The sequence below is a fragment of the Heloderma suspectum genome, chromosome 3 (assembly GCF_057233095.1).
Source record: "Heloderma suspectum isolate Gila_16-S chromosome 3, 16-S_ref, whole genome shotgun sequence".
Lineage (NCBI taxonomy): Eukaryota > Metazoa > Chordata > Lepidosauria > Squamata > Helodermatidae > Heloderma > Heloderma suspectum.
In genome coordinates this window covers 164,579,215-164,651,303 of record NC_139460.1, presented here as the reverse complement: position 1 = coordinate 164,651,303, position 72,089 = coordinate 164,579,215, and the positions used below count along the sequence as shown (strand labels likewise).

At 46.3% G+C, this 72,089-nt stretch overlaps 1 long non-coding RNA gene across 1 annotated transcript; it reads left to right on the top strand.

Moving 5' to 3' along the window:
• The first annotated feature begins 13,282 nt into the window (after positions 1 to 13,282).
• Positions 13,283 to 37,382, top strand: LOC146350389 (uncharacterized). Its single transcript, XR_014788847.1, has 5 exons — positions 13,283 to 13,382; positions 15,133 to 15,229; positions 27,046 to 27,166; positions 32,280 to 32,348; positions 36,383 to 37,382. It is a non-coding gene; the product is annotated as an uncharacterized LOC146350389 (long non-coding RNA).
• The last annotated feature ends 34,707 nt before the right edge of the window (positions 37,383 to 72,089 follow it).

The following is a 72,089-nucleotide window of genomic DNA, read 5'->3' as shown; positions in this document are numbered from 1 at the left end:
TTCCCGCCTCGCCCGGCCGAAATTCAGGCCCGGGAGGAGGCGCCTCGCCCGGCCGCGAAATTAAAAGTTAAAAAAAAAAACGACCCCGTGATAGGCTACGTGACGATTAACGTAGCCTATCACGGCTAGATCTTCAAAGTCAGCCGTGATAGGCTACGTAAATCACCACGTAGTCTATCATGGGTGACTTAAAAAGAAAAAAGCGCGTACGCAAATGGCGGCCCACATAGGGAGCCGCCATTCGCGTTCCTTATTTGGTCGCTGTAGTCTACATAAATGTTTACGTAGACTACGGCGAAAATAAGGGCAACGCAAATAGCGTTGCCCTTATTTTCGCCGTAGTCTACGTAATCTACAGTGTAATCTACTGTAATCTACTACAGTGACCAAATAAGGAACGTGAATGGCGGCTCCCTATGGGGGCCGCCATTAGCCGTATGCGCTTTTTTTTTTTTAAGTCACCCGTGATAGGCTACGTGACGATTTACGTAGCCTATCACAGCTGACTTTGCAAATCTAGCCGTGATAGGCTACGTTAATCGTCACGTAGCCTATCATGGGGGCGTTTTTTTTTTAATTTACTTTTATTGGAATGGCGGCGGCGGCAGCCGGTCGAAAGATCGGCTGCTGCCCCCGCCCCTGACGAAGACCCGACAAACCGCCACCGGGACCCGCCACCGGGAGGGACACTCGGGAAAGGTAAGTCCCGTCTCGGGGGGGGGTGCGGAGAATTTCTCCCCGAAACTTTTTCAGGGGGCCGAACACGTTGGCGCTCGGCCCCCCAAAGTTTCGGGGAGAAATTCTCCGCCAACCCTAATGCATTCATAGGAAGATTTCAGTGCTATAACTCAGGCCTCCTGTGTATTTCCTGTGCAGGGTTAGATACAGCCCATGGATATGCATGGAGATGTCTGGCATCTTGCTCTGTTGATGACATTACTGAGACAGTCTTATGCCACAAATGTAGTAACCATTTTGGCTTCTGTTTTTGGACCTAGACTTTACTGTGGAATACAATCTGGATCCCAAAAATCCACACCAGAGTTTGGGATTAAATTTCTTTTTTTTCTGTAATATTTCTAGAGTGCAACAGAGCAGTTCTGCCCATCTCAACTCTGGCCAAAAGGAATCGAAGCCAAAAAAGATGCTGATTGATAACCCAGCAGTTACAAAGAAAGATATGGAATACATCCCAGTTCTGCGGCTATCTGGCTGTGAGCTCCAACCACAAATTTAAAGCAAATGCTGTAATTTTCTAAACACTATTTTCCCCAACTTCTTCTTCCTTGCCTATTGCTATGGTTTCCTCATCCTTCAAACTGCTCAGCTCCGACAGCTTCTATAACAAATGCCATATTGTCAAGTTCCTTTACCTCCAGTATCCTTTTCACAAGTTCTGCTGTCAAGAAAAGTATTGGTTTCTTTGCAGTGAGGAGGACCAAGTTCTTGTCAATATGTTCAACCTTAAGGCTTTTGAGTAGTTCTTTGGGAATTAGTTCACTGGCAGAAATGACAACTGGAACTACAGCAGCTTGTCTTTGGACTCCTATTCTCTTCACTTTATCATCGTAGTCCTGATATTTCTTCACCTGTTATTTCACCTCTTTCATATTTCTATCTAATAGTACAGTGAGGTCTACAATTATGGCTGTGCTAAGTGGAAAGGTGTGTACAAAAATCCATATATTAGGGTGTGTAGAGAAGAACTTTCCATTATACTGTCTCTTTTTCTTCATGAGTTTCATAACAGAAGTATGGTGTAGTGGTGAGAGTCCAGCCCAAAGTCACCCAGTGAGACAACTAACAGGAGGTTTGCTAATGAGCTGGATGTGGAAATACAAAGCTGAGCTGGGGGCAAGTGGGGTGCTGACATGTGTAGGAGTAAGTGGCATTGAACTCAGTAAGACCTACTTCTGAGTAGACATGCACAGAGTTGGTTCTCCTCTCCATTTTAGCCTCACTGTGTCACCAACAAGGCTGGATGTGGAAATAGAAAGCCTAGCAGGGGGAATAATCCTTGTACAGGGCTCCAGACCAGCACGGTCATTTTAAAAGGTTCGTTCTTTCTTTCTGTCTGTCTGTCTTTCTTTCTTTCTTTCTTTCTTTCTTTCTTTCTTTCTTTCAACAGCATTGCTTTAAACAAAGAGTGTATCGCTCAGGCACACTGAGGGCAGCCTTGTTTTGGGAAGCCCCGAGGAGGAGGAAGTGTTTTGACTGAAAGTAAATGGAGATGGAGGATTTCAATTGAAAAAGAACACCCACAAACAAGGCGGTGAGCACAATTCGTGTTTTTTTTTTTAAAGAAACTTATGTATTTATTATCGAAATATACTACCTTGCATTTTTATTTACGGAAACTTCACAACTCTGTGCAGATGATAAAAAAAAAAGCCGTATGACTGCTGGCTCTGCAGGACCTTGTGGTACCATTCCACAGAGGATTCCGTTGCACAGATTGAAGGGAATTCGATCCCATTTCAGTCCATGGCAGAATTCTCTGACATCCCTAATCACAGCTAAAGTAGGGAGGCAAATGGTGGCCGCAGACCAGGGCAGTGGATGGACCGGATGGCCGACAAAAGGTAGGGACCATCCCAGGGAAATTTCCCAGGGTGGCAGGGGGGATTGCTCTGTTCTGCCATGGACACTGGGAGGCCAGATTCTAAAGAATCTGGCCTCATTGGAGTCTGTGGTGGAATTCTCTAACATCCCTACAAATAGGGTGGAGAATTTCAAGAGGTCATTTGCACACAGTTCTAGAAGTTAGGGTGAAACACCAAAATGTCTTTTCCTCCAAGAGCTTTTGGCATCTGCCTCAGTCAGGTCAGAATGCAAATTTAATCCCACCTAAAATGCACAAAGATCTATCTTTTATGAAGAAATTAGCTGTTAAGTTGAAGATGCTGGCATGATATTACACTCATATTGATTTTAGCCAATGCAAAAGGTAGAGCAGGAATAACATCTTTCCTAGACACTTCCTCTCTGGGGATCAGGGATGAGTAAAGTTAATTAATTATATGCATTAAAAGGACTATGAAAATCAAAAGTTATACATTTGCCTGGTGAGCCAATAGAGAGAAAAAAAGGACACATACAAAATAACCCAATTCATCAATCCACTTGGCAGCCACCTGGTTATCAAACCTGACAACTAACACTTAGTGTAAAAGGGGGCTGAATTCATGCATCCCTCATTTTCAGGCTGTAAAGGTAGATCAAAAAGAATTGTTTGAATTTCCATTTCCTTTGATGTGTATGAAACCAGAATTGGCTGGGACTCCCTTGCAACATGGCCGCACTTCAGCTGAAAAAATATATTCCAAAGCTATCATACAAGACATGCTATTGAACACAGCTTAATTACATATTTTCCCCCACTGTAGGGAAAATGGCTATTTAACTATGCTGCACTGACTCTATCAACCAGATTTTCAGTTCCCGTAACAGGATATATTCTCATAAGATGGCAGGACAATAATAGTTTTCAGCAAATGATCCTTGTGAGAAAGCAGATTGCTTTCTTCTGATGCTTCCAGCCCAGTTCTCGCATTAATTGCTGGCTCCCACACAATCAATGGGAGCACTAGAGATCACATATAAGTACTGATCAATGAGAGCACTGGAGATCATATGTAAAAACTGACCATGGAGAGTTATTTGAGACTGCCATCATCACTGCATGATCCCCACCAGCACTGCATACTCCTGTGCATGATTGCATTGGGGGCTGCAAAGAATTTTAACCAGACCTATATGGAGAGGCTGGATTCATTGCATGAAGAGCCTGGATTCACTGGAAGTGATGTAGAACTAGAGAAATTAGGCAGTTTGAGACTAGTTGGAGGTTCTCTTGGACCCAATATTAGGTCAGAATGCCCAGGTGGTGGCAGGGACCAGGAATATTTTTTATCAGCTTAGGCTAGCATGTATTTCACATGGAGGCATGCTGCCTCCATTGCAACCTCAAGTAGCTGTCCAGCGGAGCTCCTCCAGCTGGTCTGGGAGCTGTGAACACCTTCCCCAGTAAATGGGGCCTTGGCCCCACTGAGGACCTGCTGGGACCTCTTTGCATCACACTTTAAGGACAAACTTGCTTGTCTCTGCAGCAAACTTGATGCTGTTGTTAGTGCAGTTCCAGTCGAGGTGTCTGATGCCACCATCTGTCTGATTTTGTGGGATCAGTTCCAGTTGTTGCAGCTTGACAATATGGACAAGGTGCTTGCTGCAATGAGACCAACCACGTGTCCTCTCTATCCCTGTCCCTCCTGGCTAAAAAAGCTAGTCAAGGTGGTATGACTGGGATTGATAAATACTTCCCTATGGGAATGCGTGGTCCCTGCTGTCCTCAAGGAGGCAGTAGTGTGACCACTCCTGAAGAAGCCCCCTCTGGACCCAGTAGTATTAGACAACTACCTTCTAGTCACAAATACCCCATTCTTAGGGAAGGTACTTGAGAGGGTTGTGGAGGAGCAACTGCAGGCACTCTTGGAGGATACTGATTATCTAGATCCATTCCAGTCTGGGTTTCGATCTGGTTATGGGACTGAATCAGCTTTGGCTGCCCTGATGGATGACCTTTATTGAGAGAGGGACAGGGGGAGTGCAACATGTTAATTCTGCTTGACCACTCAGTGGCTTTTGATACCATTGACCATGGTATCCTCCTGGATCGACTCTGTGGGATGGGCATTGGAGGCACTGTGCTATGGTGGTTCTGATCCTACCTACAGGCCAATTTCAGAGAGCAACGTTGGGTGACTTTTCCCCTTGGTAGTTGAGCTACAGGGTTCCACAGGGCACCGCCTTGTCCCCAATGTTGTTTAACATCTATATGAAGCCGCTGGGAGCCGTCATTAGGGGATTTGGAGCTAAGTGCCATCGGTATGCTGATGGCATGCAGCTCTGTCTCCCTGTGACTTCTGAATCAGAGAGGCTGCACAAGTCCTGGATCAGTACTTTGACTCAATAATGGGCTGGATGAGGGCCAGTAAACTGAAACTGAATCCTGGCAAGATGGAAGCCCTGTGGGGGAGTGGTTCCCAGGTCCAGGAATTAGGCTTATTGCCTGTTCTGGATGGGGTTAAACTCCCTCTGAAAGATCAAGTTCGTAGTCTGGGGGTACCTTGGAGTGCCTTTTACCAGCTTCAGCTGGTTTGCCAGCTATGGCCTCTCCTGGACAGGGATAATTTGGCCATGGTGGTACTGGCATTAGTAACCTCAAGACTGGATTACTGCAATGCGCTCTATGTGGCGCTGCCCTTAAGGCTGCTTTGGAAGCTGCAGAATGCAGCAGCTCAGCTCTTGTCAGAAGCTGCCCCTCTTCAGCGTGCAACTCCTTTGCTGAGGGAACTGTAATGGCTGCCAATTAGCTACCGAGCCAGGTTAAAGTTCTGCTACTAGTGTACAAAGCCCTAAACAAGTTGGGACCAGGATACCTGAGAGAGAGCCTTCTTCCTTAACAACCTGCCTGGTCACTGAAGTCATCAGATGTTCATGATGGTTCCACATGGACCCGTAGCCCGGCTGGAGTCCACCAGGAAAAGAGCCTTCAGTGTGGTGGCTCCCTTCCTGTGGAACTCACTGCCTTTGGAGATCAGACAGGGACTCACTTTTGTTTCTGGCACCTCCGAAAGACATTGTTATATTGGGAAGCCTTACTTGAGTGACCAGCCGCAGTTTATTTGGTCTTATCAGAACTTGCTTCTTTTTTAAAATGCTTTAATTGTTTTAACATGGTGTTTTATTCTTTTATCTTTACTGTTCTCCACTCCAAAATCTTTTGATGTGTAGCAGTATATAAATACTGTAAATAAATAAATGAATATGTATATATGTACGTATGCCAGCCACACTCTCTCCTTGAGAAGAGTGATCTGACCACTGTTACCTATGCCCTGGGAACATCCACATTAGACTAGGGATAGCATGGGCACCCAATTCTGACCAGGAATCTGGTGGAGCCCCCTGCCCACACCCCCAACCCCACTCGCCAAGCCCCTGCCCTCACTAGCCTCCTGCCCATGCTCGGCAAGCAGCCTGCACTCACCCTGATGGCCTCGTCAAGCTCTGTGGTTGCCATTTTTGAAAAATAAAATGGCTACTGCAAAAAGGCACATATTTGCATATGCACAAAATGCACATTTTCGTGCATGTGCAAATATTGCGCAAATTTTCACGCATGCGCAAAAATGCACATTTTGTGGTTGCCATTTTATTTTTCAAACATGGTGACTGTGGAGCTCGATGAGGCCATTGGGGTGAGTGTGGGCTGCTCACCAAGTGCAGAAGTGGCCCGAGCCCTGTCCGGGGACTGGCAAGCAGCAGCAGGGGCTAGGTGGGGTGGGTTCACACATCCCTACATTAGACATTGTAATGTGCTCTATGTAGTTTAGGGATGTACGAAAGTCACTTACCTGGTCTCGCAGCTTGCTTCGCGGTGGGGGGGAGGCACTTCGCTTCTCCTCCCGAAGTTCAGGCCGGGGGGGGGAGGCTTCCCGCCTCGCCCGGCCGAAATTCAGGCTGGGGGGGAGGCTTCCCGCCTCGCCTGGCCGAAATTCAGGCCAGGGAGAAGCGCCCCGTCTCCCCGGCCGCGAACTTCAAAAGAAAAGTAAAAAAAAAAAAAAAGCCCCGTGATAGGCTACGTAACGATTTACGTAGCCTATCACGGCTAGATCTGCAAAGTCAGCCGTGATAGGCTACGTTAATCGTCATGTAGCCTATCACGGCTGACTTTGCAGATCTAGCTGTGATAGGCTACATAAATCGTTACGTAGCCTATCACAGGGGCGTTTTTCTTTTTTACTTTTCTTGTAATGGCGGCGGCGGCAGCCGGTCGAAAGACCGGCTGCCGCCCCTGCCCCTGACGAAGACCTGCCGAACCGCCGCCGGGACCTGCCGCTGGGAGGGACATTCATGAAAGGTAAGTCCCATCCCGTGGGGGGCGGGGGGGTGGAGAATTTCTCCCCGAACAACCTTCAGAGGACCGAATGCGTTGGCGCTCGGCCCCCCGAAGTTTCGGGGAGAAATTCTCCCCCATCCCTAGTAGCACTGGGATGAAGTTTTCACCCAACATTTTTTTCATCACTTTGGGAGGCAAGAGGGGAATAAAAAAGGACAGTCAAAGGGAGGGAGTTTGGAATTTGGAGGGTTACTATTAGGAGTAGAGGCAGCAGGGGCTCCAGCCTAATCTAGGTTCTTTTCTTTCCTTTTTTAAGTAGAACATCTTTGCTACCATTCCAAACTAGGGAGGAATAAGAAATTCACTGCATCGAAGTGTTGTTGTTTTTTTACACATTTCCCCAATTTGCACCTCCTGAGCCTTTCAGCAAGCTGAGCTAGATTTGCAATCTGAAATCTGCATTTTTGAGAGCTTTCCAATCTTGGGAACAAAAATGTGCATACTATGGAAAAGTGCACACAAAATGCATATATTTGAGGGAAGTGTGTGTAAAGCAGCATTTCATCACTGGAAGGAACTTAGAAAGAATGTCTACATTTAAAAATGTGATCAAAATGCATTAATTGATGCATATATAAGGAAAATGCAGACAAACTACAAATTTTTATACTGATTAAAAAAAAGGTTATCCAGAAATATGATAGAATGAGCTTGACCTCAAAACATTGATAATCTCAGCAAGACCAAGACTGACAGATTTGTCCATCTCTACTTCAAGGCAACCTATTCATGTTCTTCTTTTCCTGAGAATGACCCAATGGGATCAGTGCTACTGCATGATGTAATGTTGTTCCCAGATGCATTCTTGAGGAAAAGATGGCTGAATCCACTGGCCACCCACCGGGTCTGAATGGATGAACCTGTCAATTTTGGTTTCTCCCACATTCGATTTTTTAAAAATCTTTTTGTCCCAATGTCAGGTTTCCCCTTCTGACCTGGACCTCCTGAGCAACTCCTTAAGGATCTCTTGCCTCCTTAAGAGTCTCATCTTCCTTCTTTTAAATGTCCCCTTTCCAATAATGGCTTTAGGCTGTAGGCATGGGGTGACTGACACTCTAGACTAGGGCTGTGCACTGCTTCGGCCCAAGGCCCAAACCCTGAGTCAAAGCGGGCTGCTTCAAGTCACTTTGAGCCCCTTTCCGAGGTGAAATGGAGGGGGACGAAGTGACCCAGAGTGAGTTGGGGGCTCTCCAAAGCACTTGGTGTGCTTTGGAGCTTCAGCACCCCAGCCCAGCTGTGTCGGTGCCTCCAGGTCCTTACCTGAGCCGCCGCTGCCACCTCCGCTGCCACCTCCATCACCACTGCCTCCACTGTTGCTGCCGCCATCACTGCTGCTGCCCCCTCCACCACCACCACTTCCTCCACTGCCATTATCACTACCTCCACCACAACCACCACTGTCATCATCGCTGATGCCTTCTCTGCCACCTTCTCCACTGCTGCTACCTCCACTGCTGCCTTCTGTTCACTGCTGCCGCCTTTGCCACTGCCACCTCCTCTGCTGCTACTGTCATTGCCGCCACCAGCTCCTGAGGCCTGGACATGTGCCGACTCTTAGTGCAGGGAACTTCCAGAACTTCTTTCTGGAACTTCCAGGAAGTTGCCATTTTAAAAATGGTAACTCCCTGCAGTAAGAGTTGCCACATGTCCAGGCCTCAGGAGCTGGTGGTGGCGATGATGGCGGCAGTGGAGAAGGCTGCAGTGGTGAGGAGAGGTCAGTAGTGGAAGCAGCAGCGGTGGCGGAGAAGGCAGTGGAGAAGGTGGCGGTGAAGAGAAAGCAGCAATGGTGCTGCAGAGGAGAAGGTGGAGGTGGCGGAGGTGGTGGGGACCAAGGTGGCAGCAAGGTAAGGAGCTCAGGGTTTATATGAGGGCATTGGGGGGGACCTGAAGTGGGGTTCGGCATCCGAATATTGCTTCACGTTTGGGGCCGAGTCAGGTCAGGGGTCCCTCGCATCAGCCTGATCCTAATCAGGCCCACCTCTGAAGCCACAAAGCAGCTTGCTAGTTGGATTGGGTAGTCCCTGCACAACCCTACTCTAGACAGGGTTTAACCACAACAGTTTGCTGGTAAATTAAAGCAAGCAAATCACAACTAAAATATTTACACATTTGAGCTGAGTGATACAAAAGGCCTTAAGAGAAAATAAAAGTTGCAAAACACAACTTCTTTTACCCTAGCTGTCCTTAGACTTCTCCAGGCTGCTTCTTCTTGTTCCCTCTTTAGGCTCTGGTCTCCCTGACTCTGCTCTTACTCGTTCTCCCGCTCTCTTTATTTATCTTCCTCCATCAAAACTGAAAGTATTGTTTCAAACCTGAAGAAATGAAACTTAACTGAAACACAGATGGAATGGATTTAACAAAATTCATACATCTCTAGGTGTTTAACATTTCTTTCTGCTTTTTCATTGTGGCCATTGGATGATTTTACTAGGGATGTCAGAGAATTCCACCACGGATCTCCGTGAGGCCGAATGCCAGTGCATTCGCCCTCCGAAATCCATGGTGGAACGAAGCCCCCGCCCCCCCAACCACGAAAGGCGCGCGAAATGGAGCAGTTACCTGCTGCCTTCCGCGCTGACTTCCGAATGGCGGCCGCCTTGCATCTTTATCATAGCCATGATAGGCTATGTAAGTATTTACGTAGCCTATCACGGCAAGCAAAAAGCAAACAAACAGCGTATGCAAATGGCAGCGGCTATGGCTGCCGCCATTTGCGTTCCCTATTTTTAGCCGTTTTAGCCTACGGAAATATCTACGTAGGCTATTACAGTGAAAAAAAGGGGAATGCAAATAGCGTAGTGGGCGCCATTTGCGCTCCTTTTTTCCTGCCGTTTTACCCTAAGTAAATATTTACGTAAGCTATTATGGCGGGAAAAAAAGGAATGCAAATAGCACCCACTACGCTATTTGCATTCCCCCTTTTTTTGCCGTAATAGCCTACATAAATATTTACGTAGGCTAAAACAGCTAAAAATAGGGAACGCAAATGGCGGCCATCGTAGCCACCACCATTTGCATATGCTGTTTTGTTTTGTTTTGTTTTGTTTTGGCTTGCTGTGATAGGCTACATAAATACTTACGTAGCCTATAACAGCAGCTTCGCTGGATGCAAGTGGCAGCCAATACGGCGGCTGCCATTTGTGTCCGCAGCAGCCTGTCTGCGGCCGGAATTCCGGCTGCGGATGGCCTTGGCAGCCAGAATTCCGGCCGTGGACAGGCTGCTGTAGACACAAATGGCGGCCGCCATACCGGCCACCATTTGCATCCAGCGAAGCTGTTGTGATAGGCTACATAAATATTTACGTAGCCTATCACGGCAAGCCAAAAAAACCCCACAAAAAACAAAACAGTGTATGCAAATGGAGCCACCGCAGAGTGGAGCTGGCCGGGCAGGATTCTGGGGGGGGGGAGGAACGAATCGCCTCTCCCCTGTTGAGGATTTCGGGGGGAGGGACGGAGCGCCTCCCCCCCACCGCGGATGTCCCTGGACGAAACCAGGTAAGTGTTTCGTACATCCGTAGATTTTACCTGTCTGGTTGGCTCTGTTTCATTATTCCTAGTTCATTTTTTGTATGTGACACCAAGAAGAACATGTTTCAGTGTGCAATGTTAATGCAAGTTTGAAAGCAGAAGAGGGCATATTGCTTTCTAAAATTTGCTTTATCCATGTGGGGAGTACAGTATAAAAAACACTTGTAAAAATTCCCTTAGTCCAATATTCATATAAATGTGTATTTATTTTAAATATTTATACCTTGCCTTTCCATGGTCCACAAGGTGGCCTCCAAAAGGAAAAGTATAAAATATAATGAAGGCATCAGCAAAAGACACTGCAGCAAAGCTGCAAGGCATAGGTGCAGTCCCATTTCTGCAGTCCCAGGTAATTTTTGAAATTACCATGTATGTCATAACTGCTGTCCAAACCCCACTAATGATGGAGCTAGGCTGATCTTCATAAAAAAGCAATTTGCACAAATCACAGCTGTAAATTATGCAAATTACAAAAATGCAGCCAAAATTTGTGCAAATTATGCAAATTACACAAATTGTGCAAATTTTGGGAATGCTGCCACAATTTGTGTAATTCGCATACATTGCAGTGAGGGTTAGCGTAATTAGCACAAATTAGAGCTATAATTTGTGCAAATTGATTTACACAAATAAAAAACAAACAAACCAGAAATCTGCAAGCTAGCCCAACTCTATGTAGATCATGTCAGGCCAGCTCATGGGAAAGTGAGCCAAAAGCCCAGGGCCAACCTCAGCGAGCTTCACACACCCCTTGTCAGATTCCTCCAAATCACTAATTAGCCTTAATTCACATCAGTGCTACTGCCCACTTTTGGGGGAGATTTGTACTAATGCACATTAGCAGTAATGCCTATTAGTGCAACCCCCCCCCCCTGAAAGTGAAAAACCAGTCTGCAAGTCAACAGAATCCATGTGAGTAAGAAAAAGATGGTCCACTGTGGAATCCACAGGCCAGGTTCATAAAAAATACAAACTAATTCAAATACATTGTGGATTCATCACATCAGTGTATATCAAGCCTGTACAATTTGTGACTCATTAAGCTCAGCATAGCACATTAGCCATGCCCCCTGCTATTTTTGTTGTTGTTGTTGCAGCCCCAGGCAGTTAGTAAAAACAGGTGTTACAAAACAGGTAAGAATGTATTGTGTTACTAACCTTTACAGACTTAACAATTTGGGAACTCATTATCTCAAGGACTCCCTTTACCCATAGCAGCCTGCCCATGCTTTGAGGTCTGCATCTGTCTGAAGCCCTGGTTGCATGCCTGCCTGTAAGAACAACTTGGCTGTTGGCAGAAAAGAGGGGGCTCTTTTGGCCATGCCCCCACATTTGTGAAATGCTGTGCAAATTCAGCTATATCAGGCCCAATAATGTTACATCTTTAAAAGAGCCCCAAATTCTCACTTCATTTACATAGTGGAAGCTGCCTTGCAGGGTGGGCCTACACATATTTTAAACAAATACATTGATTTCCATCAGCTTAATCATGCTTGATTCTGTTTTGGATTGTGATCAGAAGACCATCTGATGAGTCACTGTAGATGGCTGATGGTCTGTGTTTGTCTCAGTGGGTGATGAATGATGCAGGACTGGCTTATATGGTGTGAAAAATTAATGATATCTATAGTCAAGGTTTTTAAAAAGTGAGCAGGAAAAAGTATCACAGTAAATGCCAGAAATAATCCCTGAAGCCTCTTTCTCCCTTTTCAGATGCATGCCCTGTAATGCAAGAGATTAGTTAACTAAATGTGTTTGGATTTATGGAGGGCTATATGCTAGTTATAGAGGTCTATGGTAGGGATTGTATTACTATTCAGTCCTCACTATTCCAGTCTCCTTCTGTCTGGTCTTCCCTTATCACTATGCAAAACTTTGCTGCTTGAATCTAGGGATGGCACAGGCACTTGATTCCATCCAGGAATCTGGAGGAACTACCTCTGCCTACACCCCCAAGCCCTGCTCACCAAGCCCCTGCCCCCGCTCTCCCCCTGCCTGAGCTAGACAAGTGTCTCACACTCTCCCCAGTGGCCTCGTCAAGCTCCACGGTCACCATTTTTCGAAAAATAAAATGGCAGTCGCAAAAATGTGTATATTTGTGTATGCACAAAAATGTGCATTTTTGCACATACGCAGATATGCACATTTGAAAAATTGCGTTTTCATGCATACACAAATATGGACATTTTTGCGATCACCACTATATATTTTTTTAAAAATGGTGACCGCAAGGCTCAATGAGGCCATGGGGTAGGGACGTAAGGATTTCCCACCATCCGTTCTGGTGGGGAATCCACCCGGGAGGGAGGCGATCCATTCCTCCGCCCTCCAAATTCCTCCAGAGTGGCTCCACTTGACAAGGTTCTGTGGAGCCACCCGGCTTGAGGGCGTCTTACTTGGGTGGCTGGAGCTGTTCTCCATGCCGATTGCCATTAAAAAAAAAAAAGGCAATTGGCAAGATGTGCCCATAGACTTATACACAAATATGGCCATGAATCTTGCATACAAGTCTATGTGTCCATAGGCTTATACGCAAGATTCATGGCTCTATTTTATGTATAAGTCTGCATAGACTTATATGCAAGATTCATGGCTCTATTTTGCGTATAAGTCTATGGGCACATCCTGCCGATCGCCATTTTTTTTAAAAAAATGGTGATCGGCAAGATGTGCCCATAGACTTATATGCAAAATAGAGCCGTGAATCTTGCATATAAGCCTATGCACACATAGACCTATACACAAGATTCATGGCTCTATTTACTTATAAGTCTATGGGCACATCCTGCTGATCACCATTTTTTTTTTATGGTGATTGGCATGGAGGAGAATGGCTCCAGCTGAGCAAGCAGCCGAGTACCGTCCCACGCAGAATCCTCGTGGAGCGGAGGTAAGTGGGGCTGATCTGCCATGGATTCCGGAGGCTGGATTCCAAAGATTCTGGCCTCATTTGAATCCGTGGCATATTTCTTTAACACCCCTACACCAGGGTGAGTGTGGTCTGCTCACCAAGCATAGGAGGGGCTCAAGTACAGTCCAGGAACTGGCGAGTGAGGGCAAGGGCTAGGCGGGCACTCAGAGAATCCGGATGGGGGTGGATTCACACGTCCCTACCTGAATCAGTCATTCAAACCATTTAGCAACTCACCTCAGATCTCCTCCCTTCTGTATGAAGTACAAACTGAATGACCTTACCTTTCCTTTCCCTTCCTCACTTCCTCTTGTTTCTTGACCTCTGTTCTTCCGATGCTAGCACTGTCAGCCACCCAAAGTCCTCTTGCTTTCTGTCACAACTCCAGTCCCTGTTCCTTTCTGCTTCCTATTAGGGATGTATGAGAAATTTGTTTCAGTTGGCTTTTCATCAGGAATTACCCAGCTCACACCTTCCGGACTGAACATGGACTTGGATATAGTCTATGGTCAAAGTCTGTATAGCTTGCAGTGTGATTTGCAGACCCCAAATAAATATTTACGTAGCCTATCACAGCTAAAGCGGGGATGCAAATGGTGGCTGCTACGCCATTTGTGTCCCTGCTTTGGCCATGATAGGCTACGTAAATATATACATAGCCTATCACGGCCTAGCGTAGGGATGCAAATGGCATCCCCTACAGTGGACACCATTTGTGTCCGTAGCAGCCCGGCAGTGGATGGAGGCCCCGCTGTGGATCGGCCCGGCTGGCGGCTCTGCAGACTGGCTGCGGAGCGGAGCTGGCCGAGCAGGATTCCAGTAGGGATGGCGGAGAATTTCTGAGAATTTCTCCACAAATCTCAGTGAGGCCCCCCGAAATTGGCGGTGAAATTCTACACACACACACCCCCCCCCGGGATGGGACTTACCTCCTGCGAATGTCCCTCTTGGCGGCGGGTCCCGGCAGCGTTTCGGAGGCGTTTCGGCGGGGGTGGGGGCAGCAGCCGGTCTTCCGACTGGCTGCCGCCGCCGCCATTACAAAATAAAGTAAAAAAAAAAACAAAAAAACCTGATTTCCAATGTCAGCCGTGATAGGCTACGTAAATCGTCACGTAGCCTATCACGAGTGACTTTGGGGGGAAAAAAAAGCGTGTACTCAAATGGCGGCACCCATGGGGCACCGCCATTTGCGTTCCTTAGTTTGGCACGTCTAGTCTATGTAAAGATTTACATAGACTATGGCGAAAATAAGGGCAACGCAAATAGCGTGCCCTTATTTTCGCCGTAGTCTACGTAAATCTTTACGTAGACTAGACGTGCCAAAATAAGGAATGCAAATGGCGGTGCCCCATGGGCGCCGCCATTTGCGTACGCTCTTTTTTTTCCCCCAACGTCAGCCGTGATAGGCTACGTGACGATTTATGTAGCCTATCATGGCTGACTTTGGAAATCTGGCTGTGATAGGCTATGTTAATCGTTACGTAGCCTATCATGGGGGTTTTTGTTTTTTGTTTTTCACTTTTTGTTTCGCAGCCGGGGAGATGGGGTGCTTCTCCCCGGCCTGAATTTCGGCCGGGCGAGGTGGGGTGCCTCCCCCCCCGGCCTGAATTTCGGCCGGGCGAGGCGGGACGCCTCCCCCCCTCACCTGAACTTCGGGGGGAGAAGTGAAGCGCCCCCCCCACCGCGAAGCCAAGCTGTGAAAAGGTAAATGACTTTCGTACATCCCTAGATTCCGGGGGGGAGGACCAGATCGCCTCCCCCCCCATCAAGGATTCCGGCAGGAGGACTGGACCACCTCCCCTCCCAGCTGAACCCAGCGGAGCCAGGTAAGTGGGGTTTCATACACCCCTAGTCAGAATGAACTTTGAGGTGGAATTCAGAGAGCAGTGAGCTCAGGTTTTGCTGATTCGAACATCCCTACTCCCTATGTATAAATAGGGAATAGGGAATTTCCTCCCCAAGCTTGAACAATTCTTTCCATTTCCTTCTTTCTACATTTTCTACAAGGCTTTTGCAGTATTGCATTTAACCCTCATTCTCAACTGTAACAAGTTAGAAAGATAGGCAAATACATTTGTCTGTACTCGTCCTTTTTGACACTTGTCTCTTCCTTCTCTCTGTCTGGTGTTTCAGGTCTTCTTCTGCATTTCCTCCTTCAAAGTGCCAATACACTGGTTCAGCTCAGGCAGGTCTTTTTTGTTCTGTCCTCAGGTTCTTCTCTCTGTCTTTCAACTAATCCAAAGGCCTGCTGCTTTGCAACCAGAATAGAAATAGGCATGTGTAGCGTATAGGGATGTCAGAGAATTCTGCACAAATTTTAAATGGGATCGAATTCTGACAAATCCAGTCCGTGGAATGGGGGGGCCCAGTCGACCCGGATCGAAGCTCATTCGGACCCTTTTTTTTTTTGTCCGCCTAACGGCAGATTTTACAAAAATAATCATGAAAAGAAATCCCTAAATTGGAAATGGAAGAAGAACGTGAACAGCTTTACCCTTTTTACGATAATAAATAGGCATTTTCCCTGTGACCTGAGGCTTTCTTTCACTGAGGCTGAGTCGTGAAGTCCACAGAAATCCTCGATCTTTTCTGTTTATTGTCTATGGAGGTGAGGTCAAGTCAGGTCAGGTCTGGTGGGGTAAGGTCAGGACAGGTCTGGTGAGGTCAGGTGAGGTGAGGTCAGGACAGCTCTGGTGAGGTCAGATGAGGTCAGGTGACCAGACGTTATGTGGAGAATCCCTGCGAAGGGCTTTACCCTTTTTACGAAAATAAATAGGCATTTTCCTTGTGACCTGAGGCTTATGGAGACTGACAGCAGGTGCAAGAAAAGGATTTTTTGGTGGTACTTACGGAATTATTTACTTAAGTTCAGGGAGCCGGAAAAAAAATGGGGGAATCTGGGGCATGTGGACGGCAGAATGGGGCAGCCCTTGGCTCTGCAGAATCCTTGTTGAGCGTAGGGATCGGGGAGAATTTCTCCCTGAAACTTCGGGGGGCTGAGTGCCAATGCATTCGGTCCTCCGAAGGTTGTTCGGGGAGAAATGCTCCGCCCCCCTGCCCCCCGCCCCCCTCGGATGGGACTTACCTTTCACGAATGTCGCTCCCGGTGGCGGGTCCCGGTGGCGGTTCGGCAGGTCTTCGTCAGGTCTTCGTCAGGGGCGGGGGCGGCAGCCGGTCTTTCAACCGGCTGCCGCCGCTGCCATTACAGGAAAAGTTAAAAAAAAAAACGCCCCTGTGATAGGCTACGTAATGATTAATGTAGCCTATCACGGCTAGATTTGCAAAGTCAGCCGTGATAGGCTACGTAAATCATTACGTAGGCTATCATGGGGCTTTTTTTTTTTTTTTTACTTTTCTTTTGAAGTTCGCGGCCGGGGAGACGGGGTGCTTCTCCCCAGCCTGAATTTCGGCCGGGCAAGGCGGGAAGCCTCCCCTCCCCGGCCTGAACTTCGGGGGGAGAAACGAAGCGCCTCCCCCCCCACCGCGAAGGAAGCTGCGAGACCAGGTAAGTGACTTTCGTACATCCCTAGTTGAGCGGAGCTGCTCCATGAGGATTCTGGTGGGAGGAACGGATCGCCTCCCCCCCCCCGCAGATTCCCCACCAGAATGGACGGTGGGGAATCCATACATCCCTAGTAGCAAAGGCCTAGCAAGAAACTGCATGGAATGTGGGGGGGGTGGCACTCTGGTGCAGCGGGGAGTGGATCGTCTGGTGGGCACCATGGGGGACCCCAGCAGTACAGCATCAGACCTAGATGTTGAGCCAAAGGCCTTGTAGGAAAGGTGGTTCTTGAAGAGAGATCTGGAGGAAGTAAGAACAATCCTGCAGTTGGTCTGTGATTGTTAGTTAGCTTGTTGCTGATATTTTAGCTTGTTTTGTAAGCCCATTTCATAGGCAAATATAGGGCAGAATTCAATGTGGGCATTGCGCAAGCGGTGCCTCTCACCAATTCTGTTGCGCAGGTGGGACTGACTGCTTGAGAAATGGCAATTTATCACTTCCTATAGGAAGCCCTGAAAAGAGCAGAAACAATTTCTGGATCAGGACAGTTTGGTGGAGCTCTCTTATGGAATTTCTGCTGACCTGCCCTGTTCCAGAAATGAGCATTTCCAGTTGCTTCTGGAGGTGCTAAATCTCTGTTGCACAAGTGGTGGGTCTCACTTGTGGAACAGAGTTGGCTGGGTCACCACAGAATTGGCCTGGGCACAGTGCCCTATTGAATACCATATGGAAGCTTCAGACTCTATAAGGCACCATCAAGTCAATCTCAGTTGGACATGCAAGTTAAAAGAGGAATGAGATGAAGGGTAAAGAATAACACATATGATGGGACTGTGTGATAGGAAATGTAATGCCAATTTGCAAACAACATTGTATTATTCATGGTGTGGAGAATGTGGAAAGAGAGACATTTTTCTCCCTCTCTCATAATACTAGAATCTGGGGTCATCCCATGAAGCTGATTGGTGGGAGATTCAGGACAGATAAAAGGAATAGGGATGTCAGAGAAATCTGCTGTGGATTCAAATGAGGCTGGATTCTTTGGAATCCGGCCTCAGGAATCCACAGTGGATCGGGACCACTTACCTCTGCTCCAGGGGGACTGGAGGTGGAACGGCACTTGGCTGGTTCTTGCCAGCTGGAGCCATTCGCCTCCTCCCTGTCCCTGCCGATTGCCGTGTCTTAAAAAAAAAAAAAAAGCAATTGGGAGGATGTGCCCATAGACTTAGACACAAATAGAATCATTAATCTTGCATCTAAGTCTATGTGTCCATAGGCTTATACGCAAGATTCATGGCTCTATTTTGCATATAAGTCTATGGGCACATCCTGCCGAATGCCATTTTTTATTTTTAAAAATAAAAAATGTGGAGTGTGAGGGTATCCTCTCCTTTGCACTCTGCCCTGCATTTGCAGCTAAACAGCCAATTTTGGCTATCTAGCCAGGGTACATCAGAGCAGGGGGAGGGGGAATGCTGGATGACACATAGGAAGCATCATGATGGCACTTCTGTGGTCTGCTCCTGTCCCCTCCCCCAGGAACATCCCCCTTTCAGCCAGTCTGCACTGCTCTTACGAGTGCAGAGCCAGGGATGAACCGTGCTGCCTATGAGTTCCCACAAACTGAAAAATCCTATGGCTATCTAGATGCTGTCTAGTGGCCATAGGATTGCGCCCTTAATGAACGTAATGACACCATGCAGCTTTACAAGCAAAGAAACAGAGCAAATCTTTATTAGATTTTTATTAGAAAGGGATCAGAGTGAGAGTTGGGAAAATGTACTTTGAACAGAATAGAAAACTCAAGCTGAGCATTTCTACCTCATATTGTATGCATGACATAAATCACATGATTTAGTTCTTGTGGATAATTGTTCCAAGTTTTTGTTGTTTCACTTTTAAACTTATGGCAGATGTGTTCTTGAAAAATTATGCCTGTCACAGAAAATTTGGAAAGAGTCCTAGAATGCCCAATTATGCAAGAGTTATAGCTTGTATGAGGGACACCTACTGTTTTAAAGGGGGAAGTGGGATTTATAAATTTTCCACATAGGAAGTTGTGTCGGAAAGATTTAATGGAAAGGGGATTGGAACAAAAGATATTCACTGTGGTTATTTTTGTTTTTCTGACACCACTTTTGGCAACATCAATTAATTATTAACTGCCATAGTGGCTTGGAGACCTAGCACAAACAGTTTACTCATGCATTCTTATTACCGGATGTCTTGCTTTAAGAAGGAGTAAACAATACATAGGACAGATTGCCAACTATTTTCTATTGGCGCACGCGCCCGCACCCGCACACACACACACATAGGCCACATCAAAAATATTCAAAGCAATGGACGTTATGCCTATTCATAGGGTGTTTTATTGTTGTTGTTCTTGTTGTTGTTATTATTATTAAACTTAAGAGATGCAACAGGAGAATACGCTTACTCAAAGGGCATCTGCCAGTATGGATGGTTGCCCAGACTAATTCAGGAGTTAGTTCACTGTGCAAGAGCTGCCCTGATCAAATTGTGTTCAATAACACAATGTCGATCAGTGGCTTGAGACAAGGGAAGAAAAACAACAGGCTGGCTTCAATCCTTTCTCTTGTATACCATCTAGTCCAACCCCCTGCTCATTTCCACCTGTAATGTTGCGTAGATGGCCCCTTTATGGCCACAATCTACACAAATGTAATTACCCAAAGAAGAAGAGTCACCATTTAAAAAGAAAATGGTGACTCCCTCCAAGACAGCAATGGGTGCAGGTGCTCCCCATCGGTCAAGGTAAGGGTGGGTGGTGGCTGTTCGGATTGGGCTGAAGTGCCTTGAAGCACTTCAGTTTGATCCTGACCTGCTTCGTGCTGCTTCAGGCTGATCCCAACCTGCTCCAGAACTGGACCGCTTTGGGCTGATCACCCTGATCCACTTCAGGATTCGGGTTTTGGAACAAAGCAGTGCACAGCCCTAATGGTAACCATACTTTTCCTAGTTCAAAAGAAGATGGAAACTGTGGTAATTGAATATTTCCTTGCTCATAGCGAGGGATATAAATTAAATAAACAGGGCGACAATATGCAGCCTTGTCAATTAGGGATGTACGAAAGTCACTTACCTTTCCACGGATTATGTTGATGGTGGGGGGGGGAGGCGTTCTGTCCCTCCCTCCAGAATCCTGGACAGGGGGGAGGCGATCCATTCCTCCCCCCTGGAATCCTCCATGGCCGGCTGTGCTCCGTGGCAGCTCCGCAGAGCAGCCGGCCAGGCTCAGCCAGGCCAGAGCCGTCGGTAGCCAGATTTCCGGCTGCGGAGGGCTCTGGGGGAAAACAAAAACAAAAACCGCGTACACAAATGGCAGTGGCTACGGCCGCCGCCATTTGCATTCCTTATTTTTGGCTGTCTTAATCTACATAAATATTTACATAGACTATGATGGCGAAAATAAAGGGGAACGCGAATAGCGTAGCGGGCGCTATTTGCGTCCCTTTTTGATTCACCATTTTAACCTACGTAAATATTTACGTAGGCTAAAATGGCAAATCAAAAAGGGATGCTAATAGCGCCTGCTACGCTATTTGCGTTCCCCTTTATTTTTGCCATCATAGTCTATGTAAATATTTACGTAGACTAAGATGGCCAAAAATAAGGAACGCAAATGGCGGCGGCCATAGCCACCGCCATTTGCGTATGCGTTTTTTTTTTTAACCCAGCCATGATAGGCTACGTAAATCTTTATGTAGCCTATCACGTCGTTGTTGTTTTTTACAAGACTGCAAATGGTGGCGGCAGCAGCCGGTCGGAAGACGAAGCCGCCGCCGCCTGGAAGATCCGCCCCAGGTAAGTCTTGTCCCGGGGGGATCCGCGGCGAGGCGGGGGGTGGCAGGCCGTTCCGCCATGGAGTTTGGGGGGCTGAATGCACTGGCATTGGGCCTCACCGAGATCCATGGCGGAATTTTCTGACATCCCTACTTGTCGTACTCCTTTCCCAATTTTGAACCAATCGGTTGTTCCATGTCCGGTTCTTACTGTTGCTTCTTGACCCTCGTACAGGTTTCTCAGGAGACAGGTAAGGTGGTCTGGTACTCTCATCTCTTTAAGAATTTGCCATAGTTTGAGAATTTGCCACAGTTTGTCGGACAATCATACCTCAGCTTAATTTGCCAGGTTATGAACAAGACTTGCACTAACAGCGAGGAGGAGCAAGGAAGGGGCGGTGAGTGCAAGTCTTGTTCATAAAGAAATAAAGGAATAAAGCCTTGGAAAGAATCCTCGTCATCTGTATCCTGAGTTGGCTATTGGAGGGGACTGCAAGAGGCAGCTAGGGCGCTCCTGACACCTGGACTGCAAGGAGGTCAAATCAGTCAATCCTAAAGGAAATCAACCCTGACTGCTCATTGGAAGGACAGATACTGATGCTGAAGCTCAAATATTTTGGCCACCTAATGCGAAGAGAAAACTCCCTGGAAAAGACCCTGATGCTGGGAAAGATTGAAGGCAAAAGGAGAAGAGGACAGCAGAGGATGAGATGGCTAGATAGCATCACCAATGCAATGAATATGAATTTGAGCACCCTCCGAGAGAGAGCAGAGGACAGGAAGGCCTGGCGTGCTATGGTCCATGGAGTCATGAAGAGTCGGACATGACTTAACGACTGAACAACAACAACCATTGTCCGAATAAGGCTACTGTGTAGTGAAACTTACCTATGTGCTGACAGCATCTCACTGCTTATTTCTCTGTCCACACCAACAATTTGCACAATCATAACATCTTTATAAAGGGCAGTAGCAATAGCCCAAATCATGTTGGATATGCGTCCATCCCCAACATAGAAGTGCTGATTCATACACTCCACACAGTCTTACCTGACCTGTGAAGCAGGGGTTCTGTGGATGCTTAGGGACTGACACTCGACGTACATGCTATCCCTCTGCACATCCTCATTGTTAACCTTAGTGCATATTAGATTTATTTATTTTGGTGGCAGGATGTAATGGGCATTTATCTGGGTCAGTTTCCGTTTCTTCAGAAGCATCTCCAATTAAATAATGGAATGACATTTTAAAATTTCCTAATTTAGATTCTTTTTCTCATCTTAAAGGAAAAGGTAATTCATCAGCCACAGAAGTGAGATAAAGCCCTGACATTTTATCCACCCTTTTTATGAATATTTAAAATGGGAGAACAAGACACACTTGGGAGACGAGCTCAGGAGAGACACAAAAACAAGATAAATGAAAAGATAAGTTCATATAATAAAAGGCCAAGAAGCATATGCTGTAAATGTTTTTCGTAACACACATGTCCCTTAATATTACATTTATTAGCAGAAATCCGTTTCTGTCTAGTAAGCAAATATCCAAATGGCATGATCCCTTCCTGTCCAATAACACATAGCCTCCCGTTTGAATTGAGCCCTCTACATAAATGGCTGGTCACATCGAGACCTTGTATGTGTGATTCCTCCTCTCCCCCCTCCCCCCCAATATGGGAGAAGTTAGTAAAAGCCAGACTTCAGCATGATCAGGCAATCACATGGTGGGCAAGTTCACTTTGGAAGTATGACCAGCAATCCTGCACATTAATGATTCATGCATAGATGTGGTTTGCACTCCCCCTCCACCACACTGTTGGAGCACCACTCCATTGCAAAGCATAGTGTTTTCAAGTGATAAGAAACAAAATAAAAACATAGTGCAAGCAGAGGTTGTTGTGCCCATGCGGAGGGGGGGATCAGCAATGGGGTTCCATGGAGTCCTTTTTCCTTCGTCTAACTCCTTCTGTCCATTGTTGATCTCTGGGCAGCAGTTATCTGTGGGCCTATGGCCTTGAGAAAGAAATTATTGATGGGTAAACATGAGGCACAGAATCACCACTGTAAATTTTGACATGCAGGTGCTTACTATGACAGGTCCCATGCCCATGCCCCAAGGAGAGTCAAAAAATTCAGGCTGCTGTGTTGATCCATATCAACAAACCAGTTGTGGTAGGGATATGTGGCAGGCATCTGGCTGCAGCTCGAGGCATAATGAGAAATCGCTGGCTTGGCACGCACTGAGTCGGGCAAGCACAGGGATCCCGATCCCTCACCAAGCTGCAAAATGGTGGCTCAGCCTTTTTTCCCCCCGTAAAGGCCAATTTTATGCAAATGGCAGCTATAAAGTGGACATTTATGCGAGATTACATGTGTAAATGGCCATTTAGGCCTGTAATCTTGCATAAATGGCCATTAACCGGCCTTAACAAAAAAGGCAAAGCTGCCATTTTTACACAAAACGGCAGCTCAGCAAGGGATCGGGCATCCGTGCATCACTCGTGGACCACCCGGCAACTCACTGCATGTGGTGAGCAGGGGCGGACAGGCAGTGGGGGTCTGGTGAGCAGCATGCAACATGAATCACAGTGATTTCACCCATCCCTAGTTGTAGCATTTCCACCAGAAGTAAGTCTTTTGTAAAGCTAATGGTTCTTCATTGCCTATTCAAGACCAAGATACCTACTGTACATATAGGGAACCAGGTACTGCCACCCACACTCCCCCTCCCCCTTTGACCTGGACCAGTTAATTGAAAAAGAGTTGTCATGTTTTCCATCTAAAGAGCTCTATAGAGTCTTAATCAAAGAGGGTTAAATAAAGAAGGACCAACTCTCAGGTTCTGATAACATCTGCAGCATTTGGAGGCTCATCAAAAGAACATAAAGCTTTTACCGAGCTGCTTCACATTTTTGCTGCATTTTGGTAGGATGCTCAAACCTGTCTTGCCACTTTTGGATACCTACCATGATCCTTCAGTATTTGTCAGTATCCCACTTGAGTGCTGTTTAGCAGTACTTCTGATATACTGAGGGCTTCTGTTGCCAATTACTTTCACGGAGCAGCAAAATGTGCTCATCATTTCACTGGTGGGACTTACTAGCATGGTAAGTGCACTCTCCAGTGTGGAGACACAGCTGGTTGCAAATATGGGAGGGGGGATTCTGAAGCACTTAGAGGGCTTAGGGATGTATGAAAGTCACTTACCTGGTCCCGCAGCTTGTTTTGCGGTGGGGGGGAGGCGCTTCGGTTCTCCCCCCGAAGTTCAGCCCGGGGGGGGAGGCGCCCCGCCTCGCCCGGCCGAAATTCAGGCCAGGAAGAAGCTATTTGCGTTGCCCTTATTTTCGCTGTAGTCTACGTAAATCTTTACGTAGACTACCCAGGCCCAAATAAGGAATGCAAATGGCGGCGCCCATGGGCGCCGCCATTTGCATACGCGCTTGTTTTTTTTTCAAAATCACCCATCATAGGCTACATAACGATTTACGTAGCCTATCACAGCTGACTTTGGAAATCTAGCCGTGATAGGCTATGTAAATCGTTACATAGCGTATCATGTGTGTGTGTTGTTGTTGTTTTTAACATTCACTTTCTAATGGCAGCGGCGGCAGCCGGTCAGAAGACCGGCCGCCGCCCCCGCCAAAACGCTGCCAAAACGCCACCGGGACCCGCCGCCGAGAGGGACATTCGAGGGAGGTAAGTCCCATCCCGGGGGGGGTGGGGGTGGCGAAGAATTTCACCCCCAATTTCGGGGGGCCGAATGCGTTGGCATTTGGCCTCCCCAAGATTTGTGGAGAAATTCTCCGACATCCCTAAGAGGGCTACAGTACATGACTAATAGGGTTAAATGCCAAGTTCTGCACCTAGGAAAAAGAAACCAAATGCACAGTTACAAGATGGGGGATACGTGGCTCAACCACACTACAAGCGAGAAGGATCTTGGAATTGTTGTCCATCACAAGCTGAATATGAGCCAACAATGTGATGTGGCTGCAAAAAAAGGCAAATGCTATTTTGGGCTGCATTCATAGAAGCATAGCTTCCAAATCCAGGGAAGTACTAGTTCCCCTCTACTCAGCACTGGTTAGGCCTCATCTGGAGTCCTGTGTCCAGTTCTGGGCACCACACTTGAAGAAGGATGCAGACAAACTGGAGAGGGTTCAGAGGAGGGCAACAAAGATGATCAGGGGACTGGAAACCAAGCCCTGTGAAGAGAGACTGAAAGAACTGGGCAGGTTTAGCCTTGAGAAGAGAAGACTGAGGGGAGATATGACAGCACTCTTCAAGTACTTGAAAGGTTGTCACAGAGAAGAAGGCCAGGATCTCTTCTCGATCATCCCAGAGTGCAGGACAGAATAATGGGCTCAAGTGACAGGAAGCCAGATTCTGGCTGAACATCAGGAAAAATGTCCTGACTGTTAGAGCAATATGACAATGGAACCAATTACCTGGGGAGGTGGTGGGCTCTCCCACACTGGAGGCCTTCAAGACGAGGCTGGACAGCCATCTGTCAGGGATGCTCTGACTTGGATTCCTGCATTGAGCAGGGGGTTGGACTCGATGGCCTTGTAGGCCCCTTCCAACCCTACTATTCTATGATTCTATGATTCTATAAGTACAGCTAAATTGGGAACGGACCATCAGTGAGCATGCAAGTCCCACCTGAACCATCCCTACATGCCTGCTTCTGTTAAAGATCTTCACACGTTGAACACCAAGATCTGAAAAGTGCCTGGCGTGGCAAGTGTGTTTGGCCAGATGTTCTTACAAAGTTCCCATGATCGGAAACCCTGTAAATGCTTGATTGTCTCTCAGTGTGGTGTGCTGATGTAACATTCTAGAAGTAATGGAGTACAATTTGTTACAAACACAAACACGGTTTCTTTCTCTCTTCCTCTGTATTTCAATGAAGTTTGGGAAATGTTACAGTCATACAGTATACATTAGCATTTCATGCTTCTATAACATCAGAGTGGCAGTACTTAAAAAGCTTGTTTCAGACCAGCTGTATCTCCACACTGAAGAGTGCACTTACCATGCTAGTAAGTCCCACCAGTGAAATGATGAGCACATTTTGCTGCTCTGTGAAACAGTAATTGGCAACAGGAACCCTCAGTATATCAGAAGTACTGCTAAACACAACTCAAGCGGGATACTGACAAATACTGAAGGATTGTTGTAGGTATCTAAAAGTGGCAAGACGGGTTTGAGCATCCTGCCAAAATATATCCTTTCACCTTTCAACACAGAAAGTAGAATTCTATGTTTATACAGGATCCTATACAATACCTTCAAAATGAAAAAAAAAGGGAAAAAAAAGCAGTGCTTTGATTCCTGTGGAGTTTGGTTAAATTCCTCCCAGAAATGGCTAATCTTCTGTTCAGTATTTGTTTAGCGAACGTCCATATTCCTGCAGATGATTAGCTTAAGCTGCATGCTCCAAACTTGCCTTAGGTTTCATTATTGGTGAAATTCAGTGGCAACTCGGGATCAACCCTGTTTTATGGCAGCGATGAAGCAAGGAAAGTGTGATATACTAATTGCATACTTCATCAGTGGGTCCAAACTGCACAGATTGCATTGTTACATTGTACTCAGTATCTATCTCGCAGAACAAGGGACAAATTCATCTGCATCAAGATTCATCATGCCACCAAAAGCCGTGTATCTTGTTTCTATAAAGATCTGATTATTAGTTCCCCATCTCCAAAATGGAGGTGACCAACCTTATGATGGTTGTAATTATTAATATACTGTTTGTTGATTTAGTTATTACACTGCTATACTGCCCAATAGCCAAAAGTCTCTGGGCAGTTCAAAACAATGAGTACAATGAACAATTAGTTATATGTGAAGTGCTCTGAATACTCAAATGCAGTAAATATAAATGCTAAAGATTACTATAAAGAATTTTACAGATCATACACTAAGCACGTCCAGGGACATGTGAGTTACGTTTATTTAGATGCAAATGCTATAGATCCCTATTTAAAATATAACCAAACACAGTCCTCTACAGCTGAGCTTTGGTGCAAGTCTGTCTTTGGCAATAGCTGAACCCCCATCATGATAAGCGTTCAAAAATTCAAAAGCTAGGGAAGATTCAGGAGACATGCTTCCAGAAATTCTGAATAATGTCTGAAGGTGAAGCACAGTGGTGGGATATCATATCAGCAAATATTGCCCAATATCCAGAGCCTCATTAGATGCAAGCAAAGGCTTGCAAACACTGTGGTACCCTAAGAGTTAATCTCTTAGGTTTTGAACTTCTTTCTGAACAATTGCTTCTGATGCTAATGTTTAATGTTTCTTTTCTTTTTCTTTTTCTTTTTAAGAATACCAGATAGGAATGAACAGAATGTTCCAAGGCATTTGGTACATTGGGGGAGCAGAAACATTCCTACCATCTTAGTGCACTGGATGTGAGGTAATGCCTGGTATAAGCCAGAGCCCATGGTAAGTAGGACTGAGCTCAAAGTTCTTTAAAAACAAAACAAAACAACGTTTAGCCATATGGGGGGGGGCAGTTTGAAAGTTTTCTTGAAACATTCCCCTCAGCCATTTTATATTTACTGTTAGGTGGCTGCCATTATCCGTTATAAGGTCAGGGTGGTAATAGTGCTTCCCAAAATGTCCATGGCTGGTTGTTGCTATTCTTTCTCTCCTTATCATCTCTGTATCATCATCACAAAGCCAGTTAGACTGAGGGCATTTCTTCTTTCCTTTACTCTAAGAATGCTGGGAGAAACAAAGTGACAGTCATTGAAACTTCACAGGCCTTTATTGCTGCCCCCACCCAAAAACTTTGCCAAAATACCACCCCAAAGTTTGTGCTATGTGGAAAGGGGGGTTAAGTTGGGAAAGGCGTCACTAAATTTCTAACCCACATTTTCAAAAGCACTTTGACAGAACGCACGGGAAAGCAACTGTTAAAGCAACTGTTAAAGAAAAAGTTGGAAGCTCCTTATGGCCACGGAGAACTAATTGTACGTTCTTTGGATATCCTGGTCATCAAGTTAAATCAAGTAAACACGGTGTGTGTGTGTGTGTGTGCGCGCGCGCGCGCGCACGCATGCATATGAAAGAAATGAAATTAAAGACTGCATTCCGTTCCTCTACTTCGTCTAGCTGTGGCTGTAAATGAGGAATGAGGAATGCAGGAAACCATCTCTCCAGAGACTGCTTCACTGCAGGTGACAATCTTGTCATAACTGTTGCAGTTCAAGTCTGGAACATTTAACTCTGGTCTTGGCAGGTAAAATGCCTTTCAGTTCACCTTTATACTTCTAAAGGGGATTTATCTTGAAATATACTCCCCCTCTCCTCTCCCACTAAAAAATAGACAGGTGATAGCCTACTGTTACTTTCTCTTCAATTATTTGACCGGTTTGAGATAATCAGAAGGTCCTTCTTCTTTTGCTTTTTTCTTTGCTTTTTTTTTTTTTTAACTTTCCCACTTTTCCTGAAGTAGCTTGATGCTATCTTTACTTATTCAGTTAGCAACAGTGAAAGGAACAGCTAACAGATAAGCTGTGTGCAACAAGCATAAGCAACAGTACATTTAAATTGCTGGGGAAAGGGTATCAAGTCAGCTGTGGGATAAGATTTATCACTCCTGCTGTGAAGCAGATGACACAGACTCTACAAGAATGAAGCAGACAGGTTAAGAGTCAAATTTCATTAAGCTGTCTGCTGGAGGGGTGAAGCATGCAAGACCAAGGATGAGATGGAAAAGATAGCTGATTTACAAGAAATTTGATTTTACAGCATGTGTTGCAAACATCGACACCAGATATGAAAGCTTAAAAGGACTATTTTGCTATTTATTTGTCTCTCTGTCCTGATAATGGTCTGCCTTCACCCTTCATGGCCGCAAAATGACAGTGGGCAGTATTTTTGGAGGTTTAACTCAACTTGCACAGCTTGTGACCCACCAAGCTGAATGCAGCCCCTCAGCCATTATTTGCAGCCTGCCAAATGTCTGAGAGCCCCCTTTGTTTTTGCAGTCCAAGACAGGCAGCAAAACCAAGAGGTTTATCGAGCCCCAGGTGGGCAACCATACGTAGCTTGTGGGCAGTGTTCCATTTGTGCTTGAACACACATTTACTATAAGCTAGAGTTCTAAGTCACAAAACTGCACCTCCTCTCCTCTTCCCTGGTGTTTTCCTTATATGGAGAGCTTGGGGAGGAATGTATCAATCCTTGACATGCCTCTGTGTCTTGCCAAATCTCCTAATCACTAATGAAGCTTTAGATGAACAGCTTCATCTGTTCATTTCATTCTGTCCTTTTTGGAGGAGTCCCACTTTGATGCAGACATCTCCCAAATCTTTCTGAATTAGCCCAATTCAGAACTGGATTCATGATGCAGACAAATCTGATGCACACCCCTCATTCATATCTATATATTCATGCTTTCTTTAAAAAAAAATGCAGATTGATGCAGAAACAGGATGGAATAGAATGCCATGGATGCATCCATCCAACCCTACTTCAGTGTGTGGAACTCTCTTTCTGTGAATGGAAGCTCCTTCACTTTATGAAGGGGAAACTTAAGACCCAAGCCTATATGAATCATATTTCAGTGTCATGTTAGTCATGTTCCCTAATGGTGCATGTTCCCTTTTATTCCTATTTATTAATATGTTTCAGGAGCAGCTCAAATGTTATGGGTAGCACATTTATGATGCTCATTTTGAGCCAAAATGTCTGAACCCTTTAGGAAGGAGTTCAAGGAAGAGCATTTCAAGCTTGTTAATTTTCACTTGTAACAATTTATTTTTATTTATTTATTGCATTTATACCCTGCCTTTTTTCCTCTTGCAAGGAACCCAAGGCGGCTTACATTATCCTCCTCCTCTCCATTTTATCCTCACAACAACAACCATGTGAGGCGGGTTGGGCTGAGAGTCTGTGACTGGCCCAAAGTCACCCAGTGAGCTTCCATGGCCAAGTGGGGACTAGAACCCGGATCTCCCAGCTCCTAGTCCAACACTCTTGCCACTACACCACACTGGCTCTCTGGACCTTTGGGCCTTTGATGTCCATTCCTTCCTCTATCCCATACACTTATGCCAGTAGATATGCCAGCTACAACAGAGTAACATAGGAAGTACATTTATACTGAGACAGACCATTGGTCCATCTAGCTCAGCATGCCCTCCAACTGGCATTCTTCAAAGTCATGGGCAGAGGTCTTTCCCAGCCTGGCTGTCTAAGATCCTTTAACCAGAGATGGCAGGAATGATGGATGCGGCATTGAACCTTCTGTGTGCAAAGCATGTACATGAGATGTGCCCTTTCCTTCATCAATGTTTCTGTGGTATCAGGAGAACATAGTTATTTGTAAAATTTGTCTAAGGCTGGAATGAGACATTGAAATAGATATGCAGCTGCTGCCCCAAACCACAGCCCTGATTCCTTCCCCTTCTAATGTGTAAGGATATTCAACAGGTGTTGACATCTTTCTGCAAGTTCCCCTCAGAAATGAAGTTGATCAGGAGCAAAGAAACTCACACTGACATGACATGAGATCACATATTGAGTATCCCTAATTCCTACATGGAAGAGTGGAGAAGGAGAAGAAGGCTATCAATGGCTACTAACCATGGCTACATGCTACCTCCAGTATCAGAGGTGGTATGCTGGAGAACATGAGTGGGAGGGTGCTGCTATTGCACTCATGTGGGCTTCCCACAGGTGGCTGGTTGGCCACTGTGTGAACAGAATGCTGGACAAGATGGACCCTTGGTCTGATCCGGCATGGCTCTGCTTATATTCTTTAGCTGTGGACTGCTGAGTTTATTGGAAGCTCCACACCCACTAGTATGTCCTAGTTCCAGCAAAAATGTTTATATTCTGAAGACTGGGCATTCATCAAATCGCTTAGCCTCCTTTTTATTCACTATGTGTATATTCCAGGTACATGAGCCCAGAGGCTGTTGGGCATCAGAAGCTTGTTTTTTTCCCCCATGACTCTAAACAGAAAATATAGAAGGAATAATATTTCAACTGGTTACAATTTTACCATCAAGCTAGTGACACTGATTTATTAATATTGATTTCTCAGGTACATATCACTGTCTATGCCATTTCCTTTTTATGTTTCTTGCCAAGTGGCTTAAAAATAAAATCAGTGAATTATGAATTTGGAGCTGCCACAAATTTTGATATGTTGTTACCATTCTGACACTAGGATGTCATATTTCATAAATGGCAATTTGCATTTAAAAGCCATTTCTGAGCTGATGAAGAGCTGAGATGGAGGCCTTAAATGTCTACACAGTGCGTGTCCCCTTGGAACACACATATCACCCCTTTTAATTAATTATAGGGATTGTGTTGACATTCTTAATGTTTATGGATTTACAGCAACTCTGACCAGAAGCAGCAGCTGCTTTGGAATTAGTAATCTCTGATAGAATAGTGCATCCTGATCGTTAACACACAGTTAAAAGAAAACAGCACTTGTCAATTATTTTCAAGGTTTCTGGAAAGAAAGAAAGAAAGAAAGAAAGAAAGAAAGAAAGAAAGAAAGGCGGGCTGTTGAAGCAGGGAGTTTCATTTGTCAATGATTTCCAGTTATAACAAGATGGACTAACTAACCAGTGTTTTGCTTTCTTATTGAAACTTTACATCAGCTGTCCCGAATCTGTTGCTGTCCATATGCAGCTTTGGTCTACAACTCCCACAATGATCGCTGCCCATGCAGCATGGCTGGAATTTATAGGAGCTGTAGGGCTTCTTCACTTGGAACTTTTATCCTGCTATTGAGATTGGTTACTCACAGAAGTTTAAGGGTCCTTCAGATGAGGTCATTAACCTCCAGGGCATCTCCCACGCTTAATGACCTTTATTCCATTGTTTAAAAGATCGGAGATAATGAGCTATCAAATTATCGCATTTGAGTTCCCTCATGAAAAAAGGAAAAGCTGCAATAAGAGGTGCTAAACCACAGCACCATCTAGTGGCTGTATAATGAAACATATGGAAGATTCAGATAAGGGGGGAAAGGAAGCATATGTAAAGGGAGTCTGTCATGATACTGCATTTAAAATGGAAGCAGAAAGCCCCATTTTAAATGCAGGATTTTAGGCTAGTGTAGAGATGCTCCAACTCTAAAACATCTTGAGGGCACCAGGTTGTGAGAAGGCTGCTTTGCTTGTTATTTTTATTTAGCATTACCAAAGGACATACTACTTTTGGAAGCCTGGACTACCTCTAGCCTTTTCTCAGCAATATGAAACCATTTTCAGGACATAAGTCATTGTGGGAAGGTAGATAAACAGGTTGGTAGGTAGATTTTCTTTCTTCCTTTTAAGAACTGCAGTTTGGGGGCCTCTTCAAAATGCCTCCAGTGCTTTTTTTAAAATGCAAAAAATACAGACACCTCAACTGTCAAGTACATCGACAATTTTCAGCCCAATTTCATGGTAATGTACATGTATTTTGTCGTAGTTTCAAAAGTACACTTAATGCCTCTGTCCACAGGGACACTTGTGACTGTTTACTTGGATGGATACTGAATATAACTTTAATATTTTACATTGGCTCATCTCTTCTATTCAAGAAACCTCACTGAAAAGTCCAAAATCAAGTTGCCTTTGTTCATACTGGGTGGCAATCAACTTCACATCAAGTAAGCAGCATAATTATGTAAAAATATTAAGAAGGGAGTTGATTAAAAATAAGAATTGTAAAATAAGTATTAAAACTGGATGCATTTGCAGTCCCGAGGGGAGGGGGATTTGCCAGTGTGGTTTTGATCTATTTTGTGTTTCACTCATTCTCTTTAACAAAATAAACAAAAGGCACAAGTCTTGAACTGGATCACACAGAATCACTTGGTTCTGCTCCAAAAGGTTTTGGTGGAATGCAGAATCATTCCACTCTACCAGAAATCTGGATTTTGCACAAAGATATTTAGCACTGAGCATGCCTTGAGACCATAAGAAAGAAATGCAATGAGTACTTCTTCACCATATTGGAAGTAGGGGTGTACAGAACCTACTTACTCATCCGCAGAAGGGGTCCATGGGGGGGAGGCAATCTGTCCCTCCCCCCAGAATCCTCCCCGCTGCAGCCAGACTTCCAGCCGCTGCCATGCAAATGGCGTCCGGCATAGCAGACATCATTTGCATCCCTGCCCTTGGCCATGATAGGCTATGTAAATATTTACGTAGCCTATCATGGCAAAGAGCAGGGAGGCAAAAGGCATAGTTGATGCCATTTGCATCCTGCTCTTTGCTGTGATAGGCTATGTAAATATTTATGTAGCTTATCACGGCCAAGGTCGCCTTGGTGGATGATATGAGGAGGGCTCTGGATAGGGGTGAATGCTCCTTCCTTGTTCTCCTCGACCTCTCAGTGGCTTTTGATACCAGAGACCATGGTATCCTCCTGGACCACCTGGAGGGGTTGGGCATTGGAGACACCGTATTGCAGTTGTTCCACTCCTTCCTCCACGGCAGGTACCAGAGGGTAGCACTGGGAGAGGAGATTTTGGACCCGTGGCCACTCACTTGTGGGGTGCCACAGGGTTCCATCCTCTCCCCGATGCTATTTAACACCTATGTGAAGCCACTGGGGGCTATCATCAGGAGGTTTGGGGTGCAGTGTCATCAATATGCGGATGACATGCAGCTCTACCTCCCATTCAAATCTTCACCAAGGTTGGCCATAGAATCCCTGTCCAAATGTCTGGAGATGGTGAGTGGCTGGATGGGGAGGAATAAGCTGAAGCTGAACCCTGACAAGACCGAGGTACTTTTGGTGGGAGACAAGAGGAGGCTGGGGGATGTTGACCTGGTGTTGAATGGGGTACAGCTACCCTTGAAAGACCAGGTCCGCAGCCTGGGGGTCATTTTGGATTCCCAGCTGTCCATGGAGGCTCAGGTGTCAGCTGTGAGCCAGACAGTGCTGAATCAACTCCACCTGATACGGCGGCTGCACCCCTACCTTTCCGACCATCTGCTCCCATCCATAGTATATGCCCTGGTCTCCTCTCATTTAGACTACTGTAATGCACCCTACATGGGGTTACCCTTGAAGACGGTTCGGAAGCTGCAGCTGGTACAGAACACAGCAGCTCGCTTGATTAAAGGCAGCCGCCGGTGAGATCACATCACTCCAGTGCTGAAGGAGTTGCACTGGTTACCAGTTGTTTTCTGGGCCAAATTCAAGGTGTTGGTTTTGACCTTTAAAACCCTATATGATTCTGGCCCAGCCTATCTTAAGGATTGCCTCCAGCACCACCAGACAGGCTGCTTAACAAGAACAGCCTTGGATGGCCTTCTCTCTGTCCCATCAGCCAGGACAGCTAGACTGGTGGGGATGAGGGAGAGGGCCTTTTCTGTGGTGGCCCCCACTCTGTGGAACTCCCTCCATAGGGAACTCCACCATGCCCCCTCTTTAATGAGCTTCTGCCATGCATTAAAAATGTGGTTGTCCAGGCAAGCATTTGGGGTGGGTTAGGGTATTTTAGAAAATGTTTTTATTGTAGAATTTCATTGTTTTAAACTGTTTTATTATATGCTTGTACATTGCCTAGAGTGGCTGAGTGACCAGCCAGATGGGCTATTAATAAAATAAATAAATAAATAAATAAATAAATAAATAAATAAGGGCAGGGATGCAAATGGTGTCTGCTACACCGGACACCATTTGCATCTGCAGCCCGGCAGCAGATGGCTGCGGAACGAAGACAATGGACCTGGACCGGCCACCGCCAGGTAGGGTCCATCCTGACCGGCCTTTGCGTGGTGGCAAGGGGAGCAGTCCATTCTGCCGTGGACTCCAGGGGGCCAGTTTCTAAAGAATCCGGCCTCATTGGAGTCCGTGGCGAATTTCTCCAACATGCCTAATTGGAAAATGGCAGGCATGTGAGGTACGAGGCTAGCACAACCTTGTGATGCAACAGACTATTTTATAGGGCTGTGCACCACTTCGTTATGAAGCCCGAATCAGTAGGCAAAACAGGCTGATTCAGGGGAGCCTCATCGTGATACAAAGTGGATCAGAGCAGATCTGAAGCTCCACAAGACAAGGTGCCTCCCCCACGAAGCGCCTTCTCCGCCTCGTATGTTCAGAGCTCTTCTGAATGCCTGAGCAGTCCAGACAGGCTGTCTCCAAAATGTATCAACTTCTGAAAACTCACGCAGAGGAGCAGGAAGAGGAGGAGGAGAGAGGGGGAAGGTGAGTACGTGGGAGGCATGGGGAGGCAGGAAGGTGAGTGTAGGAGAAGGGAGTGTACTTTGGCAAATAGGAACTCATGGGCGGAACATATGCCAGCAGTCTCCAATAAGATAGAATATTGGTGGAGGGGGTTCTATAATAACTGAGACTTGGTGGGATGAATCTCATGACTGGAATACAGCAATTGAAGGATATAACTTGTTCAAAAAGAACAGGAGGAACAGAAAAGGAGATGGGGTTCCACTATATTTGAAAAATACATATCTCTGCACAGAAATACAGGAGAATGAGCTTGGTAGCCCCATGGAGAGCATCTGGGTTAAAATAAATGGAGCAAAGAATAAAAGGAACATGGTGGTCAGAGTCTACTACCGGCCACCCAATCAAGGAGAAGACGAGGATGAAACTTTTGAAAAGCAAATAGTCAATGTTTCAAGGAAGCATGATGTAGTAGTAACAGGGGACTTCAATTTCTCTGATACCTTCTGGGAGACAAATTCTGCAAAACATGGCCCCTCCAGGAAATTCCTGACTTGTGTGGTGGATAACTTCCTCCTACAGAAAGTACAGGAAGGAACTAGAGGATTGGCTATCCTTGACTTGATCCTAACCAACAGAGATGACTTAGTGGATAAAGTAGCAGTTACAGGAACTCTGGGGGGAAGCGACCATGTTATACTTGAGTTCTTGGCTCTAAGGGAAGCAAAAGCTGAGTGTAGCCAAATGCGTGCCCTGGATTTTAGGAAAGCCAATTTTAATAAACTCAGAACAATGATCAGTAAGGTCCCAATGCAAGCAATGCTAACAAGAAAAGGAGTCCAAGATGGGTGGGAGTTTTTAAAAAAGGAAATTCTCAAGGCACAATTACAAACAGTTCCAACAAGAAAAAAAAGGTGGAAGACAACAGAAGAAGCCAATGTGGTTTCACAAAAAGCTTACAGATGACCTGAAAATAATTAAAAAAGCACACATATAGGAAGTGGAAAGAAGGCGAAGCAACAGAGGAAGAGTACAGGCAGGTAGCACAGAATTGCAGGGATGGAGTCAGGAAGGCTAAAGCTGAGAACGAGCTGAGGTTAGTGAGGGATACTAAAAGCAACAAAAAGGCTTTCTTCAGATACGTGCATAGTAAAAGAGGAAAGAAATGGTGGTTCAACTCTTAAATAAGGATGGCAAAATGATAACAGATGACAAAGAAAAGGCAGAAGTGCTCAATTCCTACTTTGGCTCAGTCTTCTTCCAAAAGAGGGTCTATGACTGCCCTGGCAAAGGCAGAGTACAGGCTGAAGGGGCAGGAATGCAGCTTGAGATTGAGAGGCATATGGTCAAGGAACACCTCATTACTTTGAATGAGTTCAAATCTCCAGGGCCAGACTAAAGCTAGTGATCTACAACAATTCCAAGATCCTTCTCATTTGTAGTGTTGTTGAGCCACGTATCCCCCATCTTGTAACTGTGCATTTGGTTTCTTTTTCCTAGGTGCAGAACTTGGCATTTATCCTGGTTGAATTTCATTCTGTTGTTTTCTGCTGAGCGCTCCAGTATATCAAGATCACTTTGAATTTTGTTTCTGCCTTTCAAGATATTAGCTACCCTGCCCAATGTTGTGTCATCTGCAAATTTGATCAGCATTCCCTGCACCTCCTCCTCCAAGTCATTAATACAAATGTTGAAGAGCATCGGGCCCAGGACTGAGCCCTGTGGTACCCCACTTGTTACCTCTCCCCAGTTTGAGAAGATCCCATTGATAAGCACTCTTTTGAGTCCAGTTCTGTAGCCAACTGTGGATCCACCTGAGAGTCATTTCATCTAGCCCACTTTGAGCTAGTTTGCTCATCAGGATACCATGGGGTACTTTGTCAAAAGCTTTGCTGGTCAAGGTATATTATGTCCACAGCATTCCCACAGTCCGCAAGGGAGGTTACCTGATCAAAACATGAGATCAGATTCATCTGGCAGGATTTGTTCTTGACAAATCCATGTTGGCTTTGAGTAATCACTGTGTCAGGGTTGGATCGGAGCCCAGAAAGCCCCAAAGCAGTTCTGATTCTGAGGAAGGGATAGATACCATGGGAGAGGAACCCACGCGCTGTTCAGAGGAGCAGCCAGGAGGAGAGCCCCTCCCAGTACACATTCCTGAGAGTGATAGTAACCCTGGCAGGGAGAGGGAGGCCCAACAGCAGTTTCTGCATGCTAGGCACCTGCACGGCGTCAAGTGGGAGATGGCGGGCACTGAGAGGAGGTGCTCAGCCCACTTGGCAAAATGGCAACAGCGGTGCCCTGATGCCCCATGGGAAAGGGGTGGACTCTCTCCTCCTAGCCCATAAGTTCAGAGGTTTCCTGCCTTTCCCTCCAAATAGAGATCAACTGATTTCTAAGGTTAGAACCCCCAAGTAGGCAGCTCTCTTAAGTCTCACTCGTAGGATCAAGCAATTAGCATCTGTAAGCGTCATTAGGTTGAATGGAAATAAAGTCTTGGAAAAGAGCCCTATTGTCTGCGTGTTGATTCTGGCAACCTCAGGATCTCAGAAGGCAGCAGGGGTGACCTCCTGACACACTACATCATTTTCAAGGTGCTTACAGACTGATTGCTTTATCATCTGCTCCAGAATTTTCCCAGGAATTTATGTCAGACTGACTTTTCTGTAGTTCCCAGGTTCCTCCTTTTTGCCCTTTTTGGAGATAGGGACATCAGCCTTCCTCCAGTCTTCTGTAGGGATGTACGAATTGTGTACCTTCTGTGCTGCTTGACTTCCACAGTTTGCAGCCAGTGCTCCGTACCATCATTCACAAGCCCCTGGAATTCTCCTCTTTTTTTTTCCACTCCAAAAATTACGAAGATAAATCCATACCGACAGCCGTAATTCTGCATAACTTCCATAAGAAAGGCAATTTTTCATAGATATTTACATATTTTTTCCCCTGCCCTGAGACGTACAGTAATTACTTTCAGCCAAAACACTTCCTCCTCCTCGGGGCTTCCCAAAACAAGGCTGCCCCAGGTGTGCCTGAGCGATGCACTCTTTGTTTAAAGCAATGGTCCAGTCCTCCAGAGGTTCCATCAGGTAATGCTGCACAGACATGGTGGCGCCAGCCTGATGGACAGGTTCGGTGCCTCCCCCCCAACCACTGACTGCACTGACGTGGCCCATAAAACCTGGACTATAGTCCTTCTGGGAGTGATGCTGCTGGAAGGGATGGGAATAGTCTCCCCACTCTTCCTCCTCCATCTGCCCCAGCCTTTTTGCCCATTCCCCCCTCACTTGCCCCACCAGTTTTTCCAGCACAGTGTCTGGGAGTCACACATGGTGGCCAACATCCTCTCCTGGTGCAGGGGCTCTCCCTGTCATACTAGGCCATCCTTCAGCCTTGTCACCACTTCCCGCACATCTGACAGGAAAAGTCTGCCTGTGACGAGATCCCCAGTCTCCAGAAACTCACCCATCTGCTTCTAGAGAAGCCTAGCCACAGGGATCACCTGGCTGAGGGGGCGGTGCTGGTGCTCAGGGTCTCTGTGGCCTTGAGGAATGGCCTGAGGACCACCAGAGACTGGGACATGGCATCCCACTGCTGCCTGCCCAGGGATGGTTGGATGCCAATGTTGACACCTTGTGGAGAGTATGCTGTTGCTCCAACAAATGATCCAACATGAGGTAGGAAGAGTTCCAGCGGGTTGCCATGTCCTGCACCAGCCAGTGCTGTGGGAACCCCCAACTCCTCTTGCTTCTCCTGCAGCAGCCTACTGCCCTTGACGCTGTGGTGGAAGCGACCAGCCATCTCCCTGCAGCATTCCAACAGGTTATGGATGCCAGACATGGGGGTGGGATATTCCTTCATGTTGCCCATTATGAGGTCATCCCTCATGGCCAGGTTGAAGGTATGTGTGGTGCACCTGATGCCCTCGAATCTGCCGTCGCACACAGCCTTCACCATATTGCCCCCCGCCCTGTCCATGACCATGTAACCATGGGTGAGCTGGTGCCTGGCCAGCTGCCCCTCCACCATGCAGTTCATGGCCTCCATAATCTCTGCTGCCCAGTCAGACTGGTACATGACTTGTGCATGAAGGAGGGCCCAGCAATACCCATCCTTCCTGCTAGTCCAGGAAATGCTGACCACTACTGTCCTTGGGGCTGCTGACAGTAAACCATCAGGGAAAAGTAAGTGTGTGCTCCGCCCTCACTGGAACAATTGTCCGGGGTGAAGTGCACCGTCTGCGACTCTGCCTGGCACAGACAGTCCACCACTTTCTCCCAGCATGTGTGATACAGGGAGGGCGCCACTCGCCTGCTAAGGGTGGTGTGACATGGCAGCTTGTGGTAGGGCACCACCAGGGCCATCAACCTCTTGAGCCCCACATTTTCAATAATACTCGTGCAGGGCTCCAGACCGGTATGGTCATTTTAAAAGGTTTTCTTTCTTTCTTTCTTTCTTTCTTTCTTTCTTTCTTTCTTTCTTTCTTTCTTTCTTTCAAACAGCATTGCCTAGGGGTGAACGAAAGTCACTTACCTTTTCTCGCAGCTTTTTCGCGGTGGGGGGGAGCGCTTCGCTGCTCCCCCCGCGAAGTTCAGGCCGGGGGGGGAGGCTTCCCGCCTTGCCCGGCCGAAATTCAGGCCGGGGGGGAAGGCTTCCCGCCTCGCCCGGCCGAAATTCAGGCTGGGGAGGAGGCTTCCCGCCTCGCCCGGCCGCGACCACGAAAGTAAAAAAAAAAAAAAAAACCGTCCCCTGATAGGCTACGTGACGATTCACGTAGCCTATCATGGCTAGATCTGGAAAGTCAGCCGTGATAGGCTACGTGAATCGTCATGTAGCCTATCATGGGTGACTTAAAAAAAAAAAAAGCGCGTACGCGAATGGCGGCCCCCATAGGGAGCCGCCATTCGCGTTCCTTATTTAGTTGCTGTAGTCTACGTCAATGTTTACGTAGACTACGGCGAAAATAATTCGCCGTAGACTACTTATTTTCGCCGTAGTCTATGTAAACATTGACGTAGACTACAGCGACCAAATAAGGAAGGGGAATGGCGGCTCCCTATGGGGGCCGCCATTATCCGTACACAATTTTTTTTTTTAAGTCACCCGTGATAGGCTACGTGACGATTCACGTAGCCTATCACGGCTGACTTTGCAAATCTTGCCGTGATAGGCTACGTGAATCGTCACGTAGCCTATCAGGGGACGGTGTTTTTTTTTCTTTCATTGCAATGGTGGGGGCGGCAGCCGGTCAAAAGACCGGCTGCTGCTCCCGCCCCGCTCGAACACCGGACGAACCGCCAGCCGGACCCGCCGCCGGGAGGGACATTCAGGGAAGGTAAGTCCCGTCCCGGGGGGGGCGGGGGGCGGGGGGGCGGAGGATTTCTCCCCGAAACTTGTTCGGGGGGCCGAACACGTTGGCGCTTGGCCCCCTGAAGTTTCGGGGAGAAATTCTCCGCCATCCCTAGCTAGGGATGGCGGAGAATTTCTGAGAATTTCTCCACGAATCTTGGTGAGGCCGAATGCCAACACATTCGGCCCCCCAAAATCAGCGGTGAAATTCTCCGCCCCCCCGCCCCCCCCCAGGATGGGACTTACCTTTCACGAATGTCCTTCCCGGCGGCGGGTCCCGGTGGCGGTTCGTCGGGTCATCGTCAGGGGCGGGGGCGGCTGCCGGTCTTTCAACCAGCTGCCGCTGCCATCATTACAAGGAAAGTAAAAAAAAAACCAAAACCCCATGATAGGCTACGTAACGATTAACGTAGCCTATCACGGCTAGATCTCCAAAGTCAGCCGTGATAGGCTACGTTAATCGTTACGTAGCCTATCACGGGGTTTTGTTTTGTTTTTTACTTTCCTTGTAAAGGCGGCAGCGGCAGCTGGTCGAAAGACCAGCTGCCGCCCCCGCCCCTGACGAAGACCCGACGAACCGCCGCTGGGACCCGCTGCCGGGAGGGACATTCGTGAAAGTTAAGTGCCATCCCGGGGGGGTGGCGGGGGGGTGGCAGGGGGGTGGCGGAGAATTTCACCACCAATTTCAGGGGGCCGAATGCGTTGGCACTCAGCCCCCCGAAGTTTCGGGGAGAAATTCTCCCCCATCCCTACGTAGCCTATCACGGGGGTGGGTTTTTTGTTTTTTTTTCGCGGCCGGGTAGACGGGGCGCTTCTACCCGGCCTGAATTTCGCCAGCGAGGGATGGGGCGCCTCCCGCCCGCCCTGAATTTTAGCCGGGCGAGGCGGGGCACCTCCCCCCCCTCGCATGAACTTCGGGGGGAGAAGCGAAGTGCCTCCCCCCACCGTGAAGCAAGCTTCGAGGACAGGTAAGGGACTTTCGTCCATCCCTACAATGGACCCCAAAGCCTATTGGTCATCTCGCAGCCTGGTTTGGCCAGACCTGGCCAAGCAGGGTTAGGATTAGGGTTAGGGTTAACCCTGGTTTGGCCAGACCTGGCTCGTGTGCCAGGGAAAGACTCAGCTGCCCACCCATCAGCGTCCTAACCTAAGCGAGAGGGTGTTCTCCGTGGTGAGCAATGTGGTGACACCCCACTGCTCCTGCTTGGACACTGACTTAGTGGAGCAGCTGGTCTTCCTCAAAGTTAACCTGCCCCTGCTGGGCTACCCCACCCTCAAGCCCTCGGGCACACATACTCACACCCTGCTATTTCTCCTTCTTTGGCCTTCCTTCCTTTATACTCATGTGTGGCGTTCCAGTTATTCTTGTTACTGTGATAACTGGGACTTCTCACTATTTTCCCTATTATTATTTTACTGAGCTTCACTACACTTATTTAACTACCTTTTAACCCAAGGTGATGCTCCTCCTACCATGTCTGTATCTGTATGGGTCCTCCACTCAGAGCATAGATATCCTCCTCCTCTGCTTCCTCCATACTTAATTATGTTAGGCTGTGTGCTCAGTGACAGAACGTAGGTCTGAATGTAAGGGGATGCAGTAATATCTCTATGTCTCCCGCCAATGCCAAATATACGGTGTGGGTCTGCTATGTGGATGGGCCCTCCTGGCAGACAGGCTGTGGTGTCTTCCTGCTTCAGTGAAAGAGTCTCAGGATAAACAACCTATGTCTTCCATTATTTTCAGTACCAAGGAGCCCACCTTGCATGGGTGGTTTTTTTTTTTCTCTAAACAGTAGATGTCTGCATTACTTTAGGTGGAAGAGTTCATTCTCCAGTTTTAAGTCCCAATGACTTACGTGGTGTTACTCCCTTCCTTCTTCCCTTTGGCATGTAGGGACTTCTCTTTCTGCATCTTTCCTTCATTTGCTGTTGGTGTTGGTCTCAGGGTGGTACAGCTGCAGTCACTCCTCAAGGTGTTCCCCTACGCAGATCTGCGAAACGGTAAGTGATTTTGGTATGTCCCTAAGCCTACATCATGGCCAAAAACAGGAACGCAAATGGTGGCCGCCGTAGCCGCCACCATTTGCGTCCGCAGGCTCCCGACGACTGTGAATGCACCGAGCCAGCGGCTCCGCAGAGTTGCCACAGAGCGGAGCTGACCGCGTTAGGATTTTGGGGGGAGGTGCGGAGCACCTCCCCCCCCACCGTGAATCACCCCTGTGAAAAGGTAAATGACTTTCGTACATCCCTAGCCTCCTCTGCCTACCTGCCCCATCCAATTGAACCATGATGGATTTAATTAGCTTTTCCCAGTTTCACTGTTACACCCATGTGTATTTGCATGGCTTACCTCTTGGACAAGCCTTGCAGGATCAACCAGGTTGGCCCATGCCCAGTGCCCATGTGGAATAGCTGGGTTTGGGGGCTGTGACACCATGGGTCTCTCACTTACATACACCCCACTGCACTCATGGGTGTGTTTCTCTACCTGGCAGCCATGTTCCACCGCCCTTGCCTTGGTCTCTCAAGGCAGCCGTTGTTTTGTGCAATCATTGTGCCCTCCTGGCATGGCTGGATCTCTCTTTCCAGAAAGGGAGTCAAAAAGTCAGAGGTGTCTCTTGTCCTCAGCACAAGACTGTGGCACAATCTCCAGTTTCAAAGCCTGATAATTGATGCACTGTGTTACTCCATTCTGCCCTCCCCCCGCCCGGCCTGTTGTGAATTTTCTTTCTGTATTTGTCTTTCATTCACTCTTGCTCTTAGCCCCAGGATGGAAGATCCGCAGTCACCCCCCATGGTCATCCCCAAGAAAGGAAAACACCCTCTTGGCAGGCTTGACCCAAGGTCTGTATCAGCCTTTCTGGCCACAGGCCACTCTTACCTAAGGAATATGCCCTGGTGTTGTCTGGTTTGTGGCCCTGGACCACTCTTTCCTATGCAATATGCCCTAGTGGACAAGGCACTGCCCTTTGGTCCATTCATTCCCTCTTTCTTTCTTTCTTTCTTTCTTTCTTTCTTTCTTTCTTTTTGTCTTTCTTTGGTAGATACTTCATATCGAAAACCAATGTAACTGTTCCCATTGTCCACATCCACTCCCCAGGCAGCTATTCCTTAAATAAGTAGGGATGGACGAAAGGGACTTACCTTGTCCCGCAGCTCGCTTCGCGGTGGGGGGGAGGTGCTTCGCTTCTCCCCCCGAAGTTCAGGCGAGGGGGGAGAGGCGCCCTGCCTCGCCCGGCCGAAATTCAGGCCGGGGGGGAGGCGCCCCATCCCTCGCCGCCGAAATTCAGTCCGGGGAGGAGCGCCCCGTCTACCCGGCTGCGAAAAAAAAAAGTAAAGTAAAAAAAAAACCACACACACACCCGTGATAGGCTACGTAACGATTTACGTAGGCTATCACGGCTAGATTTCCAAAGTCAGCCGTGATAGGCTATGCAAATCGTCACGTAGCCTATCACGGGTGACTTTGGGAATCTAGCCGTGATAGGCTACGTAAATCGTTATGTAGCCTATCACTGGTGTGTGTTGTTTTTTTTACTTTAGTTTTTTATTTTGCAATGGCAGCAGCGGCAGCCAGTCAGAAGACCGGCCGCCGCCCCCGCCCCCACCGAAACGCCGCCGAAACGCCGCCAGGACCCGCCGCCGAGAGGGACATTTGCACAAGGTAAGTCCCATCCCGGGGGGGGGGCGGCGGGCCGGCGGAGAATTTCTCCACCAATTTTGGGGGGCCGAATGCGTTGGCATTCGGCCTCCCAGAGATTCGTGGAGAAATTTTCTGCCATCCCTATATTGAAGCGCTTGTTGGCATGTACGAGTGGTAGAACCACCACAGGTCCTGACTGGCATAGTTTCTGTGTCTTTCTGACTCTGTGAGAAGACCACTGAGAGCCTGAGTCAGCACAGGTGACCAACTGAATAAACTAGATATTTAATGTGCGCTTGGAGCGCTGTCTGTTCCTTCAGGTCCCTAGAATCAGGTTTTAAATTAAAACCAGTTCGAATTTTGGCAAAAGTGGTCTGGCCAAAAAAATACCAAGCATTGAAATATCATAAAATACTGAAGTGTGTGCTAGAAATAAACAACAGTGGACAAAAGAAATAAAGCCCCAGATGCCTTAAGGCCAGGTTACTTAATGGTCTTCTTTTCCCCATTTATACCTGCTTGGACCCTAAGAAATGTTGTTTAAAAAATAAACAATCAAGACCTAGGACCCAGGCTCAGAAGCAGTCTCAGCAATGTCCTGGATGTCAGGATCCTATGGAATATTAGTTTTTTGGAGTTCTAAGGTTCTATGGGCTCAGCAGCCCTGCGAAAGCTATGAATGAGCAGAGCATCATGTGATGATCTGTATATACGAGTCATCCAAGATCAAACACCTTGGGGAGAACATTAATTTCAGCTCATATCATTTCAAACATGATCCTTTTCAATGGAGTCAATCGATACCTTCAACTGGGCACCATTAAGCATCCAGAAACGATGTAGCGAGATATCAGGTGATGTACATTGTCCTTGTGAACCAGAGCTATGTATCCCTCTAATGAAATGTTTGGAGAGAAGCTGAGAAATCTGGAGTTAACTGGTTTTCTTCTAGCTTTTTCCTCCTCCTCCTCTTTCTTTTTTTTTTGCGTTAAGTTTCAATAGACACTGTGAAATGAAAGAGAGAGTATATGCATCACAGGATATGGAACAATGCTATTTTCATTCACTTGCTGATTGTTTCATTTATTTTTTCTAGTTGAGAAACAATTGCACAGGGGCCGTGAGACATAGTGAAACTATTATCCATCTGGTATGCTCAGAATATGGAATTGAGGGAAGCCAGTTTGCCACAACTTCTGAGAACTATGAAGACACAAAACTGTACAATTTCATGGTATGTTAATCTTGTGAGGGAATTCCTGGCTGCCCCGGATATCATAGGCATCAGGAGAACCTCTGCATCACATTTTAGGTGCCTTTGGAAAGTCAGGGGAATACAAAATCAGATCAACTGGCATTGCATTAAAAAAAGAGATAATATAATTACATAGTAGGCTCTCACTTAGACCACATGTTAATGATTACCTGGATTCTCAAATGTGTGGCTGCTCTTTCTAGCCAAATATTTCTATGCATTTTGCATGGGGGATGCTGAAAGGCCAAGGAAATTCCAGTAGATGACAATGCTGATAATAAATTTAGGAACATTTCTGGACCTGAATGCTCTATGCAATTTATTAAAACTTTAGTGAGTCACCATGTTCTTAAGTACACCTTTCGCTTTTATCTCAAAAGTCTCTCCCAGTTTTGCATGTCCTAACATAGGGTTTGTTCACATAGATGTCAGCCTTCCCACAATGACCAGTGGGGCTCTCAGGGCTCATATTACAACTGGTAATATGGCCAGGCTAGGTCTGTGTGAACACATTATTGTGAACAGGTGCCTCTATGAGAGCTACATAGCCATCCCCAATTCCTATGATGACAATAGGTCAAAAATGTGTCACCGATATGATGCATGGCGGAACAGCCACATGTTGACTATTCACACAGGAATGCCATTGAACTCCTGCCCAAAGCCTGCCAGTGGCCTCACATGCTTCTAAGCTGATTGTGGATGGAGGACACTTCATATTTAAAGTAGCCCATGCTACAGAGTCATAAAGGCTTGGATAGAAAGATCCTGCTAAGCAAGCAGAAGGTGCTTCCATTCCTATGGGAAATAACTAATTTCTATATCTGCACCCTGTCCCCCACCAAAAAAAATCAGTTCAGTGGATCGAGGAATCATACAGGCTGTTTTGGGAGGGAGGAGGGGTTGCAGATGGAAGGATGCCGCCAACCACCCTTGAATAAACTGAAGTGCCTTTCACTCACACGGTGGGTTCTTGAGATCCAAGCCAAGATCTAAGGCAAGAAGAAACCAAACCAATCATAATATACACCCTTATTTGATACATGGTAGAACATTTGACAAAGTATATGCAAGTCTATGTCAGCACCTTATATGTCTTATCATGCCTTGAGATCTTTCAATGAGGCTCTACTGAGTGTACAGCCCTTTACTCAGGGGAAGTCACAGAAAGGGTGCAGCTGAGCCTTCTCGGCTGTGGTGCCCACCCTTCAAAACTCACTATGTAGGGAATTTTGGGCAGTCCTCTCCCTTCTGTCATCAGTTAAGACATTTTCTAAGCTCAGCTTCCCCAGTGCAGCACCCATGGGCATCACTTCAGCTTCAGAGCATCTGTGTGGCTCTCCGGCCTCTTCTCTCTTTCAATCAATTTCTTAAATATGTTTTTAAGAAATTGATTGAAAGAGAGAAGAGGCAGAAGAGGCATATTTTTAAAGGGTGATTGGGCATGCTGTGACCCACATGGGCCTTGGAGCCCATGGGGAACAGAATATGGTGGGTGGAGCCTCAGCTGGCACTGCACTTTGCAGCATGCCCAGCATGCACCAAGAAAGAAGGAAGGAAGGAAGGAAGGAAGGAAGGAAGGAAGGAAGGAAGATTCAGGAGGGGAGATCTGACTGGATGGAATGGAGTGGCATTCTCAGGGCTAGGACATGGGCAGCAATCTGAAGTGAGCCAGGACTTAGGAACCTGGAGTTCAGAACAAAGAGCAATCAGGATTAGAGGACAATCCAGAAGTCAGAACCAGAGGACAAGACAGAAAACACACCAGAGTTCAGGTAGACCTTGTTGCTCCAGCCAAGTGCCACTGAGAGGAAGCCTTCTTCTGCTCCTACCTGCCCCTGAGGAGTCAACAGCCAGCCTGAGTGCATTAATTCCAGAAGATTCTTGCCTGAGAAGCGGTAGTGACACAGTTCTCCCCATGAGGCAGTGATCAGCACTGTGGGGCTCAGGATGTATAAGCTTTTCATTTCAGTTCTCCAATAATTTGAAATTGCCCCTCTCACAATCCCAAACTTGTGATTGCATTTGAAAAATGCAGATTTTGAAAAATGTGCACTTTAAAATGTGCATCTTTTTAATGCACATTTTCACTTTAGTCAATGGGAGGGAGTGGGCACTTTTGAAAAATATGCACAAAAATGTGCACTTTTCCTATTCAGATGAAAAGAAAAACAGGTGGAAAATGTGATTGGGAGCAAGGCGAACCATGCTATGAAGTAAAGTATGTGGGCATGTGTGTTTTTATCTGCCGTGAGGGGGGTGTTTTTGATGGACATCGATTTGTGGGTGACCTTTCTATTAGGTGGGCAAACAAATCCATTTTAGAGGAATTTATTGAGAGGTGGGAACATTAATTGGCTTCCCTGTGAAGAATTGCCAAACACAGGTAACAAATAGGGATGCTGGAGAAATTTGAGACAGACTAAAATGAGCTCAGATTTCTAAGAATTCAACCTGCAGAATCTGCTGCGGAATGACCCCCTTAGGCCGTGTGGAGTCTGTGGACTTTCAGATGATGATGATGATAATGATTTACTTTTCAGAAATGTACACATATATATTCATAGAAACATGTGCAAGTTTCTGCTGGAATGGAATGGCGGACAATAGCCAAATGTTACATACTAAGGTAAATTATATAAATTCTTCTGAAAGCTCTTACATAAATATTTGCATATTTTACTGCACGATGGGAGAAAAAAAAATCACATCCATCTGTGAGCAGATGATGGAACGAAAGGCACCTGACAATCCGCAAAACACAGATGGGGTAGATTTTACATAGTCCGTACATCCCTAGTAACAAATTCATCCACAAAACAGAAATGCAGACTGTGGACTGGTCCACATTGATACATTTCTCCATGAGCTCATGGGTATACAATGTGCCTTGGCATCATGGGAGGGCTTGCTAAAGGGACCCTACTCCTTGACGGAGGTGAGATTCCTGGCTGCATCTGTGATGGCAATCTCTCTTTGGAGTGCCCTCTCAAGAGAGGTGGATCTGGCTAGTTTTAACGGTTTTAAATGTAGGCATTGCACTGGATGAGCTTTTCTAGGCTAGGTGGGGTAGCAATGTCAAAGTAGGACTAAACAGAAATTGCCCTTCCCATTTTGCTGTCCCGTTCAAGAGCCATTTCAGTTGTTTGGTGGATGTGGAAGAAACAGCTGAAATATTTCAGGTGGTGCTTATCTTATTATTTGTATTAATCTATGCTAAAAGCATCTCCCCCTCCTCTTTCTCCTCTGCACTTGTCTTCTGCAGTGAAGACTATCAGATGGCAGTCTGGAAGGTGAGTACTTCTGCCATGAAACATTTTGGCTGTCCCCTCATGGCCAAGTCAAAAGCATCCATTTGGGGCCAAAACAGTTCAGTCAAAAATGTGTCAGCCTACCTTAGGAGTAAATACTTTTTTTGGGGGGGGGGATGTTACGCGGTTCATCATGAGGTAAACCAACACCTATCGCTGTGATCACTGATGCAATCTTGTCATCAACCATGATGAGAGAAATGACTTCTAGGGATGGGTGGGAATTTTGTTTCAGTTCAGTTTTGATAAGAATTTAGCAAAAATTCAGAGCTCCACCATATTCAGGACAAAAACACCCTGAGATTAAACAAAAAAACAAAAACAAAACAAATGTGGAAGAAACTTAAAAGAACAGGTTTGTCCAAACAATCCCAGGGCTTTGAGTGCTTAGCTCTTAAAACGCTGGGTTTGAATTTCTGTCTATTCAGCCATCACTACTAGGAAAGGGTGAACTTACTGCAGTCGGGTTGCACGCTGCTCATCGGATGCCCACTGGCCACCTGACCCTGCCTGCCATACGTGGCGAGTCACCAGGCAGTCTGCAAGTGCCTGGTGAGAGTTGGCAGCCGTCGAATCCCTTGCCGAGTGCCATTTTGCGTAGAAAGGGTGGCTCATCCTTTTTTGTAAGGCCAATTTTAAAGTGGCCAATTACACAAGATTACAGGCATGAATGGCCATTGACACCTGTAATCTTGCATAAATGGTCACTTTGCAGCCTCCATTCGCCTAAAATTTTGCCACCGTTTTGTGGCTCAGTGAGGGATTGGGGCACGTGCTCAGTCGGGCCAGGGCGGGGATGTGCAGACTGGTGTCCAGGGGCAGGCAAACTGGCAATTTCTCACCAGGCTTGGACCCCCAGCTGGAGGCCCATGACATCCCTACTTACTGCTTGATTAGGGTTGTCCCCTCCTTTTTCTCATAGGTTAGTCCCCTCATCTTTAACAGCTATATGACAGGCAAATACATCATGGTCCTCTCATTGCTAGGAATAGCTGTACCTCTTGGATTTGTCTGGTACAGGTAGGTGAGGAGTTTGTTTCAGTTCATTTCTGAGAAGTACTTACCAAAATTTGCAGTGTTCTTTAAATTCAGGAGAGAAAGAAATTGAGATTTTAACAATTTGAATGTAGACGAAAGTGAAATGGACAGATTCACCTATCACTAGGGATGTATGAAACTCAGTTACCTTTTCGTGGAATTTTTCACGGGGGGGGAGGAGCTCCATCCCTCCCCCGGAATCCTCGACTGGGGGGAGGAGATCTGGTCCTCCATCCCCCCCCCCCGGAATCCTGCCCAGCCGGCTCTGCTCCGCAGCGGCTCTGCAGAGCAGCCGGCTAGGCCCGTCCGCAGCTGGAGTTCCGGCTGCAGACTGGCTGCTGTGGATGCAAATGGTGGCCGCCGTAGCGGTTCCCATTTGCATCCAGACAGGCTGCCGTGATAGGCTACATAAGTATTTACATAGCCCATCACTGCTAACCCCCCCCCCCAAAAAAAAACCAGCGTACGCATATGGCGGCAGCTACGGTGGCTGCCATTTGCGTTCCCTATTTTTCGCCATTCTAGCCTACGTAAATATTTACGTAGGCTATTATGGCGAAAAAAAGGGGGAATGCAAATAGTGTAGTGGGCTATAGTGCAAGGATGCCAATGGCAGCCGCAGCAGCCCGGCTGCGGCCAGCCAGGAGACCAGCCACCGGAGCCGCCATCGCTGCCGCCGGAACCGCCGCCGCTGCTGAATCCACTGCATCTGCCCCAGGTAAATTCCTTCCCTGGGGATTCCATGGGGGGGACAGGAGGGGGCAGGAGGCCAGATTCTGGCAGAATCCGGCCTCACTGGAATCCGTGGCAGAATTCTCTGCCATCCCTATCTCTCACTAGCTGTGTCACTGATTGTATAGCTCAGTTCACACTGACCTTTTACCACATGGTTATGTGCTTAGGCGCATGATTGTGTGGGAGATTTTCAGGGGCCTGAACTGATCTGACAATTAATCATATTGGAAGTAGGGATGGCGGAGAATTTCTCCCCGAAACTTCGGGGGGCCGAGCACCAACGTGTTCGGCCCCCCGAACAAGTTTCGGGGAGAAATCCTCCGTACCCCCCCTGGGATGGGACTTACCTTCACCGAATGTCCCTCCCGGCGGCGCGTCCGGCCGGCGGTTCTTCGGGTGTTCATGCGGGGCGGGAGCAGCAGCCGGTCTTTCGACCGGCTGCCGCCGCCACCATTCCAATAAAAGAAAAAAAAACGCCCCCTGATAGGCTACATGATGATTAATGTAGCCTATCACGGCTAGATTTGCAAAGTCAGCCATGATAGGCTACGTAAATCGTCACGTAGCCTATCACGGGTGACTTAAAAAAAAAAAAAAAGCGCATACAGATAATGGCGGCCCCCATAGGGAGCCACCATTCCCATTCCTTATTTGGTCGCTGTAGTCTACGTAAAGGTTTACGTAGACTACGGCGAAAATAAGGGCAGCGCAAATAGCATTGCCCTTGTTTTCGACGTAGTCTATGTAAATCTTTACATAGACTACAGCGACCAAATAAGGAACGCGAATGGTGGCTCCCTATGGGGGCCACCATTAGCGTACGCGCTTTTTTTTTAAAGTCACCCGTGATACGCTACGTGACGATTTACGTAGCCTATCATGGCTGACTTTGCAGATCTAGCCGTGATAGGCTACGTTAATCGTCACGTAGCCTATCAGGGGGCGGTTTGTTTTTTTTTTAAACTTCCGAGTTCGCGGCCGGGTGAGGTGGGAAGCCTCCCCCCCCCAGGCCTGAACTTCACGGGGGGAGCAGCGAAGCGCCTCCCCCCCACCGCAAACAACCTTCGAGGACAGGTAAGGGACTTTTGTCCACCCCTAATTGGAAGCAGTGAAGAAGACAGAGTGCTGCATATTGTAAAAAAAAAAAAAAAAGACTTCGAATGCTTTATTTTATTTCTTGAATTCCACTGCAACCTGACGTGATCTGCACCTCCCAGACTAATGTGCAGTTCGAAACTTAATTCTCCCCCAACTTCCATATTTCCCAAATGTTCCAACACAGTTCTTATCCTTAAAAAGTGCACTTTAAGATGCATGTTTTGAAAGAAAATACATTTTAACATGAGAATTTTGGTGTAGATCATTTTAAAACAACAACAAATTAATGCAGAAACACAACGGAGTAGACTTTGGAGTGAACACACGCAAACGTCACATTTAATTGGAAAAAGAATTATTTGTCCATCCCTAGGATAGACCAAAGCCAAACCCCGCCATATCTTCACAAATTAAAAAGCCTAAGTATTCCCCATGCCTGTATGCACTATTCTGTGTTTATCTTTTTCAAATAGGCTTGCTTCCTCCCCCACAGATCTGAAACCATTGGTGATCTCATTAATCAGTGCCTTCCTGATGATTTCTAATTACTAATTATAAACAGCTATGTGCAGTGGACTCTCCTTGTAACCCCCAGATAATTATTAATGTGCTGTGTTTCACCAAGTGAATTCTGTAAACGTATTGGATTTGATTCCATGTCCCCTTATGGGTGAAAATTTTCTTTTCTGTTCAGTGGTAGTAAGTAGCTGGTAGGGGGGTGGGGGTGGGGAGATCTATACACGGATTTTGATTAAAACATTTAAATCATTTCTGCTCCACCAACCTCAGTAACTAGTTTCAGACCACAGTAGCTGTCTTGGTTATGTTCCCAGCAGGTTATTAACAATTAATTAGAATACTACTTGAACGCTATCTTCTCTGCAGTCCTAGACTAATTGCATGGCACTGGAACATCACTACACTTTGCAAACAAACAGCAAGCCATAGGCACTTGTTTCGTAGCAAGGCTCTGTACAGTTAACTTCATGTTGTTATTGTTTTAACTCCTGCCTGTTTAATTGGTTTAGCCCAAAAAAGTCGGGTTGTGCTCTGCATTCCCCCCGAATGGTAGGAAATTTCAGGTCCACTTGAGAAAGTCATTTTCTTTGTGAGAAGTACTGGAGAACTGTGATGTACTGTAATACCTGCTTGTTTAGAAATGTACTGATGGAGTAGACAAGGGAACGGGAGCAGCAGAAACATCCAGAGCACAGGGGAAGTGAGTAAACACCACCACCCTTGTCTCTGTTGCAGCTTTGAGAACAGCACCAGCGTGAGAGAGTAGAACATGGCAGGGATCAGCTGCTGCAGGCCGAAATAAATCTGGTTGCCATTTTCTGAACTTTGTGTTCCTGGGGTCGCCGTTTGCAGTTTGTAGTGTTTATTCAAGCCTTGATACGTAGGAACGGTTTAGTTTCTTTGGCTCTGGTTTGTGCATTACTGATAAATAGGGATGTCAGAGAATTCCACCATGGATCTCGGTGAGGCCGAATGCCAGTGCATTTGGCCCCCCGAACTCCGTGGCGGAACGGCCTGCCATCCCCCCGCCACCCGCGGATCCCCCCCGCAGATCCCTCCTAGGATGAGACTTACCTGGGGCGAATGTTCCGGATGGCAGCGGCTCCAGCGGCGGCTTCGGCGGCGGCGGCAGCAGCTGGTCTTCCGACCGGCTGCTGCCGCTGCCGCCATTTACAGTCTGTTTTTTTTTTTCTTCCCCCATTTGTGATAGGCTATGTAAAGACTTACGTAGCCTATCATGTCTGGGTTAAAAAAAAAAAAAACATACATGTACGCAAATGGTGGCGGCTACGGCCGCAGAGTGGAGCCGGCTGGCCAGGATTCCGGGGGGAGGGACGGAGCACCTCCCCCCCCAGCAGAACCCGGCAGAGCCAGGTAAGCAGGGTTACGAACACCCCTACTGATAAATACTAATTGATATTGTGTTGTAATGTTTGAGTTTGCCTATTTTGTAGGGTTGGCGGAGAATTTCTCCCCGAAACTTCGGGGGGCCGAGCGCCAACGTGTTCAGCCCCCTGAAGAAGTTTCAGGGAGAAATTCTCCGCCCCCCCACCCCCCACCCCCCCCGGGACGGGACTTACCTTTCCCGAATGTCCCTCCCGGCGGCAGGTCCCGGTGGCGCTTCGTCGGGTCTTCATCAGGGGCGGGGGCGGCAGCCGATCTTTCGACCGGCTGCCGCCGCCGCCATTCCAATAAAAGTAAAAAAAAAAAAAACTGCCCCCGTGATAGGCTATGTGACAATTAACGTAGCCTATCACGGCTAGATTTGCAAAGTCAGCCGTGATAGGCTACGTAAATCGTCACGTAGCCTATCACGGGTGACTTTAAAAAAAAAAAACGCGTACAGCTAATGGCGGCCCCCATAGGGAGCCGCCATTCACGTTCCTTATTTGGTCGCTGTAGTCTACGTAAAGATTTACGTAGACTACAGCGACCAAATAAGGAACACGAATGGCGGCTCCCTATGGGGGCCGCCATTTGCGTATGCTCTTTTTTTTTTTTTTTAAGTCACCCATGATAGGTTACGTGACGATTAACGTAGCCTATCACAGCTGACTTTGCAAATCTAGCCATTTGCAAATGGCTATGGCCGCCGCCATTTGCATCCCTGCTAGCCACTGGCCGGATGTCCGGCCACTGGCAGAGCCAGCCGGTGGCTCCGCAGAATCCCTGCGGAGTGGAGCCGGCTGGCCAGAATTTCAGGGGGTAGGGACGGAGCACCTCCCCCCTACCACGAATGTCACCCTTCGAAAAGGTAAGTGACTTTCGTACATCCCTACTATTTTGTAATTAATTTGAAATACAATGTTAGTATTAGTGAAATAGTTGTTTATTATTGTAATGATGTACTACTGTAATGATGTATTTTTGGTTTTGTATTGCTGTTTGGCTAGCCGCTTTGGGCACTTCCTGTGGGAAAGCGGCATATAAATTAGATGATGATGAACAAATGAACAAAGGAAAAAAAGACTTTCAAAAATGCATATTTAAATGTGAATTTTCATGTTGATTAACATGCAGATTAATGCAAAACAGGACATTAAGAGTGAATATATGGAATAGTGACATGGACCAGAAATAGGTGGATTCATCCATCCCTACTAGCAGTGGGGGGAGGGGGGTGCTGACCAGCCAAATAGCCCAGGTGATTGGCTGTCTTGAGTTTCCATTAATTAGCATCCACTGTTAGTGACCAAGCTAAACCAAACCTAAAGAAAGGCTTTGCATAACAGGATAAAGTAGCCCAGACATGGGGAACCTTCTCTCCCCAGCTAGAGAAAAGCTCTTATCTCCAATCAGCAGCTGATCAGAGATAACAGTGCTTCCCTGCTCAGAGCTGAGAAAGGTGTGTGTGTGTGTGTGTGTGTGTGTGTGAGAGAGAGAGAGAGAGAGGACAGTGTGGATGGTGTGTGCATGTCTCTGTGAATGGTGTGTGAGAGTGCAAGGTGGGTGTGCCTACTTTGGGCCCTGTCCATGCCCACTGCTGGCATGCAGCCTCTGGGAATTTCCTAGGTGGCAAAGTGGCCCTCAGCCCTAAAAAGTTTCCCTACCCCTGGTATAGTCTATAACTTGAATACACACACATGGGTACTAATGGATTACAAACAAATCAAGGGGCCAAAATACCATGAAATCCAAAGGGATTAGTAGTTCTGTCATATTTCTATAGAGCACAAATGTATACAAGTGCATGTAGAATTAATGTCCATAGAGTTCTACCAGCTTTCATAATCATAAAAGATATTTGCTCTCAAGGAGCGGAGCTCCCACACTGAATTGTGACAATGAGGAAGACAACAGAGGAATGGAAGGCAAAGGAGCAGGTGACTATAATGTAATAGTTTTGAAATAAACCCATAATTTGACTATTTTCAGTAACAGGGAAATCACAAATTCACAGAACATTTTGACTGCATTCATTCACTCCATCCTGAAATAGGTATGACTGAAGAGGTGATAATTTGAAATGAAAAAATAATGTCCCTTGTTTTGTGAGGGCAAATGAAGACATCTTTCGAATTCTTGCAACAGATAACCTTAAAAGCTACAGCTACCAAGGATTAGATGATTTGAAACCATCCAGTGTGAAACTGCCTTTGCAGCAGCAATATGGGTCATTATATCTATTTTTGAGATACTTCCAAGTTATATGATAAACAAAGTAAGTAGCCCTTGTGTCTATAATGAGTACTTTTCTTTGAATGAAATTCCTATCTCATTTGCCTCAGGGAAAATGATTATGTCATCCTGCAAAGCCATCCTCAAAGCACAGTTCCAGTGCAAAACTCATTGAATAAGTATTGAGGAGCTGCTTGTAAAATAATAATAATTGAGAATTCAAGTACAGCGTGGTTAGGCTCCCCCATTAAATTTAACTTCTGGCAAGAATATTGTTCAGGTTGAGGTAATTTTTGACATCCAGTAATAAGGCTAGATAAATCATTATGCTTAATGCTCAGTGCTGGAGATCCTGAAATAACTGAACACTGTGGAGAAAGGCCTTAGCGTGATCCTTGGGATGGGCCCCCATCTGCAGTCTGAAATGGTACAACCCTGACACAGAAATGTAATCTTATCTCAGTGAGAATTAAGGCTCATACTGCCCAAGTGACCTCACTATCATCATAGCCCGTAGGGATGTGTAACATGCATCTGAAGATACCAAGCAAGCTGTGTTGGCACATTCTGGGGATGAAAAAAGGAAGCAGTTGGCTATGTCTGCTGAGTAGGGATGGACGAAAGTCCCTTACCTGGTCCTGCAGCTTTTTTCAGGGGGGGGGGAGGCGCTCCAGTTCTCCCCCTGGAATTCTTAGCAGGTGGGGAGGCGCCCCACCCCTCCCGGCCAAAATTCTGGCCGGGGGGGAAGCACCCCATCCCTCCCCCCTGAAATTCTGGCCGGGGGGGAGCGCCCCGTCTCCCCGGCCATGAAAGAAAAAAGTAAAGTGTAAAAAACCCCCACACACACACGTGATAGGCTACGTAAAGATTTATGTAGCCTATCCCGGCTAGATTTTCAAAGTCAGCCGTGATAGGCTATGTAAATCTTTACGTAGCCTATCACAGCTGACTTTGAAAAAAAAAAAAAAAAGCACGTACGCAAATGGCGGCACCCATGGGCACCGCCATTTGCGTTCCTTATTTGGGCACGGGTAGTCTACATAAAGATTTACGTAGACTACGGCAAAAATAAGGGCAATGTAGACTACCCGTGCCCAAATAAGGAACGCAAATGGCGGCGCCCATGGGTGCCGCCATTTGCGTACGCGCTTTTTTTTTTTCAAAGTCAGCCGTGATAGGCTACGTAAAGATTTACGTAGCCTATCATGGCTGACTTTGAAAATCTAGCCGTGATAGGCTACGTAAATCTTTACGTAGCCTATCGCTATTTTTTTTTTTTTTACACTTTACTTGAAAATGGCGGCGGCAAACCACTGCCGGGACCCACCACCGTGAGGGACATTCATGCGAGGTAAGTCCCATCCCGGGGGGGGGCGGGGGGGGTTTCAGAGAATTTCCCCACCAATTTCGGGGGGCCGAATGCATTTGCATTCGGCCTCCCGGAGATTCGTGGAGAAATTCTCTGACATCCCTGAGTCATGTGAAGCCAGGACTGCTCATCTACCTGTCATCCTGTCTCTAATGCAAGAAACATTCAAGATTAAAAGAGAAACTCTGGTTCTTTTTTAATACAGTGGCACAGAAGATGAAATCATGGAATGTGTGTAAAATGTTATCATGGTATACTATGGACAACATGTAGTAATGATCAAAGTCCCCCCCCCCCCGAAGCACTAGGGATAAATAGGCACATGAATTTCTTTATAAAACTGTGAATGTGTGGGGTTTCATCAAAGTGTATGCCTTCTTACCTGGATGAAGGTAAAATATACATCAAGATCAAAGTGACAAGACTGAAGTGTTGATTGTAGATGGATCATGTGATTTCATTAGAAGTGTGTTTGCTTGTTTTGGAAGGGGTCACTCTGCACTCACGCTGGAGTGGGTTCACAACTCAGGGATATTTTTGGATCTAGCCTCGTTCCTTGCTGATAAGCTGGTTGCACATTCTCCTTGATGATAGATAACCAGCTACTCCTATCTAGCTGCATTAGCTCCTGGATAGATTATTCTAATGCACTCTATGATGGGTTGCTCTTGACAACAGACCAGAAGCTTTATCTAGTTTGAAACCACCTTGCCCAACTCCTGATAGGTTTCAGCCTTACCTGATGGAGATTAGCCTTAAGTAGAATTCAATGATCAAATAACCTGCCAGTTTAAAAGACCAGAGTTAAGGCTATCTCATGTTGGTCCAAACTCCAAACAGTCAGGAAACTGGAAGCTTTAGGCTAATGCTTTAAATGACATACCCTGTAATCAGAGATGATGTAGTGCAATGTCACAAATTGTGCTTGCTTACAACGTATCTTCCATACAGCCACACTGTTCTTTCAGTCCCAAATGCAGATGGAGAGGATGGAGTGCCTGAGAGTGTATTGATTATATACATGCAAGTTTCTGGTATCTAGGTTGCATGGTCTTGGAGCTATGGCACTGATGGACAGACACACATCCTCTTTTATTATTGTACATGTAGGTTATGATTGGTCTTTTAAACCACAGACACGGACACACACAAACACACCCATACATATACTGGGGTGAGGACATAAACACACACACTGGGTGGTGGGGAGACGCAGACACAGGCACACTGCGGGCTAGGGACACACACACATACACTGGGAGGTGGGAAGCCAAACACACACACACACACTGGAGATGAGACAAACACACATGCACACATGGGGGGGTAGGAAACACAGACACACACTGGGGAGTGGGGTAGGGACTAGGGACACACACAGGCCCTGGGGAATGTGGACACACACACTGAGGGGTGGAGAGAGAGAGAGAGAGAGAGAGAGAGAGAGAGAGAGAGAGACGTACAAAAAAATGTATTCCACCAACTACAGTACAAGAGGAATGGGTAATGTTTTAGGTGAGAATCCGTTGTTGTTGTTGTTGTTGTTTTTCCAAGAAATTGCATACAAAAAAGATCACCAATCAATTTCTGTCACTTTTGGCAGACAGATTTCTTTTTTCCTTTTCACTTTTAATCTTTAAACTGCTATTTCTCCTTCACACTTTCACCAATCTTCCTGAACTTTTCAGGGTATGTAAAACAAATGCCTCCATCTGGCACCTGAAAATTTTATAAGGGTTGGTGAAACTGTTTCAGTTTTGTAAAAATCGGAACAACCCACCCCCTGATCTCCATTTAAAATGGTGGAACTGTGTTTTGTTTTGTTTTTTACTGATTTGCCTTAACTGTAATTACCACAGTTGGGCAGCTATAATATTAAGCTTTTTCTTTGTTGCTGTGAGTGTTACCTTGTTTCTGGGTCCAATGCATGGTGCTGCTTATTTCCTTTAAATTCCCAGGGTTCAGCACACTTGTTGATATGTCTGGTCTTATATGGATTCCGGGTCCTTTAGGATATGTTGGGTGTCTTTGTTTTGAAAAGCAAGATTCTGTGGTGCTTTGACCTAGGGTTGCCAGCTTTTAAAATTGGCCCTTACTCCATCCTGTGCCTTCCACAGCAGCTTAATTGGCATACATTAACAGATACCTTCATGCTGTGAAAAGCTTCATCTGCATATTTCTGCATATCATCTTATTGCCAAATGCACAAGTCATTTTTATTCTGGTCACTTGGTAACCAGGGACTTCTTTGGGGTGACAATGCTGCTACAGAATAATAACTGGAGGAAAGCCTGCTATGCTATCTCATCTGTCTTCCAGTGTAATGTTAAAACATGTTTATTTGCTCAGGTGTTTACATTTAATTTACATGTAAACACCTGAGCAAATAAAAATTGCATTTCAATTACATTTCATAGAAGGAGTAGGTATTTTGTTTTATCCTTGGTTGGTTCAATCTACTTTCTCAAATTGTTTTTATTGTATATCGCCTTGGGTTTTATTAAAAAATAATGATTAATTTTATAAACAAACAAGTGGGACCTGGATTTTATAAACAACTGGGACTGCTCCTGTTCTTTGTCCCAGGCAGTCATCCATGCTTTCTTCCACAATATTCTGTTCCATTCCCCCACCCCAGTCAGCATTCCATGGCCCCTGAGCAAGCTCCTCATTGGTCTCATTTTTTTTTTTCTAAAGGCCTTTTGTATTTCTGCAAACATTAGGGTTCTCTCAAGTCTTCTGATACCTCCTTTTTATGGTGCCATTTGGGTGGTAAGCATTAGCACTTACACCCTGAACATTGGAAATAGAGGGAACAATATACAGCAGGATGCAAGGCTCAGAAATCTCATATTTAGAGTCATCTTGAGCTTTATCTGTTGTGATGTTTATATTGATTAGGGTGTTTCTGTTATATGAATATGTTTTCATTACCATTATTTCAAAGTATATTATAATGCAGGCTGTATCCTAGATTTTGTATTAATTATGCAGTTTAATGTGAACATTAATTTAAAAAATAGGAAAGATATTGTAACTTTACCCTTCACATATCCTCCTTGCCCTGATTCTAAAATTTGATACCAATGAGATGTCCCACAACCATGAATAAGTGCTAATAGTAATGACTTATTTCCCCTGGGTAATTCCTTCCTTCTGATGCACACAAGGCTATTCATCCATTCCATCCCTCTCCCTTTTAAAATAACTATGGGAGAGCTTAACTGTAGATTTTTATTATTTATGTATTTGTTTATTTATTTATATTCTGCCTTTTTTCCTCTTGCAAGAAATGTGGTCCTCCTTTCCATTTTATTCTCACAACAACCCTGTGAGGTAAGTTAGGTTGAGAGTGAGTGACTGGTCCAAAGTCACCCAGTGAGCTTCATGGCACAAATATTTCAGCCAGCTCCTTAGTATTTCACCCTGTTGTATCACAGACTATGAAACTTACTCTTTGCTTTGCCTTACCAAAGTTAACGACTCCATTAGGTTGTGACTGAAAATGTCTCAGCTCCTTCTTGACTCTTAATCTGAAAGATGAAATGCAACCCATCTGGCAACATTTAAGGATAACAAATGAGCACACTTACAGCTTCCCAAATATTTTCATCCAAGCAAATAGAGTGTTAGAAAAAGAAGCCAAAGTTGATACAAGCCAATGTACTTCACATCCTTGGCATTGCCTATTTCCCCCCACTCCCCAGGCATGTGAATATTCAGTTTCCTTATGTTGCAAGATTCTACACATTGTTTGGGAATATTCATGGTGTCTGAGGGTCAATATAATGCTGCTTTTCATGCAAGCAAAGGTGTGCCAATATAGATAGATAGATAGATAGATAGATAGATAGATAGATAGATAGATGTCTTCCTTTCAGGGCAGAAGCCCTCTCCAGGTGGCTTACAGCAATAAAATACATAAAAACAGTTAAAATATTAAAAGTGATAAAAACATAAAAACAATAAAAGCCAACAGTAAAACCAGCAACAATGTTAACAGCATTAACAGCAACAACAGCAGTCATATCACAAGAAAACCAAGGTAAAATAATTTGTTTCCAAAGCCTTCTTAAAAGTCTGCAATGATGGAACATGACGGACCTCTGATGGCAGCTTGTTCCAAAGGTGTGGGGCCACTGCAGAGAAAGCCCTCTCCTGTGTAATCACCCACCTGACTGCTCTCACAGGCAAATGAGAAGAGCCTCTCTTTCTGATCTTTAAGTGCAGGCAGGCTGATATGGGTGAAGGGGGTCCTTCAAATAACTTGGTCCCAAACTGTTTAAGGTTTTAAAGGTGAAAACCAGCATTTTGAATTGGGCTCAGAAACTCACCAGTAACCAGCACAGCTGGTGCGATATAGGCGTTATGTGATCAAATTGCCTCACCCCCACCAATACTCAGGCAGCCTCATTCTGCACAAGCTGAAGTTTCTGAACCATCTTCAAAGCCAGCCCTACATATAGCACATTACAGTGATTAGTGTGTGGATAAGGATAACTAGGGATGTCGCAGGCACCCAACTGGGTCAAGGAATTTGTTGGGCTTCCCATGCCTGCGACCCCTGGACTGTGCCTGCCGAGATGCTGTCCTTGCTCACCCCCGGCTTGTGCCCACTCATGCCTGCTCATGCTCTCCAGGACCCGCCATGATCCCATTTGGTGAGCGCCCATCATTTTTGTGCTTTTGATTGCTACGTAAAACAGGAAGTTAAAAAATGCGCATATTTAAATATGCAAAGTTTGGAGCTGGGAAAGCTAAATAAGCACAATATTAGAGGGATTATGCCTCTAACATTGCACTCATTTAGCTTTGCCAGCTCCAAACTGCACATATTCAAATATGTGCGTTTTTTTAACTTCCTGTTTTACATAGCAATCAAAGGCATGAACATGGTGGGCACTCACCGAACGGGATCACGGTGAGCCCGAGGAACTTGCTGAGCTCGTGGGTGGCCCGAGTGTGGGTCCGGGGGGTTGCCAGCAGAGGTGCTGCTTCAGCGAGTGCCTGGAGAAACTGAGCTCAGGTGAGTTCTTACATTTCTGTGGATAACTGAGGCAAGGTCTTCCCTCTCCAGATAGGGCCGCAGGTGGCGCATCAGCCTAAGCTGGTAAAAAGTACTCCTGGACACCGCAGCCACCTGGGCTTCCCAGTTAGCTCAGAGTCCAGGAGGACTCCCAGACTGTGCACTTGATCTTTCAGGGGACGTGCAACCCTGTCTAAGACCAGTTGTAAGCCTCCATCCAAAGTATTTGGTTTCCCAATCCACAGTACCTCCATCTTGTCTGGATTAAGTTTCAGCTTGTTCACCCTCATCCATCCCCAAACAGCCTCCAGACACTGGTTCAAGAGTTCCACAGCTCCCTGGGATGTGCAGATGGAAACGAGGGGTAGAGCTGAGTATCATGCGCATACTGATGACATTTCAGCCCAAACATCCTGATGTCTTCCCCCAGCAGCTTCATGTAGATGTTAAAAAGCACGGGGGACAAGAACCGAAGTCCCCCAGCACCACTTTCTGAGACCGCTCCTCCAGAAAGGACCGGAACCACTTTAAAATTGTTCCTCCCAAGCCCAATCCAGATAAATGATCCAGAAGGATACCAATGGTATTGAAAACTGCTGAGAGGTCCAGAAGAACCAACAGGGTTGCGCTCCCTCCCTCCATTCCCTGGTGTAAATCATCAACCAGGGCAGCCGAGGCTGTTTCCATCCCATAACCAGGCCTAAAACCTGATTGGCAGCAATCAAAGACAGCCCCAGATAGTTTGGTGCCTGAGGCCGAAAATTCTAATGCTACACTTTATAATTGCAAAATATAATAAACTCAATAATTGACTGTTTGCTGCCTTTTGATGTTAGGCCAACATCTGCCACTTGAGTCCTATCTTGTGGTAGGACCAGTTTCTTATTGAGTAGAAATTGCTTAAATCTGTCACCTGAGTAGAGAAGTAGGCTCTTCGGATCATTCCTCTGGGAAAGATGGGACTGTTTGCTAGAGTGCTTCCTTTAAAGTTCTGGAATGTGAGAAGCAACAGGAAAACAAAAGTTGTGGCCTGTCTCAAGTCACGAAGATGCAAATCTCACAAGATCAATGATATGAATCCTCTGAACTCAGCAGTCAGAATCTATGCTACATAGAAGCAAAAAAAAGGAAACACTAGGGAGCATGAATAATAAAAGATATAATTCACAAGCAAAATATTGTTTTCCTTTTAGCAAAACACTGAAACATTAAGGTGCATTGCAAAAATAAGGTTCCACTATTATAAGCCTCAAAATTCTATTGCTTCTAAAAATGATACCTGCTGAACTAATAACTGGAAACTTGGCATCCATGATAGAGCTAATGTACAAAATGTCAAACTGATCCAATAAAAATTGCCTCAGGTACAGCAAGTTGAAAAGTACTGAACATTGACACATTTATCCTTTTTACTACGCTTTGAGCCATGGCATGTCATATATTTATTTCACATTTTTGTGAAAACTGCCTATGTAGTTCACTCAGGCTTGCATTTCATTGGGTTGGTGAAATCCTGAGCAGTGGTTCAAAAGTTATTTAATCGGGAAGTTATTATCTTTCCTGATTAAAGCCTATGGCAGCAACAGCTGGCAAAGTTATGTAGGCTTTGCTCGGTTTCATTTTGCAGCCAGTACTCTAATGTTTTAAAAGGGTTTGTAGCAGAGGAAATCTACTGAGTTCTGTTCAATGCCTATTCCTTTAGTTAATGCACGTGAGCTCAACCGATCTACATGCTGCTACACAGATCAGGATCTTAGCATGGGGTGGTAAGTAGGGGACCTTTAAGCCTTTGCCCCCACCCCAGGCTGCTCTAGTCCCAATTTGAATCATTCCCCCATGCCTCCAATTTACATTGCCAAATAGGCATTCAGTAGTAATGTAAATTGCAGGCATACAAACAACAAAGAGGAATGGGTCAACTCACATGAGGTTTCCTCTAGAAACACAATTAGGCTCAGGTGATTGATAAGGGAATGAAGGACCAGGCAGTGGGTCATCTTTGCTGGTACAACAGACTGCATCCTCTCCATCTGGATTTGGGCCTGAAAGACCCAGGAAAAATGTGGGTTCATGGAGGGTAAGTTGTAAGCAAGCACAATGGTGACTTTGCACATCGTTACTGATCATGGGGCATGTCTGTGAAGGCATCAGCCTTAGCTTCCCATTTCCTGGGTTTATGGAGCCTAGGGGTGTATGGATTCCCCACTGTCTGTTCCGGTGGGGAATCCATGGGGAGGAGGCGATCTGTCCCCCCCCCCGGAATCCTCCGGAGCAGCTCTCTTTTCTTTAAAAAGAAAATGGCGATCAGCAGGATGTGCCCATAGGCTTAGACGCAAAATAGAGCCGTGAATCTTGTGTATAAGCCTATGGACACATAGACTTAGATGCAAGATTCATGACTGTATTTGCATCTAAGTCTGTGGGCACATCCTCCCGATCACCATTCTTATTTTTATTTTTTAAGAAAAGACATAGCAATCAGCAGGGACAGGGAAGAGGTGAAGAGCTCTGACTGGCAAGAAACAGCCGAGTACCGTTCCGCCTCCAGTCCTCCTAGAGCAGAGGTAAGTGGTCCCAATCCACTGCAGATTCCTGAGGCCAGATTCCAAAGAATCTGGCCTTATTTGAATTCGCAGTGGATTTCTCTGACTTCCCTAATGGAACCTGAGCCAATGACCCTGTTCAGACATCATACTAAGCCATGATCGTTAGCGTTTTTGAGCTAAGTATGGTTGCTTAGCATGAGGTCTGAACAGGGGTCAGACCCAGCTATGGTGGTTTATTAACTACGCACAAACCACGTTCACTAACTACCTGCTGCAACATAGTTAATGGGGTCCACCATGGCATAGCTTGATGTCTGAACAGGCCCCTATGGTTAACAGAGCACTACCATAGAGCTCCGTGCTATATTGTGATATAGCAATTTTGCTCAAATGCACATTTGCCAAATGCACGTTTTAGCGATATGGTGAGTTTGCACAATTTTTGTGAAGCTTGAACATAATACTCTTCTGAATTAGTGCTGTCAAATTCCCAGGGTTTTATGTTACTCTGCATAGGCTTCTAAGAGCTATTCTACATGAGGCTCTGTATCTACTTCTGGTTTTGTTGCAAAATTGAGATCAGAGCACTACACAAAGAGAAATTCCTTCCCTCCTTTTCTGCTATATGACCTCTAGGTGGAACTGTGGTATAGCAGAAATCAATTACACAAGCAGAAAAACTGTTTTCTTTCAATTTCACAAATAATATCACATTTTCCCGGCTCTAAAAAAGACTTGCTGAAAGTGCTGTTTAAAAACAGGAGCAAAACTGGAGGGTCATGAGATGCTCTAAAAACCCCATAACAACCATGAGTAGGGAATGATGAGTGCACAGTAAAGGCCTTGTGTAGAAAAGCTCTTGGTATCTTGGAATGTGATGCTAAGCAACAAAGCATGCAAGTACAATAAAAGGAACATGCACAGGTGTGTTGCAGTGGTGCACACTATGCATGTGGACTGTAATCATATGCAGTTTCCACCACCACCCTTGGAAAAAAAATCCTGTGGATGCCCTTGGTTAGACCCTTAGCCATGAATTAGCCATGATGATCATAATGAAGCTCAGATACCATCCCTGCATAACAGAAAGAATAATCCTAAATACTTGATTAAACTGGAGTCATTATCATATCTGTCTATTTTTTTCATTGTGACTTTATTGTGATTTATATCCTACCCTTCCTACAAGGAGCTCAAGGTAGCATGGTCCTTTTCCTTCAGGAGCATTGCTAGTCCTGGGTGCAAGAGTCCCCAGCCTAGCCCCAGATATATTCAGTAAGTAGGACCACAGATCTATTCTCCAGACCCCTGAGTGTAGGGATGGACGAAAGTCCCTTACCTGGTCCCGCAGCTTGCTTCGCGGTGGGGGGGAGGTGCTCTGTCCCTCCCCCCGAAAATCTGGGTAGGGTGGGAGGTGCCCCATCCCTCCCCACTGAAATTCTGGCCGGGGGGGAGGTGCCCTGTCCCTCCGGCCGTGAATCTCGTCTCCTGCCGGGACGCAAATGGCTGTGGCCATAGCCGCTGCCGTTTGCATCCCTGCAGTCAGCCGTGATAGGCTACGTAAACATTTATCACGGCTGAGTTAAAAAAAGAAGTGCGTATGCAACTTTGCGTTCCTTATTTGGGCATGTGTAATCTACATAAACACTTACGTAGACTACACGTGCCCAAATAAGGAACACAAATGGCGGCGCCCATGGGCGCCACCATTTCCATACGCGCTTTTTTTTTATCCCCCCCAAAGTCAGCCATGATAGGCTACATAAAGATTTATGTAGCCTATCATGGTGTTTTTTGAAAATCTAGCCATGATAGGCTATGTAAATCTTTACGCAGCCTATCATGTTTGTTGTTGTTGTTGTTGTTTTTTACTTGGAAATGGCAGCGGCGGCAGCCGGTCAGAAGACCGGCTGCTGCCGCCACTGCCGGGAGCTGCTGCCACCAGGGACATTCGACAAAGGTAAGTCCCATCCCGGGGGGGGGGTGGCGGGGGGATGGACCATTTCTCCCCTAATTTCGGGGGGCCGAATACATTGGCATTCGGCCTCCTGGAGATTCGTGGAGAAATTCTCCGACATCCCTACCTGAGTGTCCATTGATGCCAATGGGAAAATATTTTTCCCTAAGCTTATTTGCCATGGAGGAAGCAACATTCAAGAGGGATTGCAGCCCTCCTCACATGATGCAACACCACCCAAACATCTCCCCCTGTATGGCCATTAAGCTTAAGGGAAAATTTTGTTTTGTTTTGTTTTGTTTTTCCATTGGTTTGGGGTGATCTGGGGCACTGTGCAAGTTAATTGAGGATTTGATTTGATTTGAGATGATTTGGCTGAGAAATTAATTGGCCTGTGAAATTTAAATACATCCTGGTAACTATTTCTAAATTTCCATATATAGATAGAAATTGGCATATGCAGATTTTATACAGATTTGTGTCCGATGTAGGGATGGCGGAGAATTCTGCCACGGACCCCAATGAGGCCAGATTCTAAAGAATCTGCCCCCCCAGAGTCCGTGGTGGAACGGAACAGTCACCTCCGCCTCCCTGCGGAATCCTCTTCAGCTGGATCCTCCAGCTCCGGAGCACCAGCGATACAGCTGCCATGTCCATATCGCTGGCTGAGGGGGATTAACTGCGGACGCAAATGGCATCCAGGACGCCATTTGTGGCCTTAAAGGTCTTAGTTTAATGTAAATGCAGCCATTTAAACTGAGACCTTTAAGGCCACAAAATGGCATCCTGGACTCCATTTCCATCTGCAGTCAATCTCCCTCAGCCAGCGATAGGGCCATGGCAGCCGTATCGCTGTTGCTTCGAAGCCAGCCAGCAGCTCTGTGGAATTGCCGCAGGGTAGGGATGTCAGAGAATTCTGCCACAGATCTCGGGGAGGCCAAATGCCAGCGCATTCGGCCCCCCGAAATCAGTGGTGGAATGGTCTGCCCCCCCCCCCAGGATGAGACCTACCTGGGGCGGAACTTCCCGGCGGCAGTTCGGCAGTGGCGGTGGCAGCCGGTCTTCTGACCAGCTGCCACCACCACCATTTCCAGTTAAAAAAAAAAAAAAACGTGATAGGCTACGTAAAGATTTATGTAGCCTATCACGGCTAAATTTAAAAAAAAACGTGATAGGCTACATAAATGTTTACGTAGCCTATTACAGCTCACTTAAAAACAACAACAACAACCCACATACGCAAATGGCGGCAGCCATGGCTGCCGCCATTTGCGTTCCTTATTTTGGCACGTCTTAGTCTACGTCAAGATTTACATAGACTAAGAAGGTGAAAATAAGGGGAAAGCAAATAGCATAGCTACGCTATTTGTGTTCCCCTTATTTTCGCCGTCTTAGTCTACGTAAATCTTGACGTAGACTATGACGTGCCAAAATAAGGAACACAAGTGGCAGCGACCGTGGCCACTGCCTTTTGTGTCCCTGCTAGCCAGCGGCCGGATGTCCGGCTACTGGCGGAGCCGGCCAGCGGCTCCGCAGAATCCCTGCGGAGCACAGCCAGCCGGCCAGGATTCCAGGGGGGGAGGAACAGAGCGCCTCCCCCCCGTCCAGGATTCTGGGGGGAGGGACGGAGCGCCTCCCCCCCCCATCAACATAATCCGCGAAAGGTAGGTGCCTTTCGTACATCCCTACCGCAGAGTGGAGCTGGCCGAATAGGATTCCGGAGGGAGGAATGGATCGCCTCCCCGCAATGGCAGATTCCCGGCCAGACCAGCAGGTAGGGAATCCGCCCATCCCTAGTCCGATGGTCTTGGGATCCAAATCTTTTAAGTGCCAAGTAACATCCCTGTTCCCCACATTTTATTATCACAATAAGCCTGTGAGGGAGGTTAGCTAAGAGTTAGTTACTGGCTATCAGCTATCACGTGTCTGTGGGATCCCATCAGAATTAACCATGGTGAGCATTACAGACCTCAGATACCATCCCTACATGGCATGAATCATAATCCTTAAAAATCTATTAAACCCGATTCATTTTCATAAGTTTTTCATTTCTTAATTGTGAATTGTACTGCAATCCTCTATACACTTACTTAAGTCCTATTGAAATAAGCGGTACTTCTGAATAAATATGGATAGGATAGGGTTGCTTATTGGAGATCTATCTGACCACAATATCTGGTTAATAAAGTTCTTTTCTTTCCAAGTCTAGGAAACTTAAGTAGACATAGCAAGTAAGAAGGACAATGTGGGGGACTTTTTTTTAAAAATGATGTACAGCAAGTATATCAAAATGTTTGACAGGTTAAGTAAGCTAAATTCACTTTTTGGACAAGATTTTCCAAGAGGAATGAGTAATCTTTTGTCAGGGGGGGCAGGGTGCTTACTGAAAGACACCTTCAAATGTCTTTCATAATCTCACCGTTCAAGATTATGCTGTTCACCCTTGCTTTTTAGAGCTTGCAGCAGAATGTCAGGAACACTTCAAGATGGGAAGCTTTTATTGCTGTGGTGCCCTGTTTTCATGCCAGGGAGTTGATTTGAACCACCTCTTTTCCTTTAATGCATTGAGATTCATTCTGGCTTCATGGCTTCATGTTGATCCTCCAGATGTCACAAAATACCAACTCCATTTTAGACCTCTCTGCTTTTTCTTACAGCTCTTTTAAACATATGTAATCCTGTTATTTAAAAACAAACCAACACCAGACTTAAAAATAAAAATAAGCAAGGGTTGTCCACCCCCAAAAATGAAATAACTGAAGTCACACATCTAGGTTGGAAACTTTTATGATAGAGTTGCATTTTACCCTGCTGTTATTTGACCCTATAGTTTGAACTCATGGAACTGAAGGACCCAATTTTGATCTCTCTCTCTCCCTCTCTCTCTTGTTTGTGCTGAAGAAGCTGCAGTCCTGAGGAACATAAGGCTATATTTCTACCCATCTGTTAAAAAACCCACACATAAAAAAAGAACATCACATGATAAGGCTCATGAAGAAGGTATGAAACAGCAGCAAGTCCTACCTATTTTTCATAGAATCATAGAATCATAGAATGGTAGGGTTGGAAGGGGCCTACAAGGCCATCAAGTCCAACCCCCTGCTCAATGCAGGAATCCAAGCCAGAGTATCCTGACAGATGGCTGTCCAGCCTCGTCTTGAAGGCCTCCAGTGTGAGAGAGACCACCACCTCCCTAGGTCATTGGTTCCACTGTCGTATTGCTCTAACCGTCAGGAAGTTTCTCCTGATGTTCAGCTGGAATCTGGCTTCCTGTCACTTAAGCCCATTATTCCATGTCCTGCATAGGGATGTATGAAAGTCACTTACCTTTTCTCAGGGGTGATTCGTGGTGGGGGGGAGGTGCTTCGCTTCTCCCCCTGAAGTTCAGGTGAGGGGGGGGAGGCGTCCCGCCTTGCCCAGCTGAAATTCAGGCCGGGGAGAAGCGCCCCATTTCCCCGGCCGCAAAAGAAAAAGAAAAAAACAAAACATGATAGGCTACGTAACGATTAACGTAGCCTATCACGGCTAGATTTCCAAAGTCAGCCGTGATAAGCTATATTAATCGTCACATAGCCTATCACGGGTGACTTTGGGGGAAAAAAAAGCACGTACGCAAATGGTGGCGGCCCATGGGTGCCGCCATTTGCATTCCTTATTTTGGCACGTCTAGTCTACGTAAAGATTTACGTAGACTACGGTGAAAATAAGGGCAACACAAATAGCGTTCCCTTATTTTCGCCGTAGTCTACGTAAATCTTTACCTAGACTACCCAGGCCCAAATAAGGAACGCAAATGGCGGCGCCCATGGGCCGCTACCATTTGTGTACACGCTTTTTTTTTTCCAAAGCCACCCGTGATAGGCTACGTGACAATTTACGTAGCCTATCACGGCTGACTTTGGAAATCTAGCTGTGATAGGCTACGTAAATCGTCACATAGCCTATCATGGGTGTGGGTTTTTTTTTTTTTTACTTTTTAATTTTGTAATGGCGGCGGCGGCAGCCGGTCGGGAGACCGGCCGCCACCCCCGCCCCCCACGAAACGTCGCCGAACTGCCGCCGGGACCCACCGCCGAGAGGGACATTCGCTGAAGGTAAGTCCCATCCCGGGGGGGGCGGGGGGCCAGTGGAGAATTTCCCCAACATTTTCGGGGGGCCAAATGCCTCGGCGCTTGGCCTCCCAAAGATTCGGGGAGAAATTCTCCACCATCCCTAGTCCTGCACTCTGGGATGATCGAGAAGAGATCCTGACCTTCCTCTCTGTGACAACCTTTCAAGTACTTGAAGAGCACTATCCTATCTCCCCTCAGTCTTCTCAAGGCTAGACATGCCCAGTTCTTTCAGTCTGTCCTCATAGGGCATTGTTTCCAGTCCCCTGATCATCCTCATTGCCCTCCTCTGAACCCTCTCCAGTTTGTCTGCATCCTTCTTAAAGTGTGGTGCCCAGAACTGGACACGGTACTCCAGATGAGGCCTAACCAGTGCTGAGTACAGCAGCGGAACTAGTACTTCCCGGGATTTGGAAGCTATGCTTCTATTAATGCAGCCCAAAAGAGAATTTGCCTTTTTTGCAGCCACATCACATTGTTGGCTCATATTCAGCTTGTGATCGACAACAATTCCAAGATCCTTTTCACGTGTAGTGTTGTTGAGCAACGTATCCCCCACCTTGTAACTGTGCATTTGGTTTCTTTTTCCTAGGTGCAGAACTTGGCATTTATCCCTATTAAATGTCGTTCTGTTGTTTTCTGCCCAGCGCTCCAGTCTATCCAGATCACTTTGAATTTTGTTTCTGTCTTCCAAAGTATTAGCTATCCCACCCAATTTTGTGTCATTTGCAAATTTGATCAGCATTCCCTGCACCTCCTCCTCCAAGTCATTAATAAAAATGTTGAAGAGCACTGGGCCCAGGACTGAGCCCTGCAGTACCCCACGCGTTACCTCTCCCCTGTTTGAGAAGGTCCCATTGATAAGCACTCTTTTAGTCCGATTCTGTAGCCAACTGTGGATCCACCAGATCGTTGTTTCATCTAGCCCACTTTGAGCTAGTTTGCTCATCAGGATATCATGGGGAACTTTGTCAAAAGCTTTCATATACCATATCTTTTGAAGGTGCCTCACTACATATATTATTGATGTTCTCCCAAAGTCCTTTGATATTCCTCAGATATTTCACTTGAAAAATATCCCCCCAAAATTGGTTCTGATTTTGTTTTAGGGGAAACATAGGTCTGCAGACACACACACACACACACACACACACACACCCTGCTAATCTTATTCAATATCATTTGGCTACCTCAGTTGTTCATCTGGAGAAACTCTGAATTAGCTTCACATTTTGCTATGGAGGAAATTTCAAGGTAATTCTTTTTTCTCCCTTTTTTAATAGTGTATATAATATATTCTTTCTGGTATTTTTCTTCATGGAAATGTATATCTATTTCTCACTCAACACTAGTCAAAATAAGTTGACAGTGCATTCCATGAAATCTTTCACAACTGAGAAAAGTGCCCCCCCCCCTTGCTGATTTTTTTCAGGGGTTGAGTTGAGAATAACTCTATGAAGTTTTCATCCATTCAGAGAGAGGTCTCTTTCACACTGCGCTTTTATCCTGCAATTGAGATTGCTCCTTCACAGACATTTGTGGGCTCTTTACATGACGCCGTGATCCTGCCATGACCCTCCTGCACTAAACACCCTTTGTTCTGTTTTTATTAGGGATGGGGGAGAATTTCTCCC